The sequence below is a fragment of the Lactuca sativa genome, chromosome 6 (assembly GCF_002870075.4).
Source record: "Lactuca sativa cultivar Salinas chromosome 6, Lsat_Salinas_v11, whole genome shotgun sequence".
Taxonomy (NCBI): Eukaryota; Viridiplantae; Streptophyta; class Magnoliopsida; order Asterales; family Asteraceae; genus Lactuca; species Lactuca sativa.
Genome location: NC_056628.2, coordinates 89,506,621 through 89,578,709, shown reverse-complemented (window position 1 = coordinate 89,578,709; position 72,089 = coordinate 89,506,621). Strand labels below are relative to the sequence as shown.

Here is a 72,089-nt window from a genome sequence, read left to right as displayed (position 1 = left end):
GAACAAACACAGCCATAACAACAACCCGACAGTTTAGAAAAAAAAAAGGAACAAAGAAACTACACAGTCCAGAATTCACGTCGTGAATTCCTAAAAATTCACGGCGTGAGTTCGTAGTCAGGTTCAAAATTTGGTCTGGTTTCTATACAAATTGGCCATGATAGTGCTGGGGGTTTACTCCTATGACATTTTCAACCAATAATCAACTACATTCCAAGGGTAATTCACGACTCTTAGGGCATATTTTATACAATTTAACATATGAACAGACCCTAGCCCTAAACTCAACTATTAGAGCAAAAATTAAACATAGAATGGAAGAATCATAACCTTAGATCGTAGTATTACGTAAGCACAAAGGAAAATAGAGGAATTGTCGGCCAAATTTGGAACAAGGGGGACCAGATCGTGTGTTTCACTTCGTGGGGAATAAAGAAATGCGGTCAAACTGATTCTAGGTCTTTATTCTGTGGTCCCGTGCAATTGAAAATTCACGTCGTGAGTTCTTAAGGATTCACGTCGTGAATTCAGATTCCAGGCTTAAAATTGGGCCAATTCAATTTAAAAAAATGGGCTAAGTTTTGGCCTATTTATTTAATAGAAAATGGGCTGATATGCATCATTTTTATATTATCCCGCTTAATCAGAATTCACATCGTGAATTAGTAACTATTCACGTCGTGAATCCTGCACAAAATGTAATTATTAACAAATAAAGTATGTCTAACAACTATCTTCCTAATTATCACCACTTCGTTTTTAGGCACCCCTCATTCAGTGTTTAATTACATTATAATCGAGTTGGATGATATGATCTATGTCTTAAGACTAAAACGCAAAAAGAAAAGAAAATTTGCAAACCAAACTCGGGTTGCCTCCCGAGAAACACTTCTTTTTCTTGGAGTCTTGAGCTGGACTCCATGCATCCTACGTTGAATCGTCTGAAGAGTCTACCACTAGGATCTTCTGTTCCTTGAAACGCCTCTTGTAAGCTTGAACTCGTCTTTTGTATGCCTTTTTCGAATTTTCCTTTTTAGCTTTGACCTCTTCTTCATCAAGCTTGCGTTTGGTCCCTTTAGTTTCCTCCCTGCACTCCATAGCATCCTTCTCCTCTTTTACTACTGGCTTTGTTACCTTTGAAGTAACCTCCTCTTCATCACTTTTCATCTCATCTTCCTCGCTTACCCAAGAAGGTGGACTCTTGTAAGCAATGACTTCAACCAAATATGGAATAGATGCTCTTGGTTTTGTTTTTTTGACTTGATGGACTGTCTTGATCTCTTCTTCCATAAGCTTTTCTAGTTCTTCTAATTCATTTTCTTCATTAATTGTGAACACCTCTTCTTTAACATGATTCCTTTGAAAGCCATCTTCTATCCCAAAAATTTCTTTTTCATCACCAACCCTCAAGGTGAGCTTAGACTCGCGAATATCAACAAGAGCTTCAACAGTGTTAAGTAATGGACGACCAAGGATAATTGGAACATCGGGGTCTTCCTTTGTATCCAACACTACAAAATCTATTGGAAAAACAAATTTTCCAATTTTTACTAAAATATCCTCCACAATGCCCCGGGGTTGTGTCACTGAACGGTTCGCCATGTGAATAGTCATTCTTGTAGCCTTCATCTTCTGAATTTCCAACTTCTGATAAAATGAATAAGGCATCAAATTAATGCTAGCCCCAGAATCAGCTAAAGCATAAACCTTCATGTTGTTCCCAAACTCACATGGAAGAGTGAGGCGTCCAGGATCTCCCATCTTCTTAAGTGTCTCTCCCAACACAGCTTTTGAGCTTTGCTCACTTAGAATCACCTTAGAATGCTTTTTTAATTGTTTGCGAGTGTCTATCAAGTCTTGCAGTAATTTCTGATGCTCGAGAATTTTCGATAAGGACTCGACAAAAGGAGTATTAATCGGGATACCCTTCACGTGGTTAACAAACTCTATATGCTCTCTTTCCAGTGGACTAAGGGCAGCTCGGGAAGGAAAAGGCAAAGGCGGCTGATGAACCGAATCAGCTACAGAATTTTTCTGTTCATGACAGGCCCACGTCGTGAACTTATATGGCTCACATCGTGAGTTCTTCAATTCAGCAGCATCTTGATTTTCGAGCTTGAGCTTCTTTAGTTTTGGATCGGGTTGTTGTTGTTCAACTTCTAAGGCTTCTAAGAACTCAGAGATGGCCTCGTCTTCAGTATCCATTGCCATTACATGAGATTGGGCCTTCGTTTCGGGATTTTTCGGGGACAGCTTCTCATGAACCAGAGTGGCTAGTTGACCAAGTTGTACTTCAAGGTTATTGATGGAGGCTTGTTGGTTTTTTATTAAAGCCTGTTGTTCTACCATCAATGCATGATGATTCTTTACCAAAGTTCTTTGTTCATTAATAGCAGAATCAATAGCATCGTGTCTCTTTTCTGAAGCTTCCATAAACTTCATCAACATGGTCTCTAGATCAGGTTTCTTCTCAGCTGGTGGCTGCTCCTTTTGGTAGAAGCCTCGGCTTGTTTGCCTATACTTTTCTTCTTTTTTCTTCTTAAATTCTTCATATGGTAGCCACTCCTTTTTTGGTTTCCTCCAGTCTTCATCATACTTATCCCCACTCGAGTAGCACACTTGAGCTTTTCTGTTCCCACACTCATCTAAATTGCAGTCCTTGGTCAAGTGCGGACCACTACACCTCTCGCAACCCACTCTTATGGCATGAATTGAGTGGTCCATTTGTGTCAACCTCCGGTCCATATTATTTATCATAGCCATCATGGTTGCTATTTCTTCAGTTTGGCCCCCTACACCGCCTTTGATTCCATCTTACCTAGGGTTGTGGTATTCGCGAGAGTGCTTCGCAAATTCTTCAATCAGCTCCTTGACCTCCCTTGGATTTTTCTTTGTCAAAGGTCCTTGAGAGTCAAGGAGTTGTCTCGTCATAACGTTGACCCCATCATAGAAGATTGACATCTCTTGTTGCACATTTAGATCATGCTGAGGGCAATTTCTAAGCAAGCCCTTGTACCGCTCCCATGCTTCGTATAATGACTCCCCCGGATGTTGTTCAAAGTTGTCTATTGCCTTCTTGAGTTTATCTATCTTGGATGGTCGATAGAATTGGTCAACAAACTGCTCACGCATTTGAGCCCAAGTGGTGATTGTACCTGGTGGAAGTGATTTTAACCATTCTTTAGCAGCTCCCTTGAAAGTAATGGGAAGCATCCTAAGCAAGACGGTGTTTCTATTGACATTTGGGACATTGAAGTAATCCACAATGTCATTGACTTCATCGAGATGCTTAAAAGCATCCTCATGATCCTTCCCATAAAATGGGATATCCTTCAGTGCAGTCAAGATGTGTCCCTTCAGCTCGAATGTGGCAGTGGCAGGTATTGCGGGTTGGATTAAACCGGGACCCACATCTTCTCTGATCCGCTTCTTGTAAGCTCCCATGGACATCTCCTCAATGTCTGCCATTTCGTCTTCTTGCTCGTCTTTGGGCTCACTCGCGAATATTTCAACTTCTGGGTCTGACTCATATTTTGATTTGTGTGGGTTAGAAATTAGACCAAATTCTTCAACTTTGCTTTTATCCTTTGGGGTTGAACTTGACTCTCCTGTTTTCTTCCCCGACTTCCTTGAAAAGGCTGTTTTTAGTTCTTGCAATGGCGTCTTCTTCGGCGTGTGATCTTCCTTCGCGTTCTTGTTCTTATTTTTGTGAAGGGTTGACTCTGGATCTTCAAGTGGCGGCACCAAAGGTGTGTTAGAGCCTCTGGTCATGAACTCCTGCAAACTAAACAAAATAACAACGTAAAAATGAACTAAAATAGAAAATAAACCAAAAACTAAAGAAAACTAAAAAAACACAGTTCTCACGTTGTGAATCTGTAAGATTCACGTCGTGAGTCCTGTAACAGATAAAAAAAATTTAAACCTTGCTGGAAAATTAACTTTTTGCAGGTTTTATCCCACAAAAAGGATCGAACCTAAAGCAAATAAATAAATAATAAACTAAGTCGTTCCCCGGCAACGACGCCAAAAACTTGATGTGCACGGAAGTACCCACTAATTTTAATATTTATAACCTAACAAACTTAAACTAATTATGCACTTATAGGCAGTGTACCTAGTTAGATTACAATATAGCTTAGGTAAGTCGGGTATCGATCACAGGGAACGGTGTTACTAATTATTTTACTTGCTATCAAATTAACCTAATTATTAACAAGTTTAGAAAGGGTTTTATCTGATTTTACAAGATCAGACGAACTTAACTCAAATTCGATCAATAAGTAAAAACACTCTTGTCTAGTTCGAATCTACTTCGTCCTTATGGCTAGCTAATAATTATGGATTATCAAGTTGGTTTTAATTATATTAGTAATTTAAGTCTAACTTTACCAATAATTAATTAGTTCATGTAAAACTATGTATGGTCACACACAATTAAACAAAGAACCAATTATGAATATGAATATGTTATGTAAGATTTATTATGTAAACGCAATTATAGTCATAATCTACGTTCTCTAGCACAGCTAAGTTTATTTACTTTAGTTACTAACTAAGATTGGTCAATCCTAGCTCTAACAATTTAATGCTCACTAAATCATTAGGTAAACAAGTTCATGCAGTTAATGGTCACTAAGCTACACAGAACATGAAATTAGGCAACTAAAGAAACAAACACAAGCATGCTAGGTAACTATAAATCAAACACAAGCAATTTACCAACTAAATAAATCCATGTAAAATTAAGCTATTCATAGGTTGGAAGTTTCATCTAGCTAAACAAGAGTAGCTAGATTCAGCTGCTCATAATAGCAACTAACACACCAACACAAATCAAAGTATAATGAAACATGTTCCTAGGTAAAAAATAATTAAACTAAATTATGGACCTTCACTCTTTTGGTGTTGAAACCCTTTTTCCAGGACCTTTCTTCTGCTAAAAATCGCCTTCTGGAACCTCTTTCTCTAGCCAAAAGTCCCTTTAATTCGTAATGGTTAAGGATATATATAGTTTCTGATTTTAATAATTTACGTCGTGAATAATAAAATATTCACGTCGTGAATACAAGATAACCGTGCCCGGCAAGGATTCCTTCACATGCGTACATATCTTCTAGAACTTATGCTCACGTCGTGAATCTTCCAGTTCTCACGACGTGAAGACGCTTTTTCCTGATACAATTAAGGGCCCAATGGGCCGAAAACCTTCCTTATGGGCTTCATAATTTCGAGTAAGGACCAAGATAAGGCCCAAGCTTCCCCATAATTGCCCCAGTTCGGCCCAAGTGTGTAAAATAATAATAATAATAATAATAATAATAATAATAATAATAATAATAATAATAATAATAATAACAATGAAGGTTAAACTAATCAAACTATGACACATCATTATTATTTGGAGGATAACCAAGTTTAATACACCACATGCATCTAGACAAGTCTCATGTATCCATGCACACTCTTCTCACCCCCTCTCTTCATTTATTCTCGGCCGATAGCAAGATCAAGAACACACACACACACAATTTCAAAAACAACTCTTCCTTTCCTCTCAAATTTTTGAGATTTTGAGCATTTTCAAGAAGGTTTCACCACCAAAAATCATCATTTCTTGGTAAGTTCTTACATATCCAAGTGCTATAACTTCATTTTATGCCAAGACACTCCTTCTAAACAAGTGTTTGTAAATCATACTCTTAGAACCCTCCTAAGTTCGAAAACCACTCAAGGAAGTTTACTAAGGGCCGAAAACCTCTCCATCTCTTCTTCAAAACCAAAACATCAAACAAAGGTGAGTTCATACCCCCCTTGTTTTTGGTTTTTATATGTTTTTGTTTTTTATATGTTTTTGGGGGAGAATACAAGTATTTATGTGTAGATCTATACATTTATGCATGTTATGTGTGATTTTTCTTGACTTTTGTTGTGTTTGTGTGATAAACTTGATGGATCTATAAGACTCTAACAAAAACAAGTGAGATTCTTAAACAAAAACACCCTAGACATCATATTACAAAGTTAAAAGTATCATAAATGCCCAAGTTGTGAAAAACAAAACAAAATCTTTTGTAAGAATCATTTTTGGCAAATAAACAAAAGTTTGGGGTCAAGAGTGATACCCACGGTTTTATAGGGGCTAAAAGGGTATTATTAGCTTAAAAATGAGCTTTTATAACAACCATATTTTCCTAAGGGTCAAAAGTGTAAAATTTGGCATTTTGGGCCTTAATGTGGTCCTCACGGTTTATTAGGCCCAAAATTGCAAATATATAAATATTTGGGGATTGAAATGTTATTTAAACAAAACTTGAGCCAAGAAACGAGATTAGGGGATGAAAATGACACTTATCACAAAATTTGGGCCAAAAACATGTTAATTTTGCAAAAATGGGCCGAAATGTCATTTTATGAAATTAAGGGGCTGAAAATGTAATTTTCTGCAATAATGGGTCGAAAATGTCAAAATATGTATTTTGGGTCAAATCCGTAAATTACTAAACATTTGGGGCGAAATACAAATTTTTATAAACTGATGGACTAAAATGTTATTTTTAATTAAAATGGACCAAAAATGACATTTTATATAAAAATGACATGTACAAATTACAAAATTTTGACATATCACGCTAGAAATAACATCATAACAATACGCTAGAATTTTTATAACTGTATGAATAAATTTTTCCGACTAAATGAACCATTTTATAATAAACAAACGAAATACAATAAGAGTGTGAACATTGGGCCTACTGCTTCCTATACATGCTTATTGGGCCTTCGTGATCCGTTTGCATGATTAATGGGCCCAATATATTCATTTCATGTTTATTGGGCCTTTGTAACCCAATTACATGCTTAATGGGTTTAAATTATCCTTTACATGTTTATTGGGCCTTAGTGGCCCTTTTACATGATAATTGGGCCTAAATTATTCATTGTATGCTTAATGGGCCTTAAGTATCCTTCTGCATGCCTAACAAGCCTTGAAACAATTTACACGTCTAATGGGCCACAAGTGTCCTTTTTGCATGTTTTGTTGGGCTTTATCATTTCACATCCATATATCAACTAGTGTTTGTAAACTAAATACATACAACAACGCTATACATATTCATGTGGAAATATTTGGGGATCTAGTGGGACTTGTCGGTTAACATCACTGAGTGTATAGCCGTAGCCTATAGTTATAATCAGAGTCTCCTGGAGGGAGAGCGAGAGTTTGTGTATAGATCTATACTGCGTGACCCTCCACGCCTCAACTGTTCACTACAGCTAGACTAGGCTAGTTTAGGGCGACAAAACCTTGATCAAATACCGGCGTTTGGAAAAATGCCAAGACATGCAATTTAGTCATTAGCATGCATGGTTATAACAACTCACATAGAGATCAAATACCATCTTAACATTTCGAAGACTAAACCCTTCGACCGTGTCGATACAAAACAATTTATACAATGATGCAAGAACTATAACACTTTTATAAATCAAAAAATATCGGATTTTCTGGGGGAAACACTATTAATCATTACCTTTTTTCTCATAACAAATATAATACAAGGAATTTGGATTTTTCATATACTCATGATTTTACAATAAAAATCACACATACATTTATACATAGTCATTACATCTTTTTCAAAGAATTTTACAGAAAATATCGGATTTTCTGAGTTATGCAACCGATACAAAGTTTTTCAATCAAACATACTTATGAACTCACCAACATTATATATGTTGACCGTTTTCAAAACAACTTGTATTCTCAGGTAATCATTAAGCTGAAGAACCATCAAGAGTATTTTGGGATTTCTTCTATGCATGTGTAAATTATCATACAATTTATATTTTCGAATTATATAATGTAAAACAATGTACTTGATGTGAACAATGTCAGTTGTAATATGTAATGTTGGTGACGATTGTGTTATGTTTCATGTATATTTATTGTGATGATATTTCAATTTATAGTCACACGAGCCCCCCGGACGTTTCCGTCGTCTGGTTCGGGGGTGTGACATGCTATAATATAATAACACGTGGCAAATATTACATACAGAAAACTCTTAAAAGAGCTATAATATATTAGCATTTGGCAAACATTAAATACGAAGTTTTAGAAGAATGACACATGTACAAACAAAATTATTCTTTTATTAATATAGGAAGGCTTGTTTCAAAAACTCTTATTAAGATCATATGTTGAATTTTGCAAAAAAAAAAAAAAAAAACCTATCTACTTTGTGCACCTCTAGCCCCATTACAAAATTTCTTCAATTCTAATATATAACTATTTATACCCATTTTAATTTTTGTCGTTAAAATGCAACCCAAAACACTAATGATCAGGGATTAAGGAAAAAAGTTACTTCTAAAGTCATTTTATGTCCACAAATATGGTGCATTCGGACCAATTTTTCTATGACATTGTTCATTAAAAGTTAGCTTTACAACCGGTCGCTTTAAGTTAACTTTTTCTCCATGTGCTAGTTTCAAAAGCATGTTGTATGAACAGACGTTTTATTCCTTCAATTGTCGCTAGTTTTAGTGAATGACGAGATAGCGAGCTTCCAAAGAAAGTCATAACACTACAAATCAGGAGTCATTGTCAATATCTCCCTTATACCAACTTTGATTTGAGACCACAGTAGAAAGAAAAATAATTTTTATACTTCCAAGTTGGCAAGGTTTGATCTTTTGAACATGCTTTAGAGTTTCAACATAAATTAATGATTCAAGAAATGTGTACATATCATTCAAAATAATAAAATTAGCTAATGACATTCTAAAAACAACAAAATTTCAACCGCATGGTGGGCATGCAATGTTCTGTTAAGGCCTTAAGGGCTGGTACTTTACTATTTTCTTTTGTATATCATTGTCACCTCGTTTTCTTTTATACTCCTTAATTTATAGGAAATTGCCACATCTCACTCACACACTTTTTTCTTTTTTTATTAAATATATTTAAAATAATAATAAAGGAATGTTTCATTAATTAATTAAAAACCATTACATACATAAAAACGACAATTAAAATTTCATCACAGTTCATTTCCCCGAAAGATGATCGATATTTTGCATTAAAAATTACATGTTGTGACATTTTTTTTTCCTTTTCGTGTTTTTCAATTCTCTTCTCGTGCTTTTCTCTCTCGGTTAATTTCTTTTTTTTTTCGAATTGCAAACGACTATTCAAATTATATATTTTGAAGCTATTTGTCATCTTACGTATGCCATCGCCTTTGTTGGATATCAATGCATTAGACGAAGACCCTCTTTTTCTGCATTTTCTCTACCAATTGGGCGGACTATCTCTCCGAGATCAAACTCGTCATTTTGGTTCAAGTTAAACCTGAAACGACCATCTGATGAAGTTGTAAAACTTGTTTCAGATTTTTTGCTTCTTTTTCAGTAAAACTTTTCATTTTTGGTGACCATATAAAAACTTTTCAAACATCGAAAACTTTGAACGACTTCCGATTATTTTCAATTTTAAAGATTTCAAGCATCATCTCAAAAACATTTGTATCACTTTTCCCGCTTTTTCTTTGGCGCATCAAGCTTTTGTACACCCTGTTGAACTTTGTGATTGTTTTGTTCATTTAACTTTGTTGTACATTCATGCTTTGAATGGTACTCGCCAAGACCCATTTCGTTGTGAAACCACTCGGTAATGTGTCGCCAAAAATATTCTTGCTCTTGCGCATTTCCATACATGGGTTCCTTGGAAATGTCGTTCCATGATTTTGCTAGTATTTTTTCTTTTTTTGGTGTCCATTGTTGAGGACTGCTTTTCCTATTTTAGACGGGTTTTTTCCATTTACTTTTCCTTTAGGGTCGGATGGTAAGGGAACTGCGGCTCAAGTTTTGTTTCCCGAACAATACGATTTCCGGCTTGGTTGGGGTGGGCTTCCGGGGGTATATTTTAGGAGAGCGAAAAAATGTGAAAATAGGTTGTGCTAATGGGTGACATAGAGTAATATTGTGGTATTTTTTTATAGTAAAATTGTTTGGGTTGAAAAGGGGTGAAAAAATAGGAGCATCAAGTTGTAGTATGTAAAACCAAGGTTTTAAATAACGTAAGGCTTGAGCTTGGCGGCAAGGTCAAAGTTAAGTCATGGCAAACCTTGTGAGTCATGACGTTTTTCAATGCGTGACTATTTTATATAAATTAAAAAAGATAAATCATACAATTATTGAATTTTATCAAACATATCAAGTTTTTAGAAGTATTATATTAATATTCAGTATCAAAAAGTTAACAAAAACTCAATTATTTTAAAGCCGATTAGAAGGAAAAAACTTGCGTCTTGAAAAAAACTCTCGTAATAACGCGATAAGGCACGCCTTGACACGTTATTTGGGCAACATGCTTAACAAATCCGTCTTTGACGTTTTCGTAACGGCTAGGTCACGCCTCACATCATGGCACGTCTTGAGGCGTGTCATGACTCGCTTTTTAGAACCATGTGTAAAACTGACTGAGCCAGAGTTGTTTAACCACTCACATTAGACTTATTTCAACCGAATATTATGGTGAAATTGATAGGAGGATTGTTTATATTCATTTTAGTAGTCGGACCTTAGAGTGACTTTTGTAAGAGGATTATTTGTATTCATTTTGGTAGTGGAAAGTTTAGTGTATTGTTTGAATGAATAGTAGAAAGTATACTAGTTATGTGAGATAAAGTATTAGGTTGTATTGTGTTATAGTGGTTAATTTAAAAAAAAATACATAAATAAATAAAATAAAATTGAAAAGTAGTTGTTAATAACTGTGTTAGAATATAACCATTGGAATGAAGAAGAATTGTATGTGGTGAAGGTATGTCGCCCTCGGGTGGACACCGAACCACCGCACATCAGTCGGTGAGGTGTTTAACTGAAAAGTAGTTGCTAATAACTGTGTTAGAATACAACCATTGGAATGAAGAAGAATTGTATGTGGTGAAGGTATGTCGCCCTCGGGTGGACACCGAACCACCGCACATCAGTCGGTGAGGTGTTTACCGCTCACCACGTTGATAGCTCATCATCTCGGAGTGTGTTAATTGATACTTCTAATGGCCTAATCCTAATAGAAACTCGAGTAATTTTAATTATCGAACGAGTCTACATCCTATATTTAACAAAACCATCCATTTGAATTGAAAACCAATAAAATTAATTTTTTATAACATAATTCCAAGCAAAAACACTTTATAGAAAAAATTATATTATAATATTGCTATATAGTTAAAAATAATAAATAGATAACATTTTCCTTAAAGCTTTTTTACAAAATAGTCGTTTTCTCATTTTTTTTTTCTTAAATTTTTTCAAAACAATAATTTTAATCTATTCATAAATCGTTTTAATTTCACATGTCTCAGTAACTTGGTTTCAAAAATGGATAATGATACTTTTTGGTGCTACTTTTTTCTTAATTAACCGCTGATTTTTGTGAGAAGCCACTTGTGAAACCATTATTTGTTGTAAAAAAATCTACCTTTCTATTTTCTAATAAATATAATTTAAAATTGTCACTTGTTCTTCTATTAAACAATTTGTACATGTGTCGATCTTTTCTCATATCTATATCTTTGTTTTTGCATTTAAGATTTTCCTACGTAGAAATTAATTTTTTTCTATTATATTTAACAACAATATTAATTATTAATTCATATTAAACTTCAAATCCCTAAGCATAATCCTTATTTCTTTAGATGTTTTTTAACAACTATTTCTTTCTTCTTGTATAATTATATTCATATTTAATATGTCAAGTTGCACATTATATTTTTTATGTTTTTCTCATTAATTAAGAATTAAATAACATTATTAAATTTAATAACCAATTTAAATACATTTATACACAACAATTGTAAACTTATCAATATACATCAATTATTGTAAAATAAATTATTTTGTATTATTAAATTATTATTTTTTATTGTAGAATTTTTATTCATTGTTAATCGTCTAACACGCATGTTAAACCCTAATAAAAAATAAAATAAATGGTTTTTTGTGAAATGTCTTGGAAGAAAAGTAGCAATTGTTTTCTTTTTCTTAATAAAAAAAATAAAAATAAATAAATAAAAAATTGCTATTTCGTGTAGTCTTGAAAAAAAAAAGTAAAAAAAGTGGCGATAGTTGCATTTTTTCTATTATTAAAATTTATCATGGTATATAAGATACTAAATGTTGATGAATAATCTAAAAATGGTCCAAACATTCTTTTTACTTAGAGAATTCATAATAAAAGTTTTCTTATTTTTCATTTTGAAAAAAACCCTCAATTATTATGAGAGCTTTTTACATTCCACTTTTTTCAAGAAAGCTTCTTATTATGAGAGCTTTTAAATTCCGCTTTCTTAAAGATTTTTCATTTTGAAAAAAACTCTCTTCTCCTTAACCCACCTTATACAAAAAAAAAATAGAATAATGTAAATCAGTTCGACGAGTACGTATATAAACAAGGTCTCCTTTTAATGACATGGCATTAAAAAATCTTTACGAAAAAATGTTTGATCTGCTACCCAACTTGTCCGAAAAGACAAATTTTACCATTTACTAAGTAGGTGAAAGGATAAGATAGCATAAAGCCAAAAGACATGGAGGGACATAAGTCATAAGATCTAAGACTAAGAGCTAAATGATTTATGTCAAGTTGCAAAGGGGGACGTATAGGGATCCTATACCACCACCACCGGTCCCCACCACCAGAACCCTCTACACCACCGCCATCATCAGTAATCACCACCACATGGTTGTCATTATTAGAAAGAGAGTGTGTGTCTATGTTGATGGTGGGCCTATGCACATGGTGGCGTATAGAGGGTGTTGATTGAAAAGCACATGTTTTTTTTTTTCAAAATCTCCCTTCTGAATTGAACAAGAATCGTACGTAAAATGATTGATATGCGATAAATATGTCGGGAGGGTTTTATATTACCCCATTTCTACTCCATTACTAAATTAGTCATGCTGACGTCATCGGGTTTTTTTTTTCTAATGATGATAGTAATATAAGTACATGATGGTTGGATGCTTTTCACTTTTCACAGTTTCCCATTACCACCAAAACATTCGTGTGGTTCAATCAAAGATCTCCTGGGCCTCAATGATGCTATGCTGGCTGAAAACAAGAAATACCAACGTACATCCATTATTTCTTTATTATTTATTTATATTATTCTATTAAGTAGTATATGAATATAATAAACAAAAAAAAATGAAAGCACATTGCTATTTCTTTTCATTTGACCCTATAAAATGATAGAAAAAAAGGTAAAAATAGTTTAGACTTACTGGTCATCTTTTGCAACCCGATAGTATTTTTCTGCATGCTGGCGTTGACCAATAAGTTGAGCGAATCGCTCATCGTGAGTAATTACTATCAGCTGAAAATTCTCCTGCCCTTTCCTATCTTCCATTATTCTGGACAAAAAACATATATATATATATATATATATATATATATATATATATATATATATATAATCCAATTACAGCAAAGTTAAAATTTTGAAAAAAAAAATAAAAAAGTACCTTACGAGAGCAGCAGCAAGACTTTCGGCATTTGGAACATCTAAATTGGTGGTTGGTTCATCAAGTGCAAGTATTCCACAGTTAAGGCAAAAGGTTTCTGCTAATGCCAATCTAATGATAAGTGAAGCAAGCACCTGAGACCGAATGAAAGGTGAAATTACGGATTTACCCTTCAATTCCAAAATACAATTAGAGATGATGGCACACACCTTTTGACCTGCACTGCACCTTCCTCGCATTTCAAGCTCGGCGTCACCAGTTTGCATAACAACCTGAACTTACAATCATCCATATCCATAAATGTTAAGAGTTGGGTTAAAAATAAAATGTGAGATATACTTAGCAACATATTTTCATTTAATTTTATTTTATATTAAAAAAAAGTTAGGAATTTACCTTGTAGCTATAAGACCTTGTAGCACCACCTTCAGCATCTGAATGGATACTAATGTAATCAATATCCTGCCCTCTGTACGTTTGCTGCCATAACTCTCTTATGATTTTATTTATTTCTTCCATTTTCATCGCGTGGAACCGCATGAGTGCCCTATTAGGATGATCAAATAACATCAAAGTAAGTAAACATAACAATCCCTAAACCCTAATTTATATTATGGCTTCAAGAAACAAAAAACAAGCTATGAATAGAAAAACTCACTTGTCAAGTGCATTGTAATATTTATTCAGATCCTTGTTCGCCATCTCAGTAGTCTATAAAAAAAATACCAAAAGAAGAAGGTATTATCTTCATGGCACAATGATAAGTAAAGAGAAGCTTGTTGATAAAAGGGGAAATCACAATTTATTATCACCTTGAGCTTGAGTAGCTGATCAAAATGCCGTTTGTCAATTTCTTTATATTCAGGATTTTTAAGATCAACTTTATTCTTTGAGATAGCCTTCTTATATACATCCAATGTACCATGGCACTTGTTTAGCTGCAAAACAAAGCAGAATTTTAGAATCAAATATATGATTCCATTTCAAACTATTATAATGCATACGCATATAATAATAATAATAATAATAATAGTCACAATATCATAGATCTTTATCTGTTTATTATAGCATGTTGAAATACAGCATTGTAGTTTAACAGAGCCATCCAATTATAGTGATGTCCTAATAAGAAGAAATGGAAAGTAGGATGCAAACAAATGGAAGTGAAGTAGGTAGATAACTGAAACATACCTCAGAAAGAAGCCTCTCTCTTTCTTTAGTAAGCTTTCCAAGATGAGCTTCAGAGGCAGAAATGCCAAGGATTCTTTCCTCCAGGGATTCAATCTCAAGAGTACACGCATCTACTTTCGCCTTTACCTCTCTATACCTCAGATTGTCCTCAATATTCCGTCTTAAATTATCTTGATTTAGCACCAGATTTTCAGTTTTGCTCACTTCAGCTGAAATTTCCTGATTTCTGATTTTGTAGTTTTCAAGCTTGGAATTTTCTACACACAGCTTTTCTTCCAGATCTTTCAGTTTGTCCAGGATATTTTCTTTTTCATACCTGATAGGAACCCAAGAATACTAGACATTAGACAGTAACAACAAGAATGACAGATTTACCCTCGAGGATCACGGAACTTGCCATTCAATCTTGGAGATCAGTTTATCAAGCATGTCAACACCCTGATGAAACTTTCTTTTCAGTTCAGCTTCTTCTTCGTATTCTTGGCTGAGTTTTTTTTTCTTATTGTCATGAGCACTTCTATATTTTTCCATCTCCTTGGATAAAGGCCCAACAGACTCTTGTAGATGCTGAAACCATATATATATATATATATATATATATATATATATATATATATATATATATATATATATATATATATATATATATATATAATACAAATGAGAAATATAGCAATGTAATGTACTTGATTTGTTTATAAAACCAAATTACCTTCATCTCAATGTCAAGTTGATTTGACTCTTCAGCTATTTGCTCAAGCTCCTCTTCCAACTTCACTAGATTCTTTAAAGCCATCTCCGATTTGGTTTTTTGTTCTCGCTCAAGATGCCATCTGGAAGAAACCCTTTGAAAATTAAGCTCCAGATCCCTTCTTTCCTCTCGTAACTTTTCCAACTCCCTTTCTGAGTTTTCCCTTTATTATCATATTAAACCAGATTAAAACCAACATAGAATTTATAATTTAATTTAATGCATGAAAGAAAAACCCTTATGCCATTAACGAATCAAGTTTGGATATGTAGAATCATACTTTGTAAGTTCAGCAGTACGAATCTCACGTTGCATTTCTTCCTTGGATTTGACACCTACCCCACACAAATCAAGTCTCTCCTCCAAGTCATTAACTTCCTGCTGCAGCTGTTGTATTTCACCAAGAATTCTGTCACACGTGTCTACGGGTTGCATCAAAGATTCAACTAACCCCTTATCAGAACTTATTTGAGCTAAAACACCCAAGACCTACATTGTTTATTTTAACAATAAGTTCAATTTATTAGTATTATGGCTTAATCGAAAAAAGGAAAAGAAAAAAAAAGGTTTACATCATCAAGAGCTTGAGTTTTTTGGTCCAGCTCCTCTTTCAGCTCGACTAAATTCCTCTCTGCAAGGGGAATTGACTCTTTGCAAATTTTGTTGTATTCTTCATACATTAATCGAAGTTTTTCCAATTGTTGGAAGTTTGATTCTGCTTCTGATGATTCTACAGCCAACGATCTCATACGATCTGCAGAGCTTGCAGCTTTGACTCTTTGCTGAAAATTGAATCCAACAACAGGGGTGTTTTGGTAAAAAGACAATGGAACTGATACCTCATTCTTTCTAACAAAAGAAAAGTAACCTTTTTAACAAAGTCATCTTCTTCTTGAGCTGAGAAAGGACGCTCACAGCAAGGGCAGATATGATGTGCACGAGCAACTCGTTCAAAAGGATCAAACATTTGTCGCATACCATCAGCAATGTTGTACTTGCTGTCTCAAGTTAAGGGTATTATAGTAATTAAATAATATCTTGAGTTAGTGGTTTCTGAAATGAAAAAAAAAATTGAAAGAAGAGAACCTTTTGTGGACATCCCTTTTTTCTTTAGCTACATCCAAGACTTTGACATATGATTCAATGTTGGCAGAATTATGATCCAGAGTTTGAAGCTTTGACTCAATAACTCTCCTTCTAGCTGCAATATAACCGGAATCATTAACAACTAAGTGATGCAATTTTCTAAGAAGTTGTTACAAAGACTTGTCCTTGTTTACTGCACTTGGTTTCTACAAGAAAACTCTTAAGGGCATGTTTAGCTCTAGTGGATTCTGGCAGAATCCGAGGGAACTGGAATTCCAGATTCCATTCCATGGCTTGTTTTATTGCCAAATTGGTGTAATCCAGTTCCTTTGAACTCCATGCTTAATAGATGGAAGGAATCAATTACATTCTTTCTTTCTTTTTATTAGAAAACCAAACAACCATCATTATACATGTTTTATATATCGAAATATATAAAAACAAACAATTAAGCACTACTCCATTTTGATTATTGAATTTCAGTCCGTTTCTTGCCAACCAAAAGCATGATAATTACAGTTCCTTTTAACAGATTTTATTCCTTCAAAAAACATTTTGCGAACCACACATCGTTACTTAATATTAATAGTTAATTTAACTCGTTATTTCACTAGAAGCAAAACTAAGTGCTGATGGAGAAATTTTCCTTTGATATATAAATATATATGTGTAACTTTTAAAGATTTTATGAAGGCTTACAGTCTTTATCTTTGTGAAGCTTGGCGAGGTTATTGCTGACATCTTGTATTTTTAGTTGCATTGCACTAACATCTTTGTCAGCTTCACGGGACTTTGAGTTCAAATCATCATACTCAGTTGTAAGCGCCCTGCACTAAAAGCTAATCATCAATAATTCAATACAAATTGAGTTAGAGCTTATAAAATTGAAAAAGTACAGGAAACACAACATAACCTTAGAGCTTGAGAGACTTCTTTCTTCAAATCTTTGTCCAGAGGTAGCCTCCCTTTCAAGACTCCTTTGATTTTATTCTTGTGTTCGTCTAGACTAGAAAGTAAAAGAAATCGATATCATCAATGCATAAGGACTTTTGCATTGCAAGTTTATATAAAATGAGGAGCATGGACTTCTAACATTTTTTTGTGTTTTTTCTTGTGGCTTTCCAACTCCCTTTTCTTTATAGATAGTGAAAATCTCTCTTCTGCATCCGCAGCCATTTCGTCTTTCTCATCAACAAGTTTTTTAACTGCAATTGCAAGAGATTGTACCTCTGCTGCCTTTCTCTGTATTTTAGTCTCAAAATCTCCTTCGGTAAGCTGCTTACTCAATCTTTCAACCTCAATACTCTGCCAATTCCAAATAACCCATTTAATTCTTGAAATGTGAAAGTAAGATAATTGAAGTATATTACCAGGCTCTTTTCTTTCTGATCAATCAGACGCATTTTGTCATCAGAAATATCACGCTCCAATTTATCACGCTCGTTTTCTTTTTCTTTTTTTCGGGCCATTGTGCCACGCTACATCATGTTACAAATTAGTGAATGTGAAACCCAAATGTTAAGAGAATAAAGCAGCTGCTAAAGAATGCATTACCTGTATCTCTAATTTAGCACGCTTTTCAGCCTCAACCTCTTTACATCGGTCACTTGAATCACCATAAAGATTCCATGCTACCTTAAGCTCTTCATCCATGGATTTCTGAGAAAACAATCATTCCAAATTATATGAATTACAAAACAAAAAAAAAGATGAACATACAATGACAGATGCTACTCAGCCTAACAATTATGATCAAGGTGAAGAATTCATTGCAAACAATCAAGTTCCAAAAGGCTTCGGAAATGAATATTCAACTACCCAGTTCCCAAGAATCATAGGTTTTAAGGACTTTCAGTTTCTAAATCCTGTGCGCTACAAATATGCCCTAAATCCTACTCCTAAGCTACACCTTTATCCACCTCGGGACTTGAACCCTCAATCATTTGAGGAGGGAGATCTTAATTAAGAACAAACATGATTGATGATACCACTAGGCCAAAGACCCTTTGATGGAATTTAGTTTTCATAGAAACAAAACGATATTAAAGTTGGAGGTAATTAGGTGGAACTTACCATGAACTTTTTACAAAAATGGTTTAACAAAACAGTTACTATTTAATGACATTAATAAGATGAAATACCTTCTTCTCATCCAAGTTACGCTCAAGATCTTTCAATCTTGAGTTTAGGCGACTTATATGATTTGAAGCAACATCATTGCTGAAAGGAGTTTTTGGAAGAGAACCCAGATTGTGTTGTCTGTAAAGCTCTTGGATTGTCGAGTCTCTCTCCTTCTTCAAGGACTCATAAATCTAAGGCAACAAGAGCAATACCAATTAGTAACAATGCCCAAAATTGGAGGTTGGATATTGTAAAAAAAAAAAAAAAAAAAAAAAAAAAAAAAAAAAAAAAAAATCAGTATCAGTGTAGGAGAAGAAGATACTTCAGCTTCCTTCTTAAGCTTGCCAACTTCCCCATTGTACTTATTGATTTGTTGCTGAGATATATTGCTTTTTGTCTCTATGTCCTTAATGTCCCTATTTGACTTCTTGATTTTATCTTGAAGAACTGCTATCCTTGCATTAAACTGTTCATTCCATTTCCTTAAATCTTCATCAGGGTCTATTAAATATTTACCACATAATTAGAACAAACAAAGAGAAAATCTATAACTCGTAAAAGAGCCAATTAGGGCATATCCAACCCAACACCAAATCCCATTTTTTACACCACTTTACTCCAAACCCAACGCCATTTGTTGAACCAAAATGGTGTTAAGGAATAGTACAGCACCAAATTTGGTATTAAGCTATTCCTTTACACCACATTTGGTGTTGAATTTTCATGTGTTCAAATTGGTCTTTCAAGTTTGATTTTATTTCTAGTTACTTTTAACGGATACTTATATTTTAAATGCAATAATTGTTATTTGTAACATTATGGTATATATTAAACTGATATTAATTAATCACATATATTAAATTTAATCTTTATGTTTAAAATGTATTTAACATTTTAAATACCTTTTACTATTTTATATGTAATATTTGTTACTTGTAATATTATGGTATATATTAGATGCTTTAATATAATCATATATAATAAATTAAAATTGTTACTTGTAAGGTTATGTTATATATCAAACAGATGCATGACAAATTTGTAAAAAGCTAATAAATACCCATAACACCATTTTTTGCATCAAAATCATGTACTATTGGGTGCAAACAGTGATTCCTCTCCAACCCATTTCTACACCAAAAAGAATATTCCTTTTTTTCTAACTTATATAGATTTTCTATAGCTCCCCTTATATTTATTAGTTTTTTTTATAATTTATATGTAATATCTGTTACTTGTAATATTATGTTAATAACTTAATATGTTCTATATTAAAAACTTTTGTAATAATCATATATACTAAATTATTACTTGTAATGTTATGTTATATATTACACTGATGTAAGAAAAAAAATGTTAGAAGCTAATAAATATAACAAGAATTATAGAATATATATATATATATATATATATATATATATATATATATATGTATATATATATAAGTTAAAAAAAAAAAAAAGGAATATTCTTTTTGGTGTAAAAATGGTGTATTGGGTTAGAGATGAATAACTGTTTGCACTCAATATTACACGATATTGGTGCAAAAATGGTGTGGTGATATGGGTTGGATATGGTCTTAGAGATTGCTGATATAATTAAGATGCTAAATTACAAACCATCATTCTCTTCTGCTAAATCTTCAAAACGCTGTTGTTGCTCCTTAAACAAAGCACTTCTTTCAGCAGTCTTGGTGGCAACCTGGTCGTCAAGCTTACGTTTTTCCTTCAGTATAGCTTCAGTTTGACGAATTTTGGCATCCACATCTTGAATATGTCTATCCAAGTCCTGCATTTTACTCCCCAGTCTTTCTGATTCTTCATGATCTTGAGTGATGCATTGTCGAAGCTGTAAGAAGACACCAAAATCTAAACTTGTTGCATTGAATCGACTATCTTAAACATGGGAAGAAGAGATATAAACCTTGAGTGCAGCATCTTTCAAAATTTGAAGCTTCTCTAAATCCTTCTGAGAAAGCTTAATCTCTTGAGCCTGATCCTTGTGAAGCTTTTTAATAATCTCCAATGCCTTTGTATATCTTTACACGGAATTTACAACAGAAAGAGGTGTAAATCATTACTATTTACTCAAGATAACAGTTGTAGTAACAATGAAAACAAAGAGCCAAGTTAGAAACATGTAATTCAAGGAAGTACCTTGTAGCTGAGAAAATGTCATCAAACTTCTTTTTCAAAGTCGAAGAATCTTGAAGTGGCCAATTGGCCTCATCTTGGTGTACAAATATGACATTTTCAAGAATGGCTTTAGAGACACCCATAAGAGCAGGAATTTCACGATCCATGTCTGCACAACGATAGCTAAGGCAAACTTTCTGCATTTACACAACAATAAAAGATTGTTTTGAGCATATAATTATCAACATACATGTACCAGCTGTGGTTCATAACACCAAAATAAATTCTACTAGTAAGCAACTTTGAGGAAGTTGAACAATATGTTAGTAAATGACATGGTTGACTAAAATCTAGCAAATAAAGACCTTAAAACAGTTATGAAGATACACAGCTACAGTTCCAAGTGTTAAGGGATCATTTAAAGTACCTCTCCAGTGTTAGGGTTTATTGTCTGCAAAACACTCTCGATTGCCTTGTACTCCATCTTTGAAGCCTTCTGAGTCAACTGGAATGATCTTATACACACCACGTCTTTACCTGCTGCTGTCTTGAAACGTAGCTTTATTTGGGCCTTCGTTTCTGTTTCCCCTGCAACCTACAACCACCCCATTTCATCCACTTAAAACCATTTCATAACCATTAACCACACACACCTACATAAGTATATAAGCATTTCAAGGCCCATTTAGCATAGCTTCAAACCATCTTCAGGCTATTCTCATTTCTCTTTTCAAACAAACAATGAATACAAAGTTTTCATGTTAAAAGGTTGTATATGATGCCTTTGCTAAGCTTTCGGTATGTTGGATTTGATTAAAAATTCGCTTGTTAGTCAATTTTGAAACCATCAGACAGCTTGAAACCCAGCTTACAAAAAAAACATACATGAATCCAGCATTAATAAACATGTTTGTGTATGCATAGAGACAAATAGAAAGAGAGAAACCTTGGGATCATGGATGAAACTCTGACCAGACCTAGCATTTGGTGGCAATTCACCGGTACAGGATAGCTTTAAGCACTCAATAATAGTCTGTAAACCAAACCAACATGTTATAAATGAACATCACCAACAAGCACACTTCAGCATAAGTACACATAACTTCCGATGAACCCTACTTAGTAAATAACTAAAACACATCAACCGGTAAGTTAAATACAAAGAGTATGACGTATAAAGGTTCCAATCACTCTATCAACTAAGAACTAGACAAATTAAGCCAGTTCGAGAGGGGAAGATACGGAGGCGTTGAAGTAGAAGAAAATGTATTACAGTTTTTCCGGCGCCGTTAGCACCAACGATGAGCGTTAACGGCTTGTAAAAGGTGATGACGTTTCGGTTCTCCGGGTCGAAACTTCGGATGCCTTTTATCAACATCTTGTCCACCGTACTCATTTTGAAACCCTTCTTTTCGCTTTCCCTCTTTCTGATTGATTTACGGCTTCACTAGTAGAGATGAATCAACAGAGGATACTACACGAGCACATGATAGGGCATCCGAGTGTGTGATCCAATAGATTGAGTTCACTACGCCGGCGAAGAGTGGTGGAGGTTGAAGGTGGTGGTAGGGTTTAGGAGTTCCGGTGAAGGAAGCGGGTGTTTGACTATTTTTAAAAAATTCTCGATTTTACTTATTTATAGTTGTAAGCAGTTGTTGGCTTGTTGTACATGATATTGGTCCGCGAGTTTTTTTCATTTATTACATTACGAATTGTCTAACAAAAATAGTCGCACAATCTTACATTAGGAATCACCAATATCGTAATTTGTTAGTTGTAAATTTCATAATATTGAAAAATATGATCTTCGATATTTATAGGGGCATTTTGCAACTTCTTTAATGCTTTAAATAATAATGACCAAATTAAATTGTACAAATCTTGGGTGGATTGTGAAGACTTTGGTGATATGGTCTAGGAAGGGTGGGCTGAATCGAACATAGAGCACAATATGAGTGGTTTTTGGCGATTTGTGAAGTTCAAGAATAAGCTTAAAATATTAAAAGGAAACTATAAAGGATTGGAGAAAAGGGTGAAAAAGTGTTCATGGTGGGTGAGAGTAACGGAGCTTGGACATTTATTTTGAAGGGCCGAAAGTATAATATATATATGAAAATCGGAGACCAAGGGGGCCACAAATTGTCAGGTTCATGATTGATAATGGGCTTTGTTATGATAACTCTCCATTGGGAAAAAGATATTTAGAAAAAGGAATTTAAAATATAGAAATCAATGACATTCCTTTTATAAAGAAATGTTTTGTAAGTTTGATGGTGTTTGGATTACGACTATAAGGTCTAGTCATCGGTTCCAAACTTGGTCGATGGCCCAACACAATATATGCTTGATTCAAGTTTTCTTTCACGTTAATTAAAAGATACTACCTCGAGCCCTGTATTGTTCGGATGGTGAACGAACTTGGTGAGACGAAGTATTATTTTATCGATAGGTTTAATGTATCGTTCATCACCTTGATTATAAAAGTTGATGATCCTAGATTTATTAAAGACTTCAAATTGATTGGTTAATCGGATTTTAATATAATATTATTTTGAATTTGTTGGCTATTGTGGCTGACAACGTTGTAGCTGGTGGAGCATACATACGACCTTTACAAAGGGACATTAAAATTTGGATGACATGTAAATTATGAATAGAGTCCCTACGTAAAGTTTTTAGAATAGTCTGTAATAATTATTTTATCAAATCTAGCCACTTTGTAAAATGGAAAAATGTTGCTATAGCACAATAAAATCTTGTAATTTGTTCGATATGGTCACTAATTTTTTTCCACAATAAATCACTAAAGTGTTGGTTTACCTCTCAAATAGAGGAAAGATCAAAATCCATCCCAACTTCATGGTTACACTTAGTTTATGTGGCTTTCTTTAAATTAAAGAGTAGGAATTGATCTACAAGGCTTTTTCCCAAGTGTCAAAGAAGAAGAATATTGTCCTCGTGTACAAGCTATAATAAGAGACGTGGAAATTGGGAGATTCTAAAATCAGGTTTCACTTTACATAACTCAACATAAAATAAAAAATAAAAAAAAAACAACACATAAGCTTTGAGTTCTCCTAGGTATTTCATCGAATGGGTGGCAGGTCCCATGAAAAAGTCTTGCAAAAATATGAGAGGTGATGATGGGCAAGGCCTCACCCAATAGCAAGTGATTGTTACAGGTTTTGCATACATAAAATGGTACGACACTAACACTCTGTTCCCGAGATCAAATTAACGAGAGAAAAGAAAGGAAATGGGTGGAAATGAGAAGAAAATAAAAGAAATTGGAGTTCCCGAGTTTCATTAAAGGAAGGAAGTGGGGGGAAATAAAATGATCACTTTCCCTCCTAAATTTCTTTCGATTTGGGAGGATTTTGAAAGAAATAACAAAATAATTAATTTCCCTTCCGCTTCTCTCCAACTCGGGAACACAAAAGAAAATTTTGTTTTCCTTTCCTTTCTCTTCTTTTCTCTCCTGACTTTCTTTTCTCTTCTTTTCGTTTATTTTGTTACACTCGGGAACTAGGCGTAAGAGGGAACAATGAAAGAGTTGTTTTCATAAATTCGCATAGTACACTTTTACCTACCTAGTGAATAATGGGTCGATGTTATTATAAACACTAACATTTTACAAAATGTTAAACACTGTTCCTAAGGTCAATTCATTCTACAGGACTATCAAGGGTAATTTAGGTATTTTATTTTATCAAAGGAAAAGGATGGTGGTATGGGTTTGAAAATGAGGTACATACATGCTCACTGTTTTTCAAGAACATATCTCTTTCTCTTTAGTCTTTATCGTATGTACCCCACCTCTCCTAAAAAAACCCTAGAAAACCTCTGTCTTCAACATTGCACCGAACCACCACCGATGTTGCCACACGGTGAACACCATTGCAAATGTCGCTCACTGCTGATAAGGTCAAATCGCTCCAATAGTTCTCTATAATGTGGTTTTGAAATGAACGACAAGCTCGTCCATTATGCATCTCCCTCTCTAAGAAGTTTCATCTCCAAAGACGATGCCAATAAGTAGAAGGAGAAGGGTTTTCAGCGGAGTACATGGAAATACTTGTCTCGAGTGTTGAGAATTCACACTCCATTTGGAAAATGTTAACTCACAGACGCAAATCATACAACCACGGTTCGGTGTCTTCATTTTGAACAAAGCCCTCTCAGGCTCTCTCTCATGGAATTCATTCCTTCTACGCCTCTCTAAATTTTTGACACCCAAATCAACCTTCACCATCGACGCTACCATCATGTTGATCACCATGCTAATTGTTATACAGTTTCCACCACCACCATCATGCCACAACCACGAGCATCATAAACATTAGATCAGGTGATTTCTATATATGGGTATTCTTTTTATCAAAAAAAAACCCGACCAATTCTTCATCGTTACAAGACCAACAAGGGAACTAGTAAATCCAATATTGAATGTTTGTTGTCTTCCCCCCCAAAAGTAGGTTTTTTCTAATGGTTAAGAACAATACAGACATCATTGGTAACTTTGGGTTGCTGATTATACATATGCATAGAGTTTTTATTTTTCATATTTTCTGAAACAATTTTAGGTGAAGAATCGTTAATCATGCACCAATTGAAGCTAAGTATAGAGGCGATGGAAAACATATGATCTCAAATAGAAGAAATGAAAGGAGAAAAAGGAAGTGAAAATTGTTGGGGAAAATGCCTGTGATTTTACATGATTCGACTTTCCTTTTGAAATAAGACTCATGTTTCATCGAAGATCTGGATTTGGGCAACTGGGTACTAAGTGTGTTGTCAAAGAAAACCATTTTCTAGCTAATTCGACTAAAATGGATTTAACCCAATACATCGTTAGTAAAGTAAACCATCCATTCTTTTTATTAACAATATTAACTCAAAATTTTAAGTGTTTTTGTTGTATTTTACTAGGTTAAGATGATTCCAGAGGTGAACTCTACTAAATTAAACTAAGCATTTATGAGTCTATTGGTCAAAGTTCATAGGAAAAAAAGATTTGGGAAGTGCAAAAGATTCTCAGAGCCTTGGTTTGAGAGAATTGGATGAACATTCGTGTGAATCAAGACTCAAACTAGGTAAGTGCAAAAGTTTTAAACTAGTTTTCAAAATTGTTTTCAAAAGTAACCAAGGAAGGATGTGATGTGTACGATCAGCCGGAGCAAGAAAGTATACCCAAGTTACCCACATTGTTATTGATATTATGTTTATGTTAGAGCAAAATGCTAGTGGTAGGCTAGGGATCTCCAGGAATTGCATGATAGAATTTGTTGATATGTGATACCTGATAGCCTATAATTATTTATTGTATGGAATTGACATCATTACTGTAGTTGCCTAGTGTATGCATCATAGTTGAACATGACAAAGATTCTATAGCCTAGGAATGTTTGGTTTGGCCTTATTTCTTGTTCTTGTTTGATGAGGGGATTAGGGTAGAATTAAGATTTCGACTGTCTATAGGATCCAGTGTTATATATGATTAGCATACGCGAGTGCTGCAGGGTTGGTGGAAGTTTCATGGATGGGTTACGTGTGAGCAACTGACCAGTTAAGGAATGTCTAACCTTTATCTAGGGAGTGAGAATAGGATGTTTGCATATTCTAGTGTGTGTTGTTAGGGTTATTGTGATGATCTTCTGAGACAAATACGAATAGGTGTGGAAGGTAGTATGGGCCTGTACTACCGGAAGCACAGGACCCGTACACATAGCAGGGAAATCACAACCCCTAGGATTTCATTATTTAGAAAAGCTCGTATGGTATGAAATGTGCCTTGTCTGATATTTTGTGGTTTATTTTTAGTATAGTGCTCACGAGGGGATCAGATTAGAGAGTTGATTTCTGTTGAGGTTGTTACTATTGTTCGTGGATCGATACTAGAGTCGTTTGGTCTATCAAGACTGCCATGATTGAGCTTTTTGATGATCGTTATGCGGCACTTTCTGAACCTGTTGTTGTTGCAACTACCACGACTGTTACAACCATTGGGGTTCATGGAGAAAGAGCCTTCTAGTACCGGGACTTCGATAATATGAAGCATCGGGTGTTCGATGGAGTTCGAGATCCAATCATTTCAATGAGGTGGTTATTCGATGTTGAGGGGTGTTTATTTACGTGCTCCTGTCCTACTGACTAATAGGTCAAGTGTGCCCTAAACATTCTTTAGTCAGGAGCGAAGGACTAGTGGAAACTGGTGACTGGTTCGTACACCCTAAGCTGAGGTTTGATGTGACATGGGAGCAGTTTTATGAGATGTTTCTCATGAGATATGTTCCATTGGTGGAAAGGGAGAGGCTGGCCCAGGAGTATTTGGATCTAAGGTAGGGGACTGAGTCGTTGACTGAGAACACCAAGATGTTTACTTAGAGGGATCTGTTTTGTCCTGATTTTGCTACTTCTGAGCAAGCTCAGATGACCTGGTACTTGAGCATTCTCAAGACGGGCATCCTCCAGTTTGTGTCCACTCAGTGTTATGGTACACTTGTGGACCTACAGGAGGCCGCAATGAGGCAGAAGATTGAGATGGAGCCTAGGCGAGGGAGCAGAGACAAACTCCTGTAACAATTGTGACTTTTTGCATTGATCGTTAACTAGGAAAAGTGACCAACGTCAAATATAATAGACTTAATACATTATATATATATATATATATATATATATATATATATATATATATATATATACACACACACTAGCTGTGTACCCACACAATGCAGCGGGACACAAATTGTTAGGGATGAACATGGACCGATGTGGTTTATTTTTGGCCGAAATGAACATAAATGTAGAGTTTTTTTTAATAATACAATTTGGATCTTCAATATGATTAATTTTTGGTTTTTCCACACGGTTCAATCTGTTTCATTTTGGTTGAGTTTAAAACCAAAAAAGATAGGTCACGTTGATTGTTTATAGCATTTGTAAAACCGAAAAACTTGAGAATATATACATAGTTATGAGCATGTGCTTTAATTTTCTTCAATAAATTGTTCTAAGACATTTGTTCAATAAAATAATAATTAATCGGATTTATGAATATATAATAGGAATTTCATCACCAAATAACACGTGAGAACTAAAGAAAATGTGGTACGTAAACCCTTCTCATTTAAGTTAAACATTATTATTATTCTTAGGTTGATCCTTTTGAGTAATGGAAACATCAATTTGAGAATTAAGCAAAAATTATAAGCATACTATTATTAAGTTATCAATGTGCCAACCACCATGAATATATAGACTCACACTCATCCATAGACAAAAGGATTCATGATATACGATAGAAATGCAAGACATAGGAACACGTATATATGAAGTTAATAGGTGCTTACATTTAATTAATTAAACACTTAAGCAATAGTTATACAAAACTTTAATCAACATATAAAATTACTCGTATTTGTCTTTTATAAAGTCTACATGTCTACTGCAATCACATTTTTATTTTACTTTTTTTGCAAAATAATTAAAAATTTTGTACAAAGATAATATTACAAAATTGGTAAAAAAAAAAAAAAAAAACTAATTAGACGGAGTGAGTTTGGCAAAGTCTTACAAAAATAATAAAAAGTAATTAAATATTTAATATTTAATAAAATATAATTAATTAGTTATCATCAAACCGTTTCAGTTTTGGTTTGTATCAGTTTTTCGATTCGATTTTTTTGGGTTCTGGTCTATTAAATTCTTTTTCGAATTGTTAAGGTATATAAATAAAAATCGAGTCGAGTTTTTTAGTTTTCAAAGAGTAAAAATCACATTGTCGGTTTTTGTTTTCGGGTTGTTTTGCTTTCGTTTTTTTATTCAACCAACAAATTGTTGTTTTAAATCGATAATGTACATGTGTATTAATCTTCTTTTACAAATGCACAATGTCAGTGAGGAAAATATAATCAAACCACTAACCACAAAACATTTTGATTTTGTCACCACCAATAATGCAAAGCAAGCTTTAAAAATAGAGTTTTATTCTAGGCTACATAACAAAAAAAACTTTAATTATCACAACAACTGCTTTGTAAACAATCTGACCTGCTCATTGATTCATCATTCTGAAAGTATGTAAAGAAGCAAAATATTATAGAATAAAAAAAAGATAAGCTAAAATTATAACTAAAACTTATGTATCCCACGTACAACAAAATATTGAATTTGAACCTGAAAATGAAGTATGTTTCATTCTTTCCTTATGTTAAAATATATGATTCATAATTGTTTAACTTTTATTCATATCTAGCCTTTTTAATGTTTAAATACTTGTTTTCCTTTTTAGTTAACAAATATCTTTATTAAAAAGAAAAATATTTATTATAAATATATAGTGATCTTGAAAAAATCTACATTTCTTACTCTTATTATTTTTATTAATATTTAAATTATAAAAAATAAACACATATTTCTAAACTGAAAACTCATGTTAAAACATTTTTTTATTAAAATTGATGATATCATAAAACTATTACCATAGAAATAAATAAGCACACAATTATTGAAAAGTAGATCTCGAAAAAGAAAACATATTATCGTTATGCATGAAAATGAAGTCTTAAAAATGAATAAACACAATTAAAAATGAGATTATACATAGCTATTACATAAACTTAAAAGATAAATTTTCTCTATAGTTATGTATTTCAGGGAGATGGCTATGATTAATATACATACATTAGTAAAACCTACGAGCTCATACTCAAGTATGTTATTTCCATGGACACAATGACAGATGAAATTTTGAACTCTACTTGAGATTCATATATATATATATATATATATATATATATATATATATATATATATATAAAAGTTGTAATAGTTTGGATAATGTCTCAACAAAAACAAAAAAGTTGAGTAATAAAATAATGATTATGCCATGCGACCTCATTTTTGTGTCTAGTTGTTGCATGAAATGGTGGGAAAGTCTTGTGATATTGCAATGCTTGCTTGTATATATGCTAGATAAAGAAGGAGATTGTAATTAATGTTAAAGGGGATGGTAAAGATACGGGTAAATTTCCAACGAGAGAGGAATATAGAGACATAGTTACGACGATGCCCCGCTTTCTTGATTTTAATTATGGCATAGATAGATACGATTAGTTATATGAGAAGGTACGGGGAATTCGACATCTAAAATATAAGATAAGCGAGAGAATTCAATATTTAAAAATTAATTCTCATAATTACTCTCAATATATGGTGTTCGAGTTTAGCTAAGATTAGTGTCTATTTATGTCTAATTGATTTTCACAATCACCTCCTTAATTCAAGGTGTTTCTTGTATTTGGTAAGGATTGAAGGTTTGGTTTTCCAAACAAAGATTAGTAGTAATTTACATTAGATAATATTAATTGTTGTTTTAAAGATTGTACCTCTTAAAGTTTTCAAGAAATGTTTAATATGCTTAATAATATAGTAAATATATAGTGATCTTGAAAAAGTATACCTTGCTTACTCTCATTATTCTTATTAATATTTAAATTATAAAAAATAAACACATATTTCTAAACTGAAAATTCATGTTAAAACATTTTTTTATTAAAACTGATGATATCATAAAACTATTACCATAGAAATAAATAAGCACACAATTATTGAAAAGTAGATCTCGAAAAAGAAAACATATTATCGTTATGCATGAAAATGAAGTCTTAAAAAGGAATAGACACAATTAAAAATGGGATTATACATGGCTATTACATAAACTTAAAAGATAAATTTTCTCTATAGTTATGTACTATAGGGAGATGACTATGATTAATATACATACATTAGTAAAACCTACGAACTCAAACTCAAGTATGTTATTCCCATGGACACAATGACACATGAAATTTTGCACTCTACTTGAGATTCATATATATTAATATTATCTAATTTACATTAGATAATATTAATTGTTGTTTTAAAGATTGTATCTCTTAAAGTTTTCAAGAAATGTTTAATATGCTTAATAATATAGTAAAGATATAGTGATCTTGAAAAAAGTATACCTTGCTTACTCTCATTATTTTTATTAATATTTAAATTATAAAAAATAAACACATATTTCTAAACTAAAAACTCATGTTAAAACAATTTTTTATTAAAATTGATGATATCATAAAACTATTACCATAGAAATAAATAAGCACACAATTATTGAAAAATAGATCTCGAAAAAGAAAACATATTATCGTTATGCATGAAAATGAAGTCTTAAAAAGGAATAAACACAATTAAAAATGGGATTATACATGGCTATTACATAAACTTAAAAGATAAATTTTCTCTATAGTTATGTACTACAAGGAGATGGTTATGATTAATATACATACATTAGTAAAACCTACGAACTCAAACTCAAGTATGTTATTCCCATGGACACAATGACACATGAAATTTTGAACTCTACTTGAGATATATATATATATATATATATAAATATATATATATATATATATATATATATATATATATATATATATATATATATATATATATAAAGTTGTAACAGTTTGGATAATGTCTCAACAAAAATAAAAAGTTGAGTAATAAAAATAATAAAATAATGAATATGCCATGCAACCTCATTTTTGTTTCTAGTTATTGCATGAAATGGTGGGAAAGTCTTGTGATATTGCAATGCTTGCATGTATACATGCTAGATAAAGAAGGAGATTGTAATTAATGGTAAAGGGGATGGTAAAGATGCGGGTAAAGTTCCATCGAGAGAGGAATATAGAGACATAGTTACGACGATGCCCCGCTTTCTTGATTTTAATTAGGGCATAAATAGATGCGATTATTTATATGAGAAGGTACGAGGAATTCGACATCTAAAAAAATAAGATAAGCGAGAGAATTCAATATTTGAAAATTAATTCTCATAATTACTCTCAATCCATGGTATCCAAGTTTAGCAAAGATTAGTGTCTATTTATGTCTAATTGATTTTCACAATCACCTCCTTAATTCATGGTGTCTCTTGTATTTGGTAAGGATTGAAGGTTTGGTTTTCCAAACAAAGATTAGTAGTAATTTACATTAGATAATTGTAATTGTTGTTTTAAAGATTGTACCTCATAAAGCTTTCAAGAAATATTTAATATGCTTAATAATATAGTAAAGATATATATATATATATATATATATATATATATATATATATATATATATATATATATATATCAACATATGATAGAAATATAAAGTTTCGTATTATGAAAAACAAGAAAAATCAACCAAAACATCTATAAGTCGTAAAAATTAGTGCGCTGAAAAATGTATAATTTATTATATATTTAGAAAGTATGTGTCTTCCTGGTCCCAGAAAATATAAACTTTGTAAAAATCTGAGTTTTTATGAAGGTTATATGAATTTTATAAGATGTAAAAAGCAGTCGTGTAGTAAAAGTTATCAACATCAAAAGGTACAAAGAGAATAGTTGACTTTTAGGTAAAGTCATCAAAACGATAATCGTAGTACTCTTTAAACTAAGAATTGTGGTAAAATGAACGCCAAAATCAGAGTCCTTACGAGAGAGTTATGATTTTTTATAAAATCATTAAATCATTTAAAAGTAATGGGTAAAAATAAAAGTTGAGACTGTAACACCCGCAAAATTCAAGCCAATTTAAACTGTTAAAAACATTGCAAATCCATTAACTATTACAAATCTTGTTTTCAATATGTATCAAATTAGAGTATCCCAGAAACAAAGTCATAAAAGTGAGGAGTTGTACGATCACGCCTTTGCCTTTCTACGATCCCCTGATGTACCTGAAACAATAAACTGAAACTGTACGCCCGAAACTTAGTGAGTTACCCCCAAAATACCAATACACATACAATCCACATAACCATGTCCGCAATATCATAACATACTAACTGAAACAGAACAACATGTAATGGTTCCACAGCTTCATAGACTGGAATACCCCTGGGCCCACAATGTGAGTCTGGAATGCCTACCGAGCCCTCAGCTCACATCTAGATTGCCATCGAGCCCTCAGTACGAGTCTAGAATGCCTACCAGGCCCTCAGCTCGTATCTGGAATGCTCCTGAGTCCTCAGTATGAGTCTGGAATGCCTACCGGCCCCTCAGCTCATATCTGGAATACTCTAGGGTTTGTTGGCTACCGCACGGAGCAGTACCACCTCAACCCATCCCACATAACATGACGACATGTAACATAACTAATGTACACACATATAATCATACAATATCACAGGTAGTCCTACAGATCTACCAGACTAGCATATCAACTGGCATACATCACTAACTCATACTCAACATATCATTAACTACTAGAGTATAAAATCCAATGGGCCGGCCTTGGTGCCTTAGACCCCTTAGTATAGTGAGGATAACTCACCTGACACTGCTGAAATCCCGCGGATGAAACTCCAGCTGTTGGTTGACAGATTCCCGAACTGCCAACATCAAACAACACCCAATTAATAATTGGGTTCCAAGCCCAAGGTCCAAATCATACTCCAAAGGCCCAAAAGTCCAACTATGGCTCAAAGCCCCAACATATGGCCCAATTTTCCCAATTGGACCCAAACCTTTACATGGTCATAATCAAGGCCCAACTACTTAGTCTGGTCGAAACATTTGGGATTTCCAATGGCCCAATATCATATAATCATCAAGGCCCAAACTATGGCCCATCCACGGCCTAATTTTCCAAATTAGGCCCACACCCTCGATCCGATGACAACCAACTCCTTTCGACTAGTGCTCCATTACTAGCCAATCACAAATGATCACACACTTCTAAGAACTAGCTGAACATTTCCTAAATCCCTGTGATACCGACAATCCCTAATACTTGGATAATCCCCCACTCAAATCCTGAAGCCCAAAAGTTAGATTCTCCACATCTCAGCAACGAGTTACTTCCTTTGGCGCTTTCCTCCGCCAATCAATAGCAGTTACTGAATTACTATATCCTGACAACGCTGAATAACCATCTTGTGGGACCCTGTCCGCAGGCCTCCCATATAATACCCTTCTTCCCAAGGTGCTCCAACAAATCTCCTGTCCTCTGCTCTAGAATTAATATCATTTAGGGTCTCGCACCCTGACTCACTCACCAGCTCGATCATCCATAGTTGAACTGCAGTATCTAAAACAACCTCGGCCCTATACCGGGCTACAAACTTCCCCCAAGACATATTATCCATTCCCAAAAGTTCACTAGGTTGTACAATTAATCGTTACCACCCGATAAGAGATCCAAGGCGAATCCGATCTTAGCCCCTACGGGTCGGAACGGTAATCGCGTACGCCTCATGAGATACTCATGCCACATTGACCCACCTGTGCTCACCAGTGCTGAACTACTATTGCCAATCCCAACAAGCAACTGACCCTGAGCTGGAATACAACCTGAGCCTGGGGTCACAAGCCTGCTCAATCCTTCGAGCTCGTAAACTGAAAGGGCACAATCCTTGCCCTAGAAAAGGACATTCCAATCCATCAATTAGCCCTTCTACTTCCATCTGCAAAACCCCAGCTGAACATAATCATCACTCCTTTCTGGAGTCCCCGCAACTCACATTCCGGCCTCGAGCAAACCCCTGAAGCCTCAAATCCTCAAATCTAGAAACTCATGTGCTAGACTCTCCCGCTTAACTCGCGGAATGTAACAAGTACAAAACATCTCCCTGATCTCAAGTAACTGCAGCTCTTTGTTCATCAGAATATGTCCCAGTAACAAGTCTCGGTACTGGAAAGCTCGACCAGCTCCTCCCCTTGTCGTCGTTACAGTTGTTAAAGCTGTTGCGGCAGCTGTCTTAGCAATGGCTGCATGGCGCTCAACAAATACTCAACCATGACGGTCTTAAAAGACCAAATCATCTCCGGAATATGTCCCCGAACGATCTCGATCACCTCCTCCCGGATGATCTCTCTGACACGATCCTCTAACAATACTAGCCTATCCTGGATGCCAGCTCCCGATCCTGACCCGGATCCGGTCTCAAGATGTCTCGTAACCACATTCTGATAATACACCAGAAAGATTTCTGATAACCCATATAATGACAAAGAACCAATTCCCAACCAACCCTAGGGGTTGTGACTTCCTAGCTACGCATATGGGTCTTGTGCTTTCAGTAGTATGGGCCCCTACTACCTTCCACACCTACCCATATTTGTCTCAAGTATCACCACAACACCCTAGCACTATGTTGGAATAGTGTCTAAGGCTACAACTATATTAAGCAAGTATTTGACCCGGTTGAGCATGGTCCTTTTGGGTTGCCTTCACCATAGCAACTTGACAGGATGATTTATAATGAGAGAAGGAATATTATTGATATGTTATAAGAATAATATAAGGAATAATAATATTATTATTTGATTAATATAAGTCATAAATTAATTAGGAATTAATTTGGTGACTTAAAGAGATTAATTAAATAAAGGGGTATAAACTATCAATTGTTTGATAGTTGTACTTTGGGCTATATATCCTTTATAGATAAGGGGTGGACGATTTCTAGGGCTAAGGATAGCTATAAAATCATCCAAGGCTTATCATGGAAAGGATTTGGATTGCTTAGGGCTTAAGTTATCCAATTAGGGTTTAAGGGTGAAACCCTAGGAGCCTTACAAGTATAAATAGACCCCTAAGGCTGAGGGAATTCAGCACTTGTGCTTAGAGAAGAAACCCTGGCCTAATTTCTCTTCCCTCCTCTCTCTCAAATCATCCTCCTTGCTAGTTGGTGTTTGTAATCCATTAGAGGAGTGACAATTGTGACTCTAAAGCCTCAAGGACAACAAGATCAAGCAAGTGATTCAAGGTAAACTTCTAATCTCTGATTTCATATTATTGTTATTGTATATTAGCCATTAGAAGTCTTGGATTCAATGTATGTTCAATTAGAGAAACCTAGATCCAAGCATTAGGGTTGCATGTGCACATAGGAATGTTCATATGGCCAAAATCCATCAGTGGTATCAGAGCCTAGATTGGTTTCTATTGAATTCATACTTTGATTGCTTGTTTGTTGCTGAAAAAAATCTTTTTTTTGTCCTCTGGCTGATGAACTCGGCGAGTCCCATGGTGGTACTCGGCGAGTAGGCTCAACTCAGCGAGTCCATCTGGGTACTCGGCGAGTTCGAGCGTCAGAAAAAGGAAACTTCGGGATTTCTTGTTGTTTATCTTTGAGATACTTGCCTTAATCATATTAGATCAATATAAATCCGATTTTATGATATATATGAGTATATTCTTGACCTAATTGAAGATATTTATCAATTAATAAAATATTTGTTTCCTTATGTGATAATTGATTAATTATTTTATTAAATTGGTAAATTGTTTTGCAAGAAATCATTAAATAAATCAAATACGGATAATTATGGAATTAATTGTTAATTAAGATTATTTGTTATTTGATCCTCTATGTTTTTAAAAGTTTAAAACTTGCCCTCAAGTTTTGAAATTTATGTTTTGTGATTAAAAGTTTAATTTAGACAATTTAAATTTCAAACCCTAGAATTTTACAAGTTTAAAATCCAACCCTATACTAATATAATATTACAAGATTAATATATATATATATATATATATATATATAAAATTAAACTGCTAGTCTTACCGTTAGTAGGCCTCATTCACGAAGCCGGTCTATAAGATGGGTATAAGGTTGTTGCCTATAAAATGGCGCTTAATGGGTGTACACTCACACCCACCGCTTGCTTGATCGGTGGAGGGTCGTTAGCCGAACGAGTATGATAGGGCAACCCTCTTCATTAAAAGTATAATATAAAATACAAAGTAACTACATGTTTTTCAAAAATTTCCCAATCTTAGTTACTTTAGGAAAAGTGAATTGATGCAATCCCATGAAATTACACTTTGCACCCTTGCTAAGAAGTTAGCGGAGCGTGTGTTGTTTACCGGCACACTAATTGGTTCTAAGCAAAGGTGGCAAAGGGTGATTCATTGTTTATCATAGTTCGATGGAGCGTGTGTGGTTTACTGGCACATCGAATAGGTGATCGTTACAATGAAGGCGCCATGTAAATTTGCATGGTAATTCACACCCACTTTGTGATCCTCGATATCCCAGTCACAAACGAGAGGGGAATATCGAGATTTAAACATGCCATTGAAAAGTTTCAATGAATCTCATCTAAACCTAGGAATTCTCAATACATTTAGAACTTAATGTTATGTCTTGTGGTGGAGAATTAGTGAATCGTCATTCACTTACCTTCAAATTGTTTGCATGTTAGATTACGGCATCCCTTTTCTAATATGTAAATATTGTTGTTGGGTCCTAGCCCTAATTTTCTTATTGGGTGATAATTAGGGATTCATATTCTAATATATCTTTGTCCTTTCTATTTGTAGATGTCAAACGCAAACAACGCTGCTGCTAGTTCATTCATATTGACTTTGGGGAAGACTTGGCGATCGACATGGTGCTTCACTCTTTGCCTCCATGTTACAATCAATTTAGGATGACCTACCACATGAACAAGGAAGAGGTCACCCTAAGCAAGCTCCAAGGTCTCCTTAGGGTTGCTGAAAGCAACCTAAAGGACAAGTCTGTTGCACCCACTCCCAATCCACCCGCTGCTCCTGTTTTGGCCATTAGGCAAGGAAGAGGCAAGAAGAGGAAGGCTCCGTCTAAGAGCCACTTCAAGGGAAAGTCCCGAGATGGTTCCTCTTCTAGTGGGACCAAAGTTGATCCTGCTAAACCCTGTCCTAACCCTAAGGAGGCAGAGTGCCATCTTTGCCATAAAATAGGGCATTGGAAGAGAAGCTGTCCAGACTACCTGCAAGCTATAAGGGAAGGAAAGATCAAGCCATCTTTCACAGGTATTTATACAATTAAATCTAATGATTCATCTCATGCTAATTCTTGGGTCCTTGATACCGGTTGTGGTTACCATATTTGTTCCGATTTGCAGTGACTAAGAAGAAATAGGGATGTGGAGCATGGAAGAATAAATCTAATCATGGGGAATAGAAGATCGTCGCCTGTGACCAAGATTGGAGTTTATTCTTTAGTGCTTATGATTGGTTTATCTTTAGATTTGAACAATTGTTGCTATTCGCTAGAAATGGATAGAAACATCATTTCATTTCATGGTTTGTTTAGACAAGGTTTTAGATTTTCTTTTAATAATGAGAATGGTTCTATTCTTGCTTATCTAAATGGTGTCTTATATTTTGAAGCTATACCATATAATGGAATTTATGAAACTGTTATGATTGTAGATAACTTAGGAAATGATGTTTTATGCATGGATTCTTCCATTGGTGTGGATAGAGCATCCTTGTGGCATTGTCGTCTTGGACATGTCAACAAGAAGCGCATAGCCCAACTCCAAAAGGATGGAGTGTTGGAGTCATTCGACCATAGGGAAGATGACACATGCGAGTCTTGTTTACTTGGAAAGATGACTAAGTCACCCTTCACAAGTACATGTGAAAGGGGTGAGGGTCTATTGGACCTAATACATACCGATGTATGTAGACCGTTTAGATCAACCACGAAGGATGGAAACCGCTTCTATGTGACTTTTACCGATGACTATAGTAGATATGGGTATATTTATTTATCAAGCAAAAGTCAGAAAATTTTGAAAAGATCAAAAATGAAGTGGAGAATCAATTGGGCAGGAAAATCAATATGCTTCGATCCGATCGAGGAGGAGAGTACCTAAGTCTTGAATTCCACGATTATCTCAAGGAGTGTGGAATAGTTTCACAATTGACGCCACCTAGGACACTACAGTTGAATGGTGTGGCAGAAAGGCGTAATCGAACCTTGTTAGACATGGTTCGCTCTATGATGAGTCGCGCTTCACTACCTATCTCATTTTGGGGGTATGCCTTAGAGACTGCCGCCCATATCCTTAACCGAGTCCCTACTAAGAAGGTTGCCAAAACACCTCATGAGATGTGGACAGGGAAAGCTCCCTCGTTGGCACATATCAAGGTTTGGGGTTGCGAGGCTTTCATAAGACGAGATACTCACAACAAGCTCGAACCTCGTAGTGAGCGATGTATTTTCATCGGCTACCCGCATAAATCCTTTGGATATCTCTTCTATAGACCGAAGGACAATGTTGTCTTTGTTGCGAGGAGAGGAGTTTTCCGAGAGCGAGAACACATAAGCCAAGGAGACAGTGGGAGGCAAATCGAGCTTGAAGAGATTCAAGAATTGATATATGAAGGAACCTCTACCGCTGGCACTCAACCCGAGGAGGAAACTCCAGTTGAACTGATTGACGAGTCCTTACCTCTTAGATGTTCCGAAAGAGTTAGAGTTCAACCCCAGTTTTATGGTTTTCATATTACTACCGAAGGGGATACGTATATTAGTGATGGTACACTAATAAATCTAGATGAACCTAATAGCTATAAGGAAGCTATGGCAAGCCCTGAGTCTGCAAAATGGAAAGAGGCAATGGACAGCGAGATCCAGTCCATGTATGACTACCAAGTTTGGAATTTGGTTGATAATGTGCCCGGACGTAAGACCGTCGGGTGCAAATGGATCTTCAAGAAGAAGACCGACGTGGATGGAAACGTACACACATATAAGGCGCAATTGGTTGCGAAGGGCTTTACTCAAACTCCCGGAGTTGACTATGATGAGACCTTCTCACCAGTTGCGAAGATTAAATCTATTAGAGTTATGCTAGCTATTGCCGCATTTCATGATTATGAGATTTGGCAAATGAATGTCAAAACCGCTTTCCTTAATGGGAAGTTGGCTGAGGATGTTTACATGGCTCAGCCAGAAGGTTTTGTCGATCCGAAGCATCCGAATAGAGTGTGTAAGCTTGAGAAGTCCATTTATGGACTTAAGCAAGCGTCTCGCAGATGGAATCTTTGCTTCGATGAGAAAGTCAAAGAGTTTGGATTTGTACGAAGCGAAGATGAATCGTGTGTATTTGTCAAAGCCAGTGGGAGTATAGTAAGCTTCCTCGTTCTATATGTCGATGATATATTGCTCATAGGAAACGACATCCCGACTCTGTAGGAGGTTAAGTCCTGGCTCGGGAAGTGCTTCGCTATGAAGGACCTCGGAGAGGCTTCTTACATTTTGGGAATAAGGATAGTAAGAGAGAGAAGTAAGAGACTCATAGGACTTAGTCAGAACACTTACTTAGAGAAGGTACTAAAACGTTTTAGTATGGAAAACTCAAAGAAGGGAGAATTACCGATACAAAGTAATGCCAAGTTGAGTAAGACTCAAAGTCCGAGTACCGAAGATGAGATAGCGGAAATGAGTCGAGTACCATACACTTCCACAGTTGGGTCAATCATGTATGCTATGACTTGTACTCGCCCTGATGTAGCCTTTGCTTTGAGCATGGTTAGTAGATATCAAGGGAATCCTGGCAGAGCCCATTGGATTGCGGTGAAGAATATCCTTAAGTACCTTCGGAGGACGAAGGAATGGTTCTTAGTCCTCGGAGGGAGTGATGACTTGAAGGTGCGAGGGTATAGTGACGCCAGCTTTCAAACCGACAGGGACAACTATCGTTCGCAGTCGGGCTGGATCTTTATCCTGAATGGAGGAGCAGTGACTTGGAAAAGTTCCAAGCAGGAAACCGTAACTGATTCAACGTGCGAATCAGAGTACATTGCAGCGAGCGAAGCGTCGAAGGAGGCAATATGGTTAAAGAACTTCATCGGTGATCTTGGAGTAGTACCTGCCATAAAGGAGCCCATGGAGATTTTCTGTGATAATAGAGGAGCGGTTGCCTTGACCAAGGAACCAAGGGATCATGGTAGATCTCGACATATCGACATAAAATATCACTTTATTAGACATCGTGTAGAAGAAGGACAACTCGTAGTGAAAAGGATATCATTAGAAGATAACCCAGCAGATCCTCTTACGAAGGGACTGAGTAGGGTTAAGCACTTGCAGCATGCTAGGAGTATTGGGCTGAAGGATGATATTATTATAGATTAGATAATAGTAGAAACGTGTAATAGATAAATGTAATTAACATTTGATGATTAAATAAAAGAGTATTATTTATGAGTAATGTTATTGTCTTATGTTAATTGTTTAACTATTGTTTCATTTTGCATGTTTTGACTTCCAGAATAATTGAGTTTATTAAGAATAATCGAATTGTTCAAATTGTCCACAATCGTTCATATGTTGGAAGTAGGTATGAATAAAGATTGTCATGAATTGGTGTGTAGATTGTCTAAATGGTATTAGACATAGCAAAAGTTTGTTGCAACGTTCATGAGTGCTTATGAGCTAGTTTTGAGCATTGGAACAAACCCGCGCTTGCTGGAATCACCTTATGGAATGTGATAAAAGGGGTGATCGCAAGACGATAATATCATATAGTATTAAAACCAAGATATATGGTTTGTTATTTGTTGATTGGTTGTACATTGATAATGCGAAATCGCATCAGTAACTTGATGTTATAAAACGCATTGTTGTGTATGGCTGATTAATGAATAAGTAAATGCATATAAGTCGAAGTTTATCTGTTACTTTTATCCCAAGAGGGTAAAAGAGATATCTCGGCCGCTCGATGATTTGATTTGACTTATGTGCCGGGCCCGGTCATGTCACACCCCCGAACCAGACGGCGGAAACGTCCGGGGGCTGTCGTGACTCAATTGAATACCATAACATTGAATATATATGAAACATAACAACATTCGTCACCATTCATTAATATAGTACAACCAGTAGCGTTTACATGTCATACATTGTTTAAACATTACATTCCCAAAAATTAAATTGTTCGGTTCGTTCATAAATAAACTGCAAGCCGTCACTGAATATGATTTCCTTTGATTCACTGGTTCCCTGAGAATACAAGTATTTTGAAAAAAAACGTCAACATATGAAATGTTGGTGAGTTCATAAGTAGTGTTTGAAATCCAATGTTTGTATTGTTTGAAAACCACCAGAAAATCCGATATTTTCTGAAAAGAAAAGCTTTTGAAAACGTTTGTGAAGATCCATAGGTATGCTTGTTTGTTTCTATACTTGTAAAAAAATGTTCATTGAAGTTGTATGCATTTCAAATCTGTATGTATTGAAAACCCTAGGAAAACCCGATGTTCTCCTAGTTCCTTGAATTACATGAAGTTACATTGAAACCATTGCATAGCGTATAGTGTCAGTCCCAGGCGACGTTGGAAAGTTTTCGAGCATGATTAATTACTACAAACCCGCATTACACAAACGCCCAGTTTATAGCTATACTAACGATCCCGAAGGCGTCGTCCGTACTAATCACGTTATCCAATCGCCCTGACTAGGTGTAGTCCCACATCCGAAGAGAAAGAGGTCACGAAGACCCCGGTAACTCCATTAACCGGTTGGGGATAAAAATATACGAGGGGTCCCCGACCCGCCTCGCATAAAATGTAGACTTTACTAGCTATACCAAAGGACCCTTGGGGACCAGTAGTATACAAGCCATTGAAAGTCCATTTACGTTGTGTCGGATCGGTAAAACCCAACACTCCGTAAAAAAATGTCTTCGGGCCTTAAGATCAGGTCATTGGGCTAGCTAGGCTCAACGAACAAGATTTTACACTTTTGGGGCCCAAAGATGGTGCGTAGACGTCTGTGCACACTCGCATGTATAATGTATTACCAAACGTTACTTGTATGAATCGTAGTGTCGTAGTGTTAGTAGTTGTAGATTTCTATTGGCTCGAGACCGAGCCAATTCGTTTAACAACGACTTTTGGTATTGTAATGTATTGTATTTCGTCGATAGTCGCGGTGCAATTATTTGATCAAATTGTGTATATTGAATTAGCCTTGAAATATTTCTGTTTCAGCCCCTCATTATTTGTAAAATTTACATTTTCAACCCTTTTATTGAATATTTCCCGGTTTGGTCCTTAAATTAATTTTCTTGACATTTTAACACCAAGAATTATTGAAATTAATATTTTTCAGCATATTTTTCATAGAAAACAGTTTAAGTCCCTGAAAATGCAGTTTTCTCGGTTTTAATCCCTTCTTTTCGCAACTTTGACAATTTTGGCCCAAATTGTAAATTTTTTGCAACTTTGGTCCTTTTTAAATTTAAAAAGCATTTTAAACCTTTGAAAAGGACTTGGAACACTTATGGTCCACTGTTTTACAGAAAATCACAGTTTTGGCCCTCCAAAACAGAAAAATTCGCATAATGGGCCTCATTGGGCCGAAAATGTTATTTTTAGCCCATTAAGCTTGATATTTATGTTTTTAGTCCTCTAAATGAGTATATTTCCAGAAATTGTTTTATTGAAACTGTTTTGACACACCTCATCCATCAGAATTCGTGATATGTCAATTTGGGCCCTTAATTTTGTATTTTTCACATTTTAGGTCCAAGATTTGTATTTTTAACCCAAAGAAAATTGTTACTAAACCACTTAACCATTTTTCTTGAAACACTTTGTATTTAGAAACATATTTGAAGCTAAAATCATTTAACACAAGATATATCTCGGTTTTGAGGGGTTTTATGGCTAGATCCAACATTATAACACACAAAAGCACACATATAAGCATGGAAATCATACAAGGCATACAAACACATATAGATCTACACTTTTACTTGTATTCCCCCCCCCCCACAAAACTCATAAAAACAGAAAATAGGGGGTATGAAGCTCACCTTGGGTGTGGTTTCGGTTTTGGAGAGAAGATGGAAGAAAAATGAAGTGATTTTTGGTCTTAGCACCCTTTGATGAAGATTTCGACCTCTAGGATGCAAGATCACAAGAGTGAATGAATTTAGAAGAGATTTTAATAAAATGAAGTAGCTAGATCATGGATTAGTCATCAACTTACCTTAGATGATGATTTTTGGTGATGGATTTTCCTTGTGAGCCCTTGATTCACGAAATTTTTGAAGAAGGGGGAAGGAGATGTTCTTCAAGATTTAGAGGGAGTAGAATAGATTTTTGTGAGTGTGTGTGTGTTGTGTTTGGCCGAGAGTGAGAGAGGAGAAAAGAAAGAAGTGATCTTGATATGATGTTTGCTTGGAAACATGAGTTATGTGCTTGGAAATCCAACATATAAAAGTGAGGTGGCAACCCAAGGTCAACTCTCCCTTTTTCCTTGGGCTTGGGCCGAGAATAGGGAGAGAAGAAAGGATTTTTGGGCTTTTTGCCCCTAAGCCCAACATTAGAGGTAGTTTGGGTGCTTATTGGCCTTATAAAATAAAATTGTGATTTTTTTTTATGCTTTATTAAGCTAGGTTAGGTTAAATTATGGATCAAAGCTTGTGATTTATTTCATTCTAGGCCCAATATGGTCCAAAATATTGAGATAAATAAGTGTGGGTCCAATTTTAGCCCAATTAGGGTTCTAAGCCCATGATAGTCTATTTGGAAGCTTATTGGTCCATTTGGATCCAATAAGGAAGTTCTAGTCCAAGGTGTACCTAAACAAGAACTTTTAGGGTTTCCAATTGTTTGATGACTATTTGTAGTACTTGTATGATGCATTTGATTGAAGTTTTTGATTCACATTAACTTGAATGTATAGATTACATGACACAAAATTTCCAGTTGTGACATCATCCCCCCGTTAGAGGGAATTTCGTCCCGAAATTCTGTTTGAAAGCTAGATTTGAGAATGCTAGAATAGGTGAGGGTACTTCTGCTTCATTTGATCCTCGCGTTCCCACGTGAATTCTGGCCCACGCTTTGCGTTCCACCGTACCTTCACGATCGGGATGCGACTCTGCTTAGTACGCTTCACCTCTTTGTCCATGATTTCGATTGGTTCTTCGACGAACAGGAGATTCTCATTGATTTTGATTTCGTCAAGAGGAATGACAAGGGTTTCATCTGATAGGCACTTTTTCAGATTAGAGACATGAAACACGGGGTGTACACCGTTTAGCTCCGCGGGTAGTTGTAGTCTGTATGCCACTGGGCCTATTCGGGCGACGATTTCGAAAGGTCCAATGTATCGCGGGTTCAGCTTTCCCCGTTTTCCGAAACGTATAACCCCTTTCCAGGGTGAGACTTTCAACAGTACTCGATCACCGACCTGGAATTCTAAGGGTTTTCGCCGTTTATCGGCGTAGCTCTTTTGTCTGTCACGCGATGCTTGCATTCGAGCTCTGATCTAAACGATCTTTTCTGTGGTTTCGCGAATGATCTCCGGTCCTGTTAGTGCCCTGTCTGACGTATGCGTTCGTGCTAGTTGGGTGTCACCTACTTCAGCCCAACATAACGGTGATCTACATTTACGCCCGTACAGTGCTTCGAAAGGGGCCACCTTGATGCTCGAATGGTAACTATTGTTATATGAGAATTCGATCAACGGTAGGTGGGTATCCCAAGACTTTCCAAAGTCTATTACACATGCACGAAGCATGTCTTCAAGCGTCTGAATGGTTCGTTCGCTTTGACCGTCCGTTTGTGGGTGATACGCGGTGCTCATATCGAGATGAGTTCCCATTGCCTTGTGGAGTGATTGCCAAAAGCGCGATGTGAACCTACTGTCCCTATCCGAGATGATAGATTTTGGCACTCCATGGAGTCTTACGATTTCTCGTAGGTACAAACGCGTCAGTCTCTCCATCTTGTAGGATTCTTTGATTGGCAGGAAATGGGCAGATTTCGTCAGTCGGTCGATTATTACCCATATGGTGTCCAATCCGTCCGACGTCTTGGGCAGCTTGGTCACGAAATCCATAGAAATCCCCTCCCATTTCCACTCAGGGATTGCCGGTTGCTGTAACAATCTGGAAGGTTTCTGGTACTCCACTTTTACTTTGGCGCACGTAAGGCACTTACCAACATAATTCGCGATTTCCGCCTTCATGTTAGGCCACCAATAGTGTTGCTTAATGTCCAAATACATCTTGTCCGAACCGGGATGAATGGAGTATCGTGTCTTGTGGGCTTCCTTCATAACGGTCTCTCTAAATCCTCCGATTTTTGGGACCCAAATACGGTTCATGAAGTAGTATACCCCATTCTCCTTGACTTCTAGGTTCTTCTCCATCCCGCGTAATGCCTCGCTAGTTCTATTTTCCGCTTTCATAGCCTCTGCCTGGACTTATGCAATTTGAGTGGCCAGATGAGACTGAATGGTTATCGAGTGCGTTTTCGTACGGCGATTAGAGTACTCCTTCCGACTTAAGGCATCGGCTACCACGTTGGCCTTGCCTGGATGGTACTTGATCTCGCATTCGTAGTCGTTTAGCAATTCCACCCATCTTCGTTGTCTCATGTTCAGCTCCTTCTGATTCAAGATGTGCTGGAGGCTCTTGTGGTCCGTGAAGATGGTGCACTTTGTACCGTACAGGTAGTGCCTCCAAATTCTTAGGGCGAAGACCACGGCTCCCAGTTCTAGGTCATGGGTTGTGTAATTTACTTCGTGCGTCTTTAGTTGGCGGGACGCATATGCTATCACTCTTCCACGTTGCATGAGAACGCAACCTAAGCCCTGATTCGACGCGTCACAGTAGACTACAAAATCTTCCGTTCCTTCGGGTAGAGATAGCACAGGAGCGCTACAGAGAGCTTGCTTCAAGGTTCGAAACGCAATTTCTTGTCGGTCTGTCCACTTGAATGGCACACCCTTTTGCGTGAGCAAGGTAAGCGGCTTGGCGATCTTAGAGAAGTTTTGGATGAATCTCCTATAGTAACCTGCTAGGCCTAAGAACTGACGAATTTCGGTGGGCGTAGTCGGAGTTGCCCATCCTTCCACAGCTTTGACCTTAGAAGGATCCACATGAATTCCGTCTTGGCTTACTACGTGGCCTAGGAAATTCACACTCCGGAGCCAGAACTCGCACTTGGAGAGTTTGGCGTACAGCTTTTCCGTTCGCAGAGTCTCTAAGATTTGTCGGAGATGTTGACCATGCTCCTCTTTGTTTCGAGAATAGACGAGGATGTCGTCGATAAACACAATGACGAAGTTGTCCAAGAACGGTCGACAGATTCGATTCATTAGGTCCATAAATGTGGCGGGTGCATTTGTTAGACCGAAGGGCATTACGACGAATTCATAATGTCCGTAGCGGGTTCGGAAAGCGGTTTTAGGAATATCTTCTTCTCGGACTTTGAGTTGATGGTATCCGGACCGTAAATCTATTTTAGAAAAATAACTAGCTCCTTGGAGCTGGTCGAATAGATCATCGATTCGTGGGAGTGGGTAGCGGTTTTTAACAGTGAGTTTATTTAACTCTCTGTAATCGATGCACATTCTGAAAGATCCGTCCTTCTTTTTGACAAAGAGCACCGGAGCTCCCCATGGCGAGTAGCTAGGTCGGATAAATCCCTTGTCCAGAAGCTCACTGAGTTGGCTGGACAATTCCTGCATTTCAGCAGGGGCCAACCGATATGGTGATTTAGCGAGAGGAGTTGCTCCTGGAACGAGGTCGATTCGGAACTCAACCTGTCTCTCTGGGGGTACTCCTGGAAGATCTTCAGGAAACACGTCCGGAAATTCACATGCTACCGGAATGTCTTGGATGTTAGTTTCTTCTTTGGTCTTGTCCACTATGTGAGCCAAGAATGCCAAATTGTTCTTTCGCAGATGTTTTTGTGCTTTGATGCACGAGATGAGACGAAGATTCGTACTGGGTTTGTCTCCGTAAATTACTAGGGTTTCGTGATTCGGGAGACGAAGGCGAACGGCCTTCTCGTGGCACATAATCTCAGCATGGTGGGGGCTTAACCAATCCATGCCGATAATCACATCGAAACTCCTAATTGATACTGGCATTAGGTCTATTCGAAAAACGTGTTGGTTGAGGGTTAGGGTATATCCGATGTAGATCTCCTTAGTGGATTCGGTTTTCCCATTGGCCATTTCCACCGTATAGGTTTCATTTAGCTTCCGGGGTTGTTGTTTTAATAAATGTTTAAACTTCTCGCTTACGAAACTTCGCTCCGCTCCGGTATCAAATAAGATGCATGCATAAGTGTGGTTTAGGAGAAACGTACCGGTCACAACTGCGGGGTCCTGAACTGCATCACTCTGACCCATAGTCAGCATTCTTCCTGCTCCTCTGTTTCCTAGAGTATAAAATCCAATGGGCCGGCCTTGGTGCCTTAGACCCCTTAGTATAGTGAGGATAACTCACCTGACACTGCTGAAATCCCGCGGATGAAACTCCAGCTGTTGGTTGACAGATTCCCGAACTGCCAACATCAAACAACACCCAATTAATAATTGGGTTCCAAGCCCAAGGTCCAAATCATACTCCAAAGGCCCAAAAGTCCAACTATGGCTCAAAGCCCCAACATATGGCCCAATTTTCCCAATTGGACCCAAACCTTTACATGGTCATAATCAAGGCCCAACTACTTAGTCTGGTCGAAACATTTGGGATTTCCAATGGCCCAATATCATATAATCATCAAGGCCCAAACTATGGCCCATCCACGGCCTAATTTTCCAAATTAGGCCCACACCCTCGATCCGATGACAACCAACTCCTTTCGACTAGTGCTCCATTACTAGCCAATCACAAATGATCACACACTTCTAAGAACTAGCTGAACATTTCCTAAATCCCTGTGATACCGACAATCCCTAATACTTGGATAATCCCCCACTCAAATCCTGAAGCCCAAAAGTTAGATTCTCCACATCTCAGCAACGAGTTACTTCCTTTGGCGCTTTCCTCCGCCAATCAATAGCAGTTACTGAATTACTATATCCTGACAACGCTGAATAACCATCTTGTGGGACCCTGTCCGCAGGCCTCCCATATAATACCCTTCTTCCCAAGGTGCTCCAACAAATCTCCTGTCCTCTGCTCTAGAATTAATATCATTTAGGGTCTCGCACCCTGACTCACTCACCAGCTCGATCATCCATAGTTGAACTGCAGTATCTAAAACAACCTCGGCCCTATACCGGGCTACAAACTTCCCCCAAGACATATTATCCATTCCCAAAAGTTCACTAGGTTGTACAATTAATCGTTACCACCCGATAAGAGATCCAAGGCGAATCCGATCTTAGCCCCTACGGGTCGGAACGGTAATCGCGTACGCCTCATGAGATACTCATGCCACATTGACCCACCTGTGCTCACCAGTGCTGAACTACTATTGCCAATCCCAACAAGCAACTGACCCTGAGCTGGAATACAACCTGAGCCTGGGGTCACAAGCCTGCTCAATCCTTCGAGCTCGTAAACTGAAAGGGCACAATCCTTGCCCTAGAAAAGGACATTCCAATCCATCAATTAGCCCTTCTACTTCCATCTGCAAAACCCCAGCTGAACATAATCATCACTCCTTTCTGGAGTCCCCGCAACTCACATTCCGGCCTCGAGCAAACCCCTGAAGCCTCAAATCCTCAAATCTAGAAACTCATGTGCTAGACTCTCCCGCTTAACTCGCGGAATGTAACAAGTACAAAACATCTCCCTGATCTCAAGTAACTGCAGCTCTTTGTTCATCAGAATATGTCCCAGTAACAAGTCTCGGTACTGGAAAGCTCGACCAGCTCCTCCCCTTGTCGTCGTTACAGTTGTTAAAGCTGTTGCGGCAGCTGTCTTAGCAATGGCTGCATGGCGCTCAACAAATACTCAACCATGACGGTCTTAAAAGACCAAATCATCTCCGGAATATGTCCCCGAACGATCTCGATCACCTCCTCCCGGATGATCTCTCTGACACGATCCTCTAACAATACTAGCCTATCCTGGATGCCAGCTCCCGATCCTGACCCGGATCCGGTCTCAAGATGTCTCGTAACCACATTCTGATAATACACCAGAAAGATTTCTGATAACCCATATAATGACAAAGAACCAATTCCCAACCAACCCTAGGGGTTGTGACTTCCTAGCTACGCATATGGGTCTTGTGCTTTCAGTAGTATGGGCCCCTACTACCTTCCACACCTACCCATATTTGTCTCAAGTATCACCACAACACCCTAGCACTATGTTGGAATAGTGTCTAAGGCTACAACTATATTAAGCAAGTATTTGACCCGGTTGAGCATGGTCCTTTTGGGTTGCCTTCACCATAGCAACTTGACAGGATGATTTATAATGAGAGAAGGAATATTATTGATATGTTATAAGAATAATATAAGGAATAATAATATTATTATTTGATTAATATAAGTCATAAATTAATTAGGAATTAATTTGGTGACTTAAAGAGATTAATTAAATAAAGGGGTATAAACTATCAATTGTTTGATAGTTGTACTTTGGGCTATATATCCTTTATAGATAAGGGGTGGACGATTTCTAGGGCTAAGGATAGCTATAAAATCATCCAAGGCTTATCATGGAAAGGATTTGGATTGCTTAGGGCTTAAGTTATCCAATTAGGGTTTAAGGGTGAAACCCTAGGAGCCTTACAAGTATAAATAGACCCCTAAGGCTGAGGGAATTCAGCACTTGTGCTTAGAGAAGAAACCCTGGCCTAATTTCTCTTCCCTCCTCTCTCTCAAATCATCCTCCTTGCTAGTTGGTGTTTGTAATCCATTAGAGGAGTGACAATTGTGACTCTAAAGCCTCAAGGACAACAAGATCAAGCAAGTGATTCAAGGTAAACTTCTAATCTCTGATTTCATATTATTGTTATTGTATATTAGCCATTAGAAGTCTTGGATTCAATGTATGTTCAATTAGAGAAACCTAGATCCAAGCATTAGGGTTGCATGTGCACATAGGAATGTTCATATGGCCAAAACCCATCACACTATACATACACCTGGTAGTTGCTCAACCTCACTCCTAGAGGAAGGCAAATTGTCTCACAACTGACCTACCGGTCTCACACAACCCACCCATCCATGAAACTTCCACCAACCCTGCAGTACTAATGTATGCTAGCCATACATAACGTTGGACCCTATAGACTTTCAAATATTCAATCCTACCCTAAGCTCCCAATCAAACAAGAACAGAACATAAGGCCAATTCAAACATTCTTAGGCTATAAGATCTTAATTATGTATAACCGTGATGCATACACTAAGCAACAACAGTAATGATGTCAATCTCATATGATGGAAACCCTAGGCTAGCGGGCATCATGTAATCAGGCAATTCTATCATGCAATTCCTGAAGATCCCTAGCCTAGCACTAGCATGTTGTTCTAACATATCACATAATCAAATAATTGTATGGTATTTTGGGGTCTACTTACTAGCTTCGGCTGATCGTACACCCTGCATCCTCCTTTACTTATTTTGAAAACCATTTGAAAATCATTTTAAAAATCTTTTCCTTGATTTGAGACTGGAGTCACACGAGTGTTCCTCTAATTCACTCAAACCAAGGCTCTGAACCAACTTGCAACACCCGCAAAATTCAAGCCAATTTAAACTTTTAAAAACATTGCAAATCCATTAACTATTGCAAATCTTGTTTTCAAAATGTATCATATCAGAGAATCCCATAAACAAAATCATAAAAAGTGAGGAGTTGTACGATCACGCCTTTGCCTTGCCACGATCCCTTGATGTACCTGAAACAATAAACTGAAATTGTAAGCACGAAAGCTTAGTGAGTTACCCCAAAAATACCGATACACATACAATCCACATAACCATGTCAGCAATATCAGAACATACTAACTGAAACAAAACAACACGTAACGGTTCCACAGCCTCACAGACTGGAATACCCCCGGGCCCACAGTGTGAGTCTGGAATGCCTACCGAGTCCTCAGCTCACATATGGATTGCCATTGAGCCCTCAGTATGAGTCTGGAATGCCTACTGGGCCCTCAGCTCGTATCTGGAATGCTCCCGAGTCCTCAGTATGAGTCTAGAATGCCTACTGGGCCCTCAGCTCATAGCTGGAATACTCTAGGGTTTGTTGGCTACCGCACGGAGCAGTACCACCTCAACCCATCCCATATAACATGCCGACATGTAACATAACTAATGTACATACAAATAATCATACAATATCACAGGTAGTCCTACAGATCTACCAGACTAGCATATCAACTGGCATACATCACGAACTCATACTCAACATATCAATAACTACTAGAGTATAAAATCCAATGGGTCGGCCTTGGTGCCTTAGACCCCTTAGTATAGTGAGGATAACTCACCTGACACTGCTGAAGTCCCGCAGATGAAAGTCCAGCTGCTGGTTGGCAGATTCCCGAACTGCCAACATCAAACAACACCCAAATAATAATTGGGTTCCAAGCCCAAGGTCCAAATCATACTCCAAAGGCCCAAAAGTCCAACTATGGCTCAAAGCCCTAACATATGGCCCAATTTTCCTAATTGGGCCCAAACCTTTACATGGTCATAATCAAGGCCCAACTACTTAGTCTGGTCCAAACATTTGGGATTTTCAATGGCCTAATATCATATAATCATCAAGGCCCAAACTATGGCCCATCCACGACCTAATTTTCTAAATTGGGCCCACACCCTCGTATGGGCCTTACCCTAAGTCCATCAACATATTCCAGTCCATATGATTATTCTTGGATGACCCATTAATAATCCAATTACCAAAGCACAAAAGAAAGGCCCAACTCAAGGCCCAAGTGAAATAGGATTTTCACATTAAATGACGATTAGGGTTAAGTGTTTCTTACTTAACCCATTAAGGACTTAATCCATTAAGTCCATTATTGCCTTAAGTTAGTTTGCCAATGATTATTATTTAATATATCAAGTTTATAAAATAATTTCCGTGTGTGTGTCACGATCAATTTCCATAAGTTAGGGTTTTATGCCCTTAGGGTTTTCCAAACCCTACTTAGGGTCTCCCAAACCCTACTTAGGGTTTCCCAGCCCTATACTAGCCCATCAGCCCATTGGTTGGGCGTTTAGGTCACATTGGGCCTTATTGGCCCATTAGGGTTCCATTGGGTCCACTAGGGTTTCTTTGGGCCCATTAGGGTTTCATTAGGCCCACTTTGTCCAAGCACCCCAACAAGTCCAAAAAGGCAAACAAGATACATCGCCACCCGACACGGCGCCCGGTGGCGGCAGCCACCACCTCACGGTGGTGGTTTAGACTTTTCTTTTCATTCTCCCTACTCTATTACAGCTTTACAATGCAAATCTCAAAATAACACTCACACACACTAAGTAATCACACATACACCAACATAGCCATCTAATGGCTGCAAGCGGCTGTTCATGGCGGTAGGAAAATGGCAGCAACAACAATAGGGCGTCCGGCGGCAACAACAGTGCGAGTGGCGGCGGCAGCATCACAAAACAACGGCGGCAGCAGTGCCTCCGACAGCCGCAATGGCCGTTTTCGATTCCTCATGAGAAAAGAGCTCGCATCAGCATTTATTTCCTGCTACAGCCATACGAGGCGTCCATGAATGATTCCATGAGCTCAGCCACCCTTTCACGGTGGCAGAAAAGCATTCCCAGTGACAGTTGGGTCTTCAATGAAATAGGCAGCAACAACGATTGCAACGACCACAACAGTGGGCTCGAACGAAACACTGGTGAAAGAAGAAGGATGGCAGAAAGAAACAACCGACGTCGCTGGGGACGACAGTCGCGACGTCCGGCGATGATTCCCTCTTCCATGGAGCGGTAAAACAACCATAGAACTCCCGCCGTTCTCCACCCATGCATTTGCGTTTACATCTCCGACTCCGGTCTCCGGCGGTTCCTTCACTTGGCTGCATACGATGTCCGGTGGTGGTGTTTCTATGGCACATCGACAGGCGACATGGCGGCGGCGGCTGGATCGAGTGGGAGATGAAGGTGGCGGCTGGAAAGATGTTTCTTATAGTTAGGGTTTGGACGAGGCATGGGTGACAGGTTATATACCTCCATCACATATTAAACCTTTTGCCATATTAGCACTTTCGGTCCCTCCTCACGAAATTGTTTCAGTTTAAATCCCAAAATTGACCATCTAAACCCTAACTTCTAAAATCTCTTTCAATTCTAATCCATAGTTTACCCAACAACCCCCAGTCTTCAAAATCCTTTCATAATAAGCCCAAAACTTACCAAACACCCCTTGACTTATGAAAATCTTTTCAAATTAAGTCCCAAAATTACATTTTAACCCCTAAAGATTCAATTCTTGCCATTTGGTTTCCCGAAACCAACACCCCACTAATTATTATTTAATTTCCGAGCTCTAATAATATAAAAAAATAATAATAATTACTCCCTGGGGCTCCTGATTTATTATTTAATTACTCTCTTTAAAATGGGATGTTATAGAGACTAGCGAATACATCCTCAAGGAAAGTTGTAGTATCCATCGATAGTTATGTGTGGATATAAATAACGTCGAAAACGGAGTTCGTATGATAGAGATAAAAGAAATTTAAAGTTACGCGAAGAGCGCCCGACGCAAGAGGTACGCACGGCGTGCACATGCTTCTAGAAGAAGGTACGATGCATCAACAGGAAACAAAGGGGTGTGTCCGACAAGCAATAGAGCTATGTCGCAAGAGCGCGACACGCACCTCCCTTGCGCGGCGCACTTTCTCAATATAAATAGAGCATGTTGCTCATTTGTTCCTCACCCCACACTTGTTTCCTTTCTCACGTTATCTAATTCGAGATTTCCTTCCAAAATCTTAGAAAAGTTATTATTTATGTATTCTAGTTGTTAGTAAGTTAGTTCTCGAGCCCGATTGATCCCGAGGCGATCTTCGAGTCCCGATTTTACCCTACTTTAGTTGTTTCACACTTTACAAGTGAGTTCACGACCTTTTTTCTTTCGTTTTATAACATATAGGGAGGATACATGTTATAAAACTATTTTATCTATGTTACAAAATATTATTATATGCAATATATTAAGTATTTTATGCGATAAATACGTTAGGTTAATATGTCGGTAGTTACTATGCCTAGTTTTAAGCAATTTTTTTATGCCTACTCGTTATGATGGCCAATTCTAATTGACAATTATTATACGTCGTCGTCACTCGGCCCATATAAATAGTGATATTTAGTATATGCTGTCGATACTCTGCCCGTATAAATATCCATAATTATTATATGTCGTTGTCATCCTGCCCGTATAAATAGTGATATGTAACACCCCCCTCTGGCACGTATCACAATATTGTCCGCTTGGGCCACTCGGCACGAGGACTTCCCAGGGGGTCACCCATCCTGGTACTACTCCCGCCCGAGCACGCTTAACTGCAGAGTTCTTATGGGATCTGCTGCCCTCACAACGCGTTGTGATAGGGAAGGTATCCACACCCCTTATAAGTAATGCTTAGTTCTCCTTCCCAGCCGATGTGGGATCAGATCTAACCCACTTTCACCCCCCATTATAGGGTTCGACGTCCCCGTCGAACACATCGACCCGTGCCTTGGCTCTGATACCATTTGTAACATCCCCCTCTGGCACGTATCACAATATTGTCCGCTTTGGGCCACTCGGCACGAGGACTTCCCAGGGGGTCACCCATCCTGGTACTACTCCCGCCCGAGCACGCTTAACTGCAGAGTTCTTATGGGATCTGCTGCCCTCACGGCTTTAAAACGCGTTGTGACAAGTAAGGTATCCACACCCCTTATAAGGAGTGTTTAGTTCTCCTTCCAAGCCGATGTGGGATCAGATCTAACCCACTTTCACCCCCCATTATAGGGTTCGACGTCTCCGTCGAACACATCGACCCATGCGTTGTGACAAGTGGGTTAGATCTGATCCCACATCGGCTTGGAAGGAGAACTAAACACTCCTTATAAGGGGTGTGGATACCTTACTTGTCACAACGCGTTTTAAAGCCGTGAGGGCAGCAGATCCCATAAGAACTCTGCAGTTAAGCGTGCTCGGGCGGGAGTAGTACCAGGATGGGTGACCCCCTGGGAAGTCCTCGTGCCGAGTGGCCCAAAGCGGACAATATTGTGATACGTGCCAGAGGGGGATGTTACAAATAGTATCAGAGCCAAGGCACGGGTCGATGTGTTCGACGGGGACGTCGAACCCTATAATGGGGGGTGAAAGTGGGTTAGATCTGATCCCACATCGGCTGGGAAGGAGAACTAAGCATTACTTATAAGGGGTGTGGATACCTTCCCTATCACAACGCGTTTTAAAGCCGTGAGGGCAGCAGATCCCATAAGAACTCTGCAGTTAAGCGTGCTCGGGCGGGAGTAGTACCAGGATGGGTGACCCCCTGGGAAGTCCTCGTGCCGAGTGGCCCAAGCGGACAATATTGTGATACGTGCCAGAGGGGGGTGTTACAAATGGTATCAGAGCCAGGGCACGAGTCGATGTGTTCGACGGGGACGTCGAACCCTATAATGGGGGGTGAAAGTGGGTTAAATCTGATCCCACATCGGCTTGGAAGGAGAACTAAACACTCCTTATAAGGGGTGTGGATACCTTACTTGTCACAACGCGTTTTAAAGCCGTGAGGGCAGCAGATCCCATAAGAACTCTGCAGTTAAGCGTGCTCGGGCGGGAGTAGTACCAGGATGGGTGACCCCCTGGGAAGTCCTCGTGCCGAGTGGCCCAAAGCGGACAATATTGTGATACGTGCCAGAGGGGGATGTTACATGATATCTAGTATACGTCATTTTTACTCTACCAAATCTCTAGGGTAACATTATACCCGACTGTAGCACTAACCAAATTTAGGATAAGGCATCGTACCTAGTTGTTACTTTGCCCAAATATCTTGTTTCCAAATAACCATAATTAGTGTGTGTGTATATATATATATATATATATATATATATATATATATATATATATATATATATATATATATATATATATATATATATATATATATATATATATATATATATATATGGGAAAAGTGAATATGTAGTTGTTATGTACCTAAGCTTAGGTATAGAGCCTTTTAAACAACGTAGTTTTAAACAAAACAAATCCAATTTCATTTTCACTCAATTTTGTTTTAATAGAATACCATTGAATCGAGTTAAATTATGTAATTGAAAATATCAATTATATATCTTTTTTATGCAAAAAATCATTGAAGTTTTTAGGAAAAGTAAAAAACCAACACTTTTTAATGAATATAACTCAAATTTTATGTCTTTCAACTGAAAAACAAATCAAATGATTTGTGAAAATATTGATTAAGTTATTGCATGTTCTTCATTTATCTTTTATTCTATTAGTTTTCATTTAAAATTTAGTAGGGTTGATTAAATGGTCATGAATTTTAGTGCTTTAAATTCTTAGATACAATGAATAAAATGAACATAAATTCAATCGGTTTAGTAAGTCATTTGATTAATGATGAATAGTAAAAAAGGTATCATGATTAGTTTTGATATATATATATATATATATATATATATATATATATATATATATATATATGGATCAAAACTATATAGTTTGGAGGGTTCTATATATAAGTTTAGGTACATAACAACCATATATATCACAAAATAAAATATATACATATATATATAAAATAATTATGAGATCTAAAATACATAATTATCAAACATAAAAATAAAGGGGTTTATATTATAATCGTTATAAGAAATCACTCAATAAGAAATATAAAAGATATCATCACTTTAATAGAAGTATCTAAGGGGCATACTTCTGGAATATAAAGTATAAGCAGTATGTGTCTATAAAATAATAACACAGCGGATAAGATTATATTATACTCAATTTGATAGGAGAAAACCTAAAGATAATGATAGTATGTGATAAAAAGTAAAGCGTTAAAAGTTTAGTGTCTAGAAATAGTAAAATACTATTAGAAGATACCTTAACGATATAAATCAAAATACTTTTATAACTCAATAAAGTTAAGTATAAAAAGTATTTTCAAAGATATAACACTCAAACTTATGAACTCATAAACATTATGTTGACATATTCAAAACCACACGTATCCTTAGGAAACCATGAGACTGAAGCATGTACTCCTTGAAGCAGCAGTTGATCGAGGAAGCAACTGGAAGTCGTCTATCGTTTATCGTTATCCCTACCTTTTAAGACACCTTTTGGAATTCTGATAATCCGATGTAACACTTTTATCTCTATGCCTATCAATAAATTGACATTTATGTTTTATATTGTTTTGTATTGTTCAATGACTATGAGCCAATATCCCTACGTTGCACAGCTCGGCGTTTCCGCCGTTGGCCGAAGGTGTGACAGATTGGTATCACAGCTTTGGCTATAGCGAACTAGTACTTCCTTAGGAAATACGACTATAGCCTAGGGGCTTATACTCCGATTAGGTTTGTCCTCAAACCTACAAATAAAAAGTATTATTGTTAATCGCCCTACTGATAGACTACTTATGGGAGAGGTGCATAGGCTTGAAATTGTCGCTTTGGGTTGCTGAATTTCAAAACAGCTATAAACCAAAATGGTTCTGCCCTCCGACTTTTCCTACCTGGCTGATCCTACTTAATAGTCTTGAAGTACAAAACAAGAATTAATAAAAAAACAAAACTTCTAATAAAGAGTTTTATAAGCTCGGTCCCTTAATGAGAAAACACCTAAATATATACAACCAAATACATAGGAACCCAAACTCAATAGTTTAGGTCACATATAATATATGAGATTAGCATGAAATGTGGGTCGAACCACAACTAGGCATAACATGTACACCTATGCTTAATTTTGGTTAGATCGACATGTAACTAATCTTGAATATGGCAGTTGATAAACTAAACTCTTGAGAATCCATAGAGCTTAGAAACCTAACAATATAGACCAGGACTATCTAGGGAAGATAGTACTGTCGTCATACAAGAATGATAGATCTTGGAAACAGTGTAATGAGACCATTTCCAGAGAAAGATCAAGTTATGACATCCCCTCTTAAGACCAAAGATGCCCATACTTTTCCCTAACCCTGACGAGGAATCCCACAAGAAGGATGATTCCTCATAAATAATTAGAGAGTCAGCTAAGTGATCATAAGAGCCCTCCGAGGACCCTTAATTCAAAGTCCTTTAAGGTGAACGATATTGTTGAATTGGAGAAAAATCCCACCAAGTAGGAAGTTGATTTATCAAATCATGAGGATAAGATGTCATAAATCCACATAGGATTCACTACCTATTCATTTCCCTCGAAATGTCATTTAGTTCTGCCATATCTAGCCACACGTATCGCAAGTCAATGATGAGTCGGGAGTCATCAAAATAAGCGTTGTAAGTCGGTCTAATAGGAACCAAAGGTTAGATAAGGAGCTAAGATTGGATAGAAGGATTGAAGTTCCATGCACAAGTTGCAGAGCAAAAGTCATCGCCATAGAGGTGAGTGCTTGTGTGATAAAGATAAGAACTCGATCCGCTTAGCAATAGATGCCTAACCTAGTATGGTAGGCTTCCAAGTTATGCCTTAAGTCTACAGATTGTAAGAAGTTCAGTTATACAAGAAAGGTGTATTGTCGATATTCTCCTAGAGATAGCCCTTTAGTACATCAAAGCATTCCCCTCCTAACGTAGAGTTTTTTGTGATATTTTTTTTAACACTAACTCGTGTGCTTAGCCATTACCACTCACATACGTACAAGGAGTCATCGACTAACACACTCTCTTTCAATAACTGTATTAGGATCCAAACATGCCTCAGAGAATATTTTTCAGAATAAACCCTAGGGCACAACCAAACCTTGGTGCAACAGATATCGAGGCGTTGGTCACTCAACGAGTCACGGAAGCCCTAGCCGATAGGAATTTTGAATCTAGACAAGGTGGAGGAACCAGAGGAGATAGTACACAGGGTGGTAGCAGAAACCACCCAAGAGCATGTAGTTATAAGGAGTTCATGTTTGCAAGCCCAAACCCTTCTTAGGAAATGAATGAGTGGTAGGACTGACTTGCTGGATCGAGAAGACAGAGTCATTATTTGAGATCAGCTTTTGCGCTTAAGATTGAAAAGTTAGGTTTGCTGCTTGTACCTTCAAGGACGTAACAATGTCATGGTGGAATGCCAAGCCCATGGGAGTTAGGACATCTAATTCCATCTCCTGGGATGATCTAAATAAACTCCTAACTGAAGAGTATTATCCCAAAGAAGAGATGCAAAAGCTAGAACAAGAGCTCTGGAATCTTACCATGCAAGATATAGACATTGCAGCTTATACTGGTCGCTTCAGTGATCTCTCCATCTTCTTTCCCAGTTTTGTCACCCCAAAATACAAGAAATTAGAAAGGTACATATGGTTTTAGTTCAACCTATCCAAGGACTGGTTACGGCTTCCAGGCCAACTACTTACGATAGTGCCAAGAGACCAGCCTTTACCCTGACCAATCAGGTAATCCGCCAGGGCACCATGGCTATAAAATCTGATCTCCTAGGATCAAAAAATAGCAAAAGAAAGCCTGATGAAGACCAGAGCAAGAAGTAAGACTTAGGGAAAGTCTTTGTAGCAAACATTCCGTCACCCACTCCTTTAAGGCAGTATGCAGGAGATCTTCTATTATGTAATAAGTGCAACTACCATCACGTGGGTGCATGTAAAGAGTTAATATGTAATAACTACGGCAAGAAGGTCCACACAACTAAGCCTTGTAGGAGTCTGCCACCCGCCATTACCCAAGAAATTAATATTGGCTAGAACCACAACTGTTATGAATGTGGAGAAGTGGGCCACTTCCAAAGATAATGGCCAAGGTTGGAAAATCAAAGGGGTAATGCTCAAGGAAGAGCATTTTTCATTGGCACGAGCGACACTGCCCTAAATCTTCTCCTAAGAGTTGGTAAGTCCTTCTTCATAACTTACGAGCAAACTAGATAATGATATAGTTTTATAAACGTTAGATAAAAACATGCTAAAATATAAATCTAAGAAACGCATGTTATTAATTCTAGGATGGATACATAGGTTATATGATTCAAGAATTAAATAGTTTTAGAAAGTATGGTTCAGCCCTACTGCATAACTCTCGTCTTAGTCTAACCGTAATAAAGAGGAATCAGACGGTCAAAAAACTATCTAATTTTAGGATCATGTGATAATATTCACCAGATAATTAGATAACATTAGAACGAATGATAATTAAAGGTAAAAGGATCCTTGTGGTAATATTAGGATCCTCTGAAAATTCTGAAAAGAATTATTAAGAAACATTTTAGTTATTATAGACACTCAAAAGTCTCAGTAAGTACTTGACACCCTCACTCTCACTCTTGGTATCAGTAAGTACTTGACTGAGGGATCACTTCCACTCTCACTCTTGGTATCAGTAAGTACTTGATTGGGGGATCACTCTCACTCTCACTCTTGGTATTAGTAAGTACTTGACTGAGGGATCACTCTTACGCTCACTATTAGTATAAGTAGTACTTAGAGATCACTCTCACTCTAAAATCTTAATAAGTAATCTCTCACATCTAGACATCAGTAAATAATTGACTGATGGACTAATAATCACGACTTTTGTAAATGATAGGTGATTTTTGATAAGATAAATTAATAATCACGACTATCATAAATGATAGGTGAATTTTTATAAAATAAAAAACTAAAGCAAAAGAAAATAAAACATTTTATACAAAAAGATGAAATCCCCTCCCTAAGATTAAAATAAAGGTTTGTCCTCAATGCTTAGGAAGGAGAAAGAAACGTCTACTGAGGAGTAGGTGGAGGCGGAAGTCGGTGTAGCACCTCCTGCTGGAATGAGTCGAAAGCGGTTTGAAAATTCCAAAAATTGGTGTTCATATGGCCGAAATCGGTGCGGATGTCAATGATATCCTGACGGATGCTAGAAATATCCTCGCGCATGCCAGTAATATCCTGGTGGATCTCGAGATAGTGTTGGTAAGTAATAGGGGAGGTAGGGTCAAAATGAGGTGGTGGGGGTGGGGTGGATGGGGGGCATCCTAAAAGTCGGCCACGAAGTCAATCTGTATAGAGTCGGGCTACTGAAAACCATCATCATGAATGGCGTGAATAGGATCATCCTGCTGATAGTTATGATGAATAGTAGATGACGAAGGGGCATCAGGATGTTGGGAAGACGAGGGCGGGTGGCGTGCGACTGCAGAAAAGATGGTACGGGAATGCCAGAAACATTCGGTAAACTAGTTTGTGGAACTGATAGGATCTGAAAGAGCAATAGTGGCAAAATCTGAAACGTGTAGATATTTGTCATGCCCGTGAAACCAAACATGACCTCGTGCGGTTTGACGACAAATAAACATTGACTTCAGATTTTGAATAGTTAGCTGATTTTGATGATCAGTGCCCCCTATAAACTAAAACTCCTCAAGTATGTGATCTGAAAGATGCATGGCAATAAGAGTGCCTAAGCCACCACATACGATCTTGCTCTTTCGAGTTTGAGAGATTTTGATGAGTTTCTAGACTATCAGAAAACTGAGATGAGGGCGAGCTTCCTGGGTTATCATGCACCAAAGTATTTCCAACTCAACGACGCCAAATTTAGTGGTTTCAGATTAAGGAAAGATGATATTGCAGATCAATCGAAACGTTAGCTTCAAAACAAGATGAAGGATACTGGACGCTAAGGATGAAGATGGGTTATAATCGTCCAATCCTAAATAGATTTCCAGAAACTATACTTGTCAAGGTTATGGGGTCGGAGATGACGGGTTTCAGGGGGGCCATAAGTCTGGTCAGTAGGCGCATCAACCATAGCAGAAACATGGTTGATATGGACATGGTGTGTGACACCTGAGCAACGAAAGGTAAAGTTGCCATCCAGATTGAGATTAGATAGAGTCACGAGAAACTGTCGAGTCAGAAGAACAGAAATGTGATAATGAATCCCCAAAAGGCCCTCCCAGCCAAGATTGACAAAGAGCGCATAGACCTGGTCATAAATATGAAGCCAACAAAGAACAATAACAATAGGGGAAAAACGTTGGATATAAATATCCTTTGTGCTAAGAACCATGTACTGGGTTATTGCTGCTTCAGAACCCAAGTAAAAAACTCGACCCTCGACAACAACATTAAAGGTCTTATTTTTGGGAGGGGGTTTCCTTGGCGATTGGGTCAGGGAGACATTGTTCAATCTAGCTTGGGACGATCTGATGCAAATATTATTTTTTGTTTTTTTTTTCAGATAAGAAAGAAAAATTAGTTAACTAATATCTAACTATTCCCAAGCGGATACGCAAGGCCCCACATATATTTGACAAAAAGATAAAGAATTTGAGTTTCAGAACAAATATACAAGACTGTGCGCTGAGCAACAGTAAATTTTTCGCGCCTTATTTTTTTTTTCAACTTTTTCTTCGATGGCCCTCTTCTGTGTGTAGTGTGGAACAAACGATCAAATCTCGGGTCATAATATGTCATAACGAAGTGTATATCTGAAAAAAAGAAGTTCAAAATTTTGAAAAATAGAGTTCCGAAAATCCGAACATTTCAACCCTTCTGATGTTGTTTTTAGAGGCTTAGAAGTGTAGAGAAAGTAAAAAGAAAAGGATTGATACCTTCCCTGTTTAATTCCGACAAAAAATGAGAATCTTGTTTAATTTCTGAAGAATTTTTGGGTTAAGAGGAATTTCAGAGAGTAAGGAAGAGATTTTTGGAGGGCAGGGTCAGAAAATGAGGGAAAATGGTCGAATTTATACCAGTTCAAAAAATTCGACCTAAAATTCGATCGAATTTTTGTACTGTAGCAATCAATTTCTTTTTTCCGAGTGAAAAACCTCGCTGCATTAACTCGATCGAATTTATTATGAAATCCGATCGAAGTTTTTTACAAAATTCCATTTTTTTTCAACTTCCGAAACCTCGTTGACCTAATTCGATCGAATTGGGTGAAATTTTCGATCGATTTTTTTAAATTCATTTTTTAGATTTTAAAATAAAAATCGAAACATATCTTGCTCCCTTTCTTTGAAAAAACATAATTCCATTTTAAAACAATTTGATAAAGTTCTGAAAAACACACCAAAAATACAATAAAAAAATTTACAAAAAGAAATAAAAAAAAACTTCAAACACCTGGGTTGCTTCCTGGTAAGCTGCTCGTTTTTACTGTCATTGGCTTGACCTTGTTACTTGGTTTCTTCATTTGTAGTAATTAGGGACCTCTACAAGCTGCGGTTCTTCGTTTGCGACTTGAAAACCGTCACAAAAAGGTTTGAGCCAATGACCATTAACCTTGAAAATTTTACTGTTTGTTCACTTTTAATCTCTATGGCACCATGATCTAACATGTTAGTAACAACAAAAGGTTGCACCCAATGAGACCTCAATTTACCGGAAATAAGTTTGAAATGAGAGTGATACAAGAGTACATTTTGACTGGTATTAAATTCCTTTTGCGAGATCATCTTGTCGTGAAAAACCTTCGTTTTTTCCTTATGAATTGCTTCATTCTCGTAAGCATCGTTCCATATTTCTTCCGGCTCTTGAATATCCTGCCTCCTTTTCTTTCTAGCCTCATTCATGCTCATATTAAGTTTTTTAATAGCCCAATATACTCGGTGCTCTAACTCCGCAGGAAGTCGACATGGCTTCCAAAAACGATTCAATAGGGCGACATTTCTATTGAAGTGTTTTACACCATCATGTGAGCCCATGATGCATCATCTAACTGAATACCACAATCATTTTTATTGGGTTTATCATTTTTCTAGTGATACCCTTAATTTTCTGGTTAGAAGCTTCAGCATGCCCGTTGGTTTGTGGGTGATAAGCAGTTGACACCCGATGCATAACATCATACTTCTTCAGAATAGACTCGAGGGTGCGGTTGCCGAAATGCGTGCCTCAATCATTGATGATGGCCTTCGGTATCCTGAACCTAGCAAAAATGTTGGTTTTAACTAAATCAACCACAACCTTCATGTCATCTGTCCGAGTAGCTTTTGCCTCAACCCATTTTGACAAATAATCCACTGCTAGAAAGATGTACACAAAACCAAACGATGGTGGAAACGGACCCATGAAGTGTATGCCCCAAACGTCAAAAATTTCACATACTAAGATCGGGGTGAGTGTCATCTAATACTGAGATGTTAAATGCCTGGTCATCTGGCACCGGTCACAAGTTTTGCAAAACTGGAACGAATCGCGAAAAATATGGGGCCAATAAAGACCGTTATCCAAAACTTTGCACGTAGTTCGTTGTGGACCATAATGGCCTTCACAAGCTTCAGAATGACATAAGTTTAGAATTGATTTAACTTCATCTTGGGGAACACATCTTCCAATAACTTGATCGGTGCATTGTTTCCATAAATATGGCTCATGCCAGCCATATATTTTTGCCTCCTTTATTTTATCTTTCCGCACTCGGGTGAGATCTGAAGGGAGTTCTCTGGAGACCAAACAGTTTACTATATCAACAAACCATGGAGGATCCTGAACAGTGAAAGAATGTTCATCTAGAAAGGTTTCACGGATCGGTGTCTGGTCTTCAAGTGGTATCAGTCGGCTCAGATGATTAGCTACAAGATTTTCTTTCCCACTCTTGTCTTTGATATCTATATCGAATTCCTGTAGCAGTAGAATCCATCTGATCAGCCTTGGCCTTGATTCTTTCTTGGTGAGAAGGAATCAAATGGTTGCATGATAAAAAAAAATTATGACTTTCGTCCCCAGAAAGTATTGTATGAATTTCTCCAACGTGAAAACAATTGACAGCATCTCCTTTTCGGTGGTGGAATAATTTGCTTGCACGCTGTACAAAATCTTCGAATTGTAATAGATAACATGGGGGACTCAATCATTCCTTTGTCCCAACACTGCTCCAATAACAGAATTGTTTGCGTCACACATGATCTCAAAAGGCAAGCTCCAATCTGGTGGCTGAATAATGGGGGGATAAGTGAGTAAAATTTTCAGCATGTTAAAAATCTTTAAGAAACCTCCTGTAAAAACCTGCATGTCCAAGAAAAGAACGCACTTCCCGAACACTCTTCGGGTAGGTTAAGATTTTGATAATATCTATTTTAGCCTTGTCTACTTTTAAACCTCTTTTTGAAATAATATGACCCAAAATCAGATCTTGGTCAACCATAAAGTGACATTTTTCAAAATTTAGGACCAAGTCAGTTTCAATGCATCTTTGAAAAATTTTGATGAGGTTTTTAAGACAAGTATCAAAGGAATCTCCATAGACAGTAAAATTATCCATGAAGACTTCTATGAATTTTCTACATACTCAGAAAAAATACTTACCATACACCTTTGGAAGGTGGCATGTGTGTTGCAGAGTCCAAAAGGCATCCGTCTAGAAGCAAAAGTTCCAAATGGGCAAGTAAATGTTGTCTTCTCCTGATCTTCTGGATCAACTGGAATATGGTAAAAGCAATCCATCCAAATAGCAATAATGTGACTTCCCAGCAAGTCTTTCCAGCATCTGATCGATGAACGGAAGTGGAAAGTGATATTTTCCGGTAGCAGCGTTTAACTTCCTATAGTAGATTCAAACGCGCCATCCATTCTGAATTCGAGTCGGGACTAATTATCTTTCTTTATTTTCCACAATTGTCATTGTATCTTTCTTCGGAACGACTTGAACTGGACTGACCCATTTGCTGTCAGATATCGGGTATATCATTCCAACATCCAAGAGTTTCATAATGTCCTTCTTTACCACTTCTATCATTGGCAGGTTCAGTCTCCGTTGGGCTTCTCTTGAAGGATTAAAATCTTCATCCATTAGTATTTTGTGCACGCATAAAGATGGGATGAGTCCTTTTATATTAGCTATAGTCCACCCAATCGCATTCTTATACTACTTCAAAATCACAATCAATTCATATTCCTCCTTTTTTGAAATCTTGTTGGATATTATGACTGGGAGTGTTTCATTTTCTCCTACAAACACATATTTTAGATGTTCTGGTAGAGTATTCAACTCCAAGATGGGTGCTTGCACTACATAAGGAAAAGTTTGGAGATAGAATCAGGTAACTTCAGAATCTGATTGACATATTTGAGTTTCTTTTTCTGATCCATATGAGCTGCCATTTCTTTCACTTGCTTATCAAGAATATATCTTTCAGATAAAACTTGGGTTGTATTAACAGACCAAGTTTTGTGGAGCACTAAAGCTAATGACTCCCTATTAGTAATCTCAAAGTATTCAGTGGTTAACGGTTCGATTACATCAATAAAATTAAGAAATGAAACATCATACGGATAACACATGACATTATAAATATTGAAGTTGATAACTTCACAATCGAATTCCATGGAGAGGGTACCATCATAAACATCTATTTAGTTATGGCAGTTTTTAAAAATGGTCTCCCCAAAAGAATAGAACTGGAATTTGGTGAGCCGTCATCTCCCATATCTAAGACGTAAAAACCAGCTTGGAATATCAGTTCATTCACTTGGACCAAAACATCCTCCAAAACACCTTTTGGGCGTACCAGTGAACAATCAGCCAACTGAATGATGACACTTATTCTTTTTAATGGCCCTACCCCGATAGTTTTAAAATGTGAATATGGAAAAACATTTATTGAGGCACCTAAGTCCAGCATGATGTGTGGCACTTTAAGGTTCCCCGAATTGAAAGGAACAGTAAATACTCATGGGTCCTTGCACTTTGGGGGTAGCCTTTTTTGTAAAACAGCTGAAACATTTTTGTTAATCTTAATTGTTTTGTTACCTTTCAATTTTCTTTTTGAAGCACATAGTTCTTTCAGAAAGTTCGCGTATCATGGTAGCTCTTTTATAGCGTCAAAAAGGGGAATATTTACCTATACTTTTTTGAAGAAGTCCATAATCTCTCTATCTTCCTTCTCTTTTTTTCGTATTTTTCAGTCTTGTGGGAAAAGGAGGAGGAGTAATTTTTACCTCAACTTCAACATGCATGTCCTTTTTCTATACCTCTTTAGTCACCTCAGATTCTTGTTCAACTACAATCTCTTCTTCCTCATCTACTTGCTGATCTGGTCCTTCGTAGTTTTTACTGCTTCTGAGCATGAAAACAAAAGAGTTGTTCTTTGGGATTTTCTCAGTCTGAGATAGGAATTTTCCTTGTGTTTGTGCTTCCAGTTTGTGCATAGAGTTTGCGAGTTGTGATACCTGCTGCTCCAGATTTTTTATACTAGACTTGGTCTCATTCTGGAAAGCCTGGGTACTAGTAGCAAGACTTTTAACAATGTCTTCCAGAGACATTATGGAACTACTAGCTTATACTGAACAGGTGGTTGTTGAAAACTGTTTTGATGCTAATTTTGTTGAAAAAAGGTTGTTGAAATCCAGGTGAATGATGGTATTGATTTCTTTACTGAAAATTTTGTTGGGGTCTTGGTTGGAAGTTATTCTGGAATCCTCCCCAATCTTGGTTGTTGTGCGGCTAATCGAATTGTCTTTGTTGTGCTTGATAACCTCCCATGGCCTATACAAATTCAACATCTTCCTTTAATATTGGGAACATGTCTGTTGAATGCCCAGTCTTCCCGCATATCCTACAAGTTCTGATATTTTGTTCAACACCTTTTTCTTTTGTAAGTAAAAGAACAACTTTTGTTAATTCTAAAATTTGGGACTTAAGGTGGGCATTACTGATCTCCTTCACTCTCCCGGCTAATCTGGGTACCATTCTTCTTTATTTTCTGAGTGTTTTGATTTGATTGCCAGCTTCTATATTAATTCTTGAATCTTAGTTGGTGTCATATCTGCAAGCGAACCACCACTTGAAACATTGATCAGTCGCCTTTCCATTGAAGACAGGCATTCACAGAAACATTGATATAACTTATAGTCACTGATACCGTGTTGTGGGCACCGGACCACCAACTTCTTGAAATGCTCCCAATAAGTGTGAAAGGAGTCTCTTTTTCCTTTCTTTATGGAAAGGATTTCTCTATGGAGTTTGGATACTTTTACTTCTGGAAAATATTTTTCCAGAAAGAGGTTAGCTAATTCGTTCCATGTAGTGATTGATCCAGAATGATCATACACCTACTCTTTTGTTGCGTCTTAGACAGAAAAGGGGGAATGACCTTAACTTGATATGGTATTCGGTTATAGTTTGTGGCTTCATCCCATAACATACTATATGAAACTCCTTGGGAGACTTATGTGAATCTTCATTCTCAAGGCCTCGGAAAGTCGGAAGTAGATGAATCAAACCAGACTTCAGCTCAAAGTTTTGAGCTTCAAATAAAGTGATACACAAAGGCTGTTGTGTAACATCTTATGTCGCCCACTCTCGAAGAGTATTTTTAGGATTGTCTCTGTGTTTGCTCATACCTGGTTCTATTTCAGGATCTTAATCAGAAGGTTCAGGTGTTTCAAATTTGATGGAAGATGTAGGTGAGTAATTTTTAAATGGACTATGGGAAGGTGAGGATTGAGGTGCTTTGGGAAAAGATAAGATGGTTGTTTTAGGCTCGTTCCATAAAGGAGTGCCTTATGGATTTGTTTTCTCTGATGTGAAAAACCCTTTAACTTTTTTTGCTGAAGTGCTTCTTTTCTGAGTTTTCTTGTTGTCTTCTCTGTCTCAGGAGTTTCTTGGTTTTAGCAAGATATTATCATATATTTATTTAGGATTTATCTAAGATTGTAGTACCCATAATTCGTCTGACGAGGAATGGCATAGATTTTCGGTGGGGCCCTGAGCATCAGGTGGCATTTGAGACAGAGATTGTGTGAGGACCCAGTGTTGATCCTCCCCGAAGGAGTTAAGGATTTTGTGGTGTTTTGTGATGAATCCATCACGGATTTAGGCACAGTGCTTATGTAGCGTGGGAGAGTTATGCTTATGCTTCTCGGCAGTTGAAGCCACATGAGGTCCATTATCCGACTCAAGATATGGAGTAGGCGACAATAGTGTTTGCTCTCAAGATTTGGTGAAACTACTTGTATGGGGTTCGGTGTACTATCTACACGTCTCATAAGAGTTTGAGGTGTCTTATTGACCAACCGAACCTGAACATGAGACGTCGTAGGTGGCTAGATATGGTCAAGGATTATGAATGTGATATCCTGTATCATCCCGGGAAAGCCAATGTGGTGGTTGATGCTTTGAGCCGCAAGGCGGCTAGTTCTGCGACTGGAGGTTGGTGTATGAGGATTTTGATTGACTCGTCATTATTGGATTTGATTAGAGAGGCTCGGTATGAGGGATTCAAGGAGGAACATTAGAAGCAGGAGAGGCTTAAGGGAGAGATTGACAGGTTTGCTACTAACAGTAGCGGATTATTAACCTGATATGGACGGGTTTGGGTGCCATACTTTTGAGGGGTCAGACAGACTGTTTTGGAGGAGGCACACAAGTCTAGGTTTTCAATACACCCCGGAGCCACCAAGATGTCCCAGGATTTGAGACTTATCTATTGGTGGTCGTGCATGAAGAGGGAGATAACATGGTACGTTGAGAGGTGCTTGACCTTTCGAATGGTCAAGGCCGAACACTAGAGAACGCATGACAAGTTGCAGCCACTAGAGGTTCCTGTGTGGAAGTGGGAACGTATTACTATGGATTTGATCACCAAGTTACCCGAATGGTTAAGGGGCATGATGCAATTTGGATGATAGTGGACCAGTTAACCAAGAGTGCCCATTTCCTAGCTATCCACGAGAGCCACTGACCAATAAATTAGCCAACTTGTACATGTGTGAGATCGTTTCTCGACATGGTATTCCATTCTACATTGTATTTGATCGATATGTTAGGTTCACACATCGTTTCTAGCAGAAGTTCCATGAGGAATTGGGTACGAGATTGCATCTCAGCACTACTTATCATCCATAGACGGAAGGTCAGAGTGAGCGGACCATTCAGACACTTGAGGACATGTTTCATTGATTTTGGTGGGAGTTGGGACTCCTACCTTCCTTTAGCTAAGTTCTCGTACAACAACATCTCCACTCCAGTATCGGTGCACCGCCTTTCAAGCTCCTCCATTGGAGGAAGTGTCACTCCCCAGTGGTTGGGGAGAGGTTGGTCATATGGTCATGGGAAGGACTGAGGAAGTCCTTCAGAAGATAGAGCTCATTCAACAAACCAGACAGAGACTTCAGACAAATCAGAGTTGGTAGAAGAGTTGTGCCGAGAAGCGGCGATCCAGGTCGGAGACATTGTTTTACTGAAGGTATCACCTTGGGAGGGTGGAATACGCTTCATGAAGAGGGGCAAGTTGAGGCCCCTATATATTGGGCCATTTTGGGTGTTAGCCAGGGTTGGAAAGGTAGCATACATATTGAATTTGTCAGATGATCTCAGCCAGATCCACAACACCTTTCATGTGTCTCAGCTTCGGAAGTTTGTGGTTGATGATTCAACAATCTTTCCTTTGGAGGATGTTCAGGGTGATGATCACATGAATTACATTGAGAGGTAGGTGTCCATCTTGAATTGGAAGATGAAGGCTCTGCACAAAAAGGTGGTATCATTAATCAAAGTTTAGTGGCAACATTGGAAAGGTTCCGAATGGACTTGGGAACCCGAGTTTGAGATGCGGGAGCAATACCTGGAGTTGTTCATAGTAGCGGACTTCGAGGATGAAGTCTGATTCAAGTGGGAGAAAATTGTAACACTCCAATGATGATGTATTTTCAACTTTAACCCTAATTATGAATCATTATCGCATTTTAGCCCTTGTGCATGTGAAACCTTGCAAAATGGCCCATAGTGTCAGTTTTGTAAATTTGTGGCGGACTTAGCGTACGTGGGGCATATGTGTGTGATCCGCAAACCATAATTTTTAGGGTTTGGATCCTATATAAACATCATTAACCTTCAATTGCTCCCTCCCTCACTAGCCTCCAACCCTCATTTTGTCATTTGCAAACCCTAATCCACTTTTGAGCTTTATTGAGCTTTGTGTGTGTGTTTTGGTCACCTTGATGGAAAGAGGAATAAGATAAGATCATCTTGGAGGAGTAGGTCTCTTTGGATCCAGAATCTCATCACCATTTCTCATCACTTTGCAAAAAGCTTTAAACTTGATGAAGCTATGCATATATCTAAGTTAGCCAAGAAGTCTATGTCCTTTTGGTGAAATTAGTTGGGTATTTTGAGTATGAGATACTCTTATCTATTTAAGTTGTCCTTTCGAACGTCTTGAGGTGTTTAGAAGCATAAAAATGTGTCCTTAATCATTTCTTCCCTTCCATGCATGTGCTACAAGGTAATAATGGGTTAAATAGTTAAGGTGTTTAGTGTTGAGCACTTATTGTCCATGCAAGACCATAAAGTTGGAAACTTTATGGTCAAGAACGATATTTGGGACTTGGATCCACATTTTGGACATAAAAGATAAAGTATTAAGCACTTATTGTGTTAAGAAGAAGTTCAAATGTGTACATTGGGTGCACCAATTCGTACGCTGTGCGTACGCGGCCAAACATGCGTTTCCTGGTTAGCCGTTGAGTATGCCCCGTGTACTCGACTAGGTCGACTCAGGTGGGTTGACTCAGCTGGTTTGTTAGGTTTGACCAATCATGACCAAAGGGTATT

The 72,089-nt window shown here is 37.3% G+C and overlaps 1 protein-coding gene, 1 non-coding gene and 3 pseudogenes across 2 annotated transcripts; 3 read left to right on the top strand and 2 right to left on the bottom strand.

The window, feature by feature from the left end:
- The first annotated feature begins 2,977 nt into the window (after positions 1 to 2,977).
- On the top strand, positions 2,978 to 3,084 carry LOC111912066 (small nucleolar RNA R71). The gene has a single exon (XR_002857065.1). It is a non-coding gene; the product is annotated as a small nucleolar RNA R71 (small nucleolar RNA).
- A 9,794-nt stretch (positions 3,085 to 12,878) lies between these two features.
- LOC111912063 (DNA repair protein RAD50) lies at positions 12,879 to 22,438 on the bottom strand. Its single transcript, XM_023907817.3, has 27 exons — positions 22,097 to 22,438; positions 21,770 to 21,856; positions 21,251 to 21,418; positions 20,845 to 21,020; positions 20,612 to 20,726; positions 20,308 to 20,536; positions 19,011 to 19,189; positions 18,709 to 18,879; positions 18,122 to 18,226; positions 17,938 to 18,045; positions 17,661 to 17,872; positions 17,481 to 17,573; positions 17,267 to 17,394; positions 16,568 to 16,682; positions 16,350 to 16,479; positions 16,054 to 16,263; positions 15,762 to 15,970; positions 15,443 to 15,644; positions 15,128 to 15,297; positions 14,731 to 15,046; positions 14,352 to 14,477; positions 14,198 to 14,250; positions 13,936 to 14,086; positions 13,749 to 13,811; positions 13,540 to 13,673; positions 13,300 to 13,428; positions 12,879 to 13,126 (listed from the first exon to the last, which is right to left on the bottom strand). The coding sequence occupies exons 1-27, from the start codon at positions 22,217 to 22,219 to the stop codon at positions 13,087 to 13,089; spliced, it is 3,942 nt and encodes a 1,313-aa protein (XP_023763585.1). The 5' UTR covers positions 22,220 to 22,438; the 3' UTR covers positions 12,879 to 13,086.
- Positions 22,439 to 55,143: 32,705 nt separating this feature from the next.
- On the bottom strand, positions 55,144 to 55,271 carry LOC128126964 (5S ribosomal RNA; annotated as a pseudogene).
- A 203-nt stretch (positions 55,272 to 55,474) lies between these two features.
- Positions 55,475 to 55,602, top strand: LOC128126963 (5S ribosomal RNA; annotated as a pseudogene).
- A 499-nt stretch (positions 55,603 to 56,101) lies between these two features.
- Positions 56,102 to 56,229, top strand: LOC128126962 (5S ribosomal RNA; annotated as a pseudogene).
- Positions 56,230 to 72,089: the final 15,860 nt, after the last annotated feature.

What these genes read in the sequence shown, in the direction of transcription:
- LOC111912063 (XM_023907817.3), bottom strand. Translation starts at nt 22,219, where the DNA reads ATGAGTACGGTGGACAAGATGTTGATAAAAGGCATCCGAAGTTTCGAC. An exon ending in TGAAAGATGCTGCACTCAAG is followed by an intron (nt 20,537 to 20,611) that starts GTTTATATCTCT and finishes GTCTTCTTACAG; the next exon opens with CTTCGACAATGCATCACTCA. An exon ending in TTTAGCAGAAGAGAATGATG is followed by an intron (nt 19,190 to 20,307) that starts GTTTGTAATTTA and finishes AATATTTAATAG; the next exon opens with ACCCTGATGAAGATTTAAGG.